At 42.7% G+C, this 72089-nt stretch overlaps 2 long non-coding RNA genes across 2 annotated transcripts; both read right to left on the bottom strand.

Moving 5' to 3' along the window:
- Window positions 1-28050: 28050 nt before the first annotated feature.
- On the bottom strand, window positions 28051-33669 carry LOC142831144 (uncharacterized). The gene is made up of 3 exons (XR_012906802.2): window positions 33003-33669; window positions 28799-29012; window positions 28051-28601 (listed from the first exon to the last, which is right to left on the bottom strand). It is a non-coding gene; the product is annotated as an uncharacterized LOC142831144 (long non-coding RNA).
- Window positions 33670-33776: 107 nt separating this feature from the next.
- Window positions 33777-55966, bottom strand: LOC142831145 (uncharacterized). Its single transcript, XR_016350551.1, has 3 exons — window positions 55908-55966; window positions 34643-34740; window positions 33777-34259 (listed from the first exon to the last, which is right to left on the bottom strand). It is a non-coding gene; the product is annotated as an uncharacterized LOC142831145 (long non-coding RNA).
- Window positions 55967-72089: the final 16123 nt, after the last annotated feature.

Raw genomic sequence — 72089 nt, 5'->3', positions numbered from 1 at the left:
CGACGCTGGTAAGCCTCATTTTATGAGGCATAACGCCTTCTGTCGACAGAGTTCTGTCGACAGAATGTGTTATTGCATGTAGGGTTGTGTCTAGAGTACAGGGTTTTGTCGACAAAGCTTTGTCGACAGAACTGAATGTAGTCTAGATGCTCTTTGTCAACAGAAGCTTTGTTGACAGTATCTGTCAACAAAACTTCTGTCGACAAAACCCTGTAGTCTAGACGTACCCTAATACAGAAGCAAAGGAAAATGGTAGATGAGTAACTTTGTGGTACATATCATCCACAAGATGGCAATAGTGGGATAATTTTGAAAAAGTAAAAACGGTTATGAAACTTTCTTCTTGGTTTGGTAGGGTTATTTGGTAATGAAACTTGGGTGTGAGAGAAGAGGAAGAGATTACAAGCAAAAGAAAGAAGCAAGAACATTGTTTTATCATTTTTCCATAAGAGGAAGGAAGTACTAACTTCCCACACATGACTAATGGGTGTTTTCAAACTTTCGTAATTTAATTCTTTAACATTCACTAATGTGGCAGAATGCATAGGATTTCAGTTATATTTTATAAATAAATAACATATATTTTATTTCCTTTTGTAGTGCTTCCATGGCTGTTTCTTTCTGCTATTCACTTTTTTTTTTTAATGGAAACAGCTAAGCTGCAAAAAGTTCTGAACACTTGACCTGTCAATGGGTCATGGCCACATTTCCAAATTGGTTTGCTTAAAGTTAAGAACCTGGCAGTGGCCTAATTTTCAAAGCTGCTAAGCAGTTCCCACTGACGTGAATGGAAGTAGGGGACAGTAGGAGTTTTTACTGATGAAGACTGGGGGCTGATTTTCAAAGATATATAAATGTCTAAAGATGTTAATTACTGAATACTCAGTATCCACTCAACTCCTCAGAGAATGAGGTGAAAAAAAGACTGGGAATAAACAATTTCCATTTGATTTGAGAATAGCCCAAACAAAGATGCGCTCTACACTACAGACCCATGTCAATATCACTATGTTGTTCAGAGGTGTGAAAAATCCACAACCCTGCGTTATATATTGACCTTAAACTCTTGGGTAGACAGTGAGTGCAACAAAACTACCTCCTCTCAGGGAGGTGAATTAACTAAGGTGATGGGAAAACTTTCTTCAGTTAGGCCACATTTTCACTTGCCGTTGTCAGCCGACGGTCAGGGCAGTGAGTCCCTTATGACCGGCTGAAGTTCTTTTAAATTGTGCTTGGTTCTGTTACAGCAACTGAAGGAGTCAGGTTAAAGCTTAAACAGTTACTATTTTATTGTTACAGGGTAAACTTAGCTGTTAAATGCTACTACTGTGTTACAGATAACAGAGACACTACAAAGCACAGGACAGAAATTACACTAATAAGTCACTTACAGGTACCATGAAACCTTTTTGGTTCTCTGAGCTCTTATTAAATGCATGCAAAATAGACACATAGCAGGTTCCAGACTTGGCGTGGCCAGCGTCTTTCTCTCAATCCCTCGGGAAGAAGTAGGGCGAGGTTGGGCGTCCCACAGACCTCGGGAGACAATCAATACCTGCCAGCAGGTATAGATGATTGGAGCTCAAGTGGAGTGGGTGGCTGAACCTCTTTTTATACCCCTTGGGTTATGTAGGCTTCTTCCTGGTTTCAAGTGGCCAATTAGGAAAAATGGCTTTGAATGCCAAGTTTCCCACGAAGGGTGCAAAGCATAATTTACACCTGGGAAAATGCAGACAATGGGCACCTCTGGTATGTGATGGGCGAAGATTCCTCTCCTGGGACAGTGCAGGCGTGTCAATTACTGGTACTAGCCATCAGGGCGACGGGAGGTCCCGGGTCATCAGCTAGCCCATTTACTGTCTGGTTTCTGTTTATGGTAGAGTCAGGGACAGCAACAAGCCTGTGTTCCCAGGGCATCAAAGGCTGACTGCCTTTCTCTTGCTCTCTGGGGGAGGGGGGGAAACAAGATGGGGTTTGTGGAAAAACAAGATGGGGTTTGTGTCTGGCTACAGCCGTGCCAGAGATCAATCTTCTAGAGTTCAGTTCAGCTAGTTGAGACCTGCTAACTTGAATGCTGAGGGCGGCTCGGGTTGGTGCCAGCACTCATTGCAGTTGTAAGGAGTAAGGGAAGGCCACTGGAGTATTTGCACCTATCGGCCTTCCTCTATGAAGATAACACTAAGTTCAGTTTAAGGTAAGCCGGCTCCAGCTATGTACTTTATATAGTCTAGTGTAGACATGTCCTTAGAGCATCTTCATTTAAGGAATAATGTGGCACAGCTGTACTTGTGCATCTGCACCAAAGCAGCATTTTAATCTAGGCCTTCTCTAGGTTTAATGCTTGGTTCTGACTCCATAATCAGTCTCTTTCTCTATAATAAGTGTAAACAGGTAGTGTTCCCAAGAGAAGAGTCCCTCTTCCCTCCATAGGTTTGTAGATCCTGCAGATTAGAAGTCTAGATTTGAATGCCTTCACACTGAGAAAATTTGAATCTCAGTATGTAAACTTTCTAGCCTCTTTCTAGAAGAGACATATACATTTATTTTTAAACGGTCAGGAAAAAAAGGTCTCTCTGGAATGATATTGGCCTACCGCCTTTGAACCATATTCATGATCTATCAGGAGATTCTTGGGAAACTTTCCATAAGCTGTATGGCTCAATATGTCTCAGTAACTGGTTCGTTGTAGATTAGGACATACAGTAGCCCTAAAACAGACGCTAGCTTGCGATGGGCAGTTCATACAATTTGATGAGCAAGAATTCACAGTGAAATGAAGATTTTTCTCTTCCATTTCAGGGGCTTGTGTAAAGATTGTAAAGTGACTATTTCTATGACTGCTATTCTCTTTGGTAACTAAAACTGTCCTGTCATTTATAGGATATATGCAACATGATATCTTATTCCAATCAACACCTCATTATTAACCAACACTTAGCCTCTCTTGATGTATGCACAGCTGTCATTAACTCTAAATGTTCGTTCTCAGTACAAACATCAAGGGCAAAATATATCCTTTTTATTCAGTGCACAACACTTCCTGAATTTATCCTTGATTGAAGTCAGTACTGAATAGTGTTTATGCCCAGGATTAAACACATCTTTTTATTCACATAAATATATCTTACGTGTATACATCCTTTTGAGGAAGCAGTCATATGTTGAGGACAAACAGATATACTGGCATCAGCAGACTGAAAAAAGTAATTGCTTTGCTCTTTCTCATTCCAATGCTATTTGACATTGCTCTTTGAATGATGCCCAAAATGATGACATATCAAGTCATTTTTCATGAGTGAACACAAAGTCATCCATCCGTCCACAAAACCTTGAGTGAGGAAATTTATTGATCTAGGATGTTGTTTTGGACAAAATACTCTTTGCATGATGTGACAATTTGGAGACTTTATCTACAATTTAAGCATTTTGTTCAAGATTGTGAATTCTCTGTAGGCATATTTCCTTGTGATTATCTGGTTAATGTTCTGCCCGGTACTAAAGAGAAAGGGTTTGGCACCTGTGTGTCTGTCTATGAATATAGGTTGGTAAAGACCATCAGCACCTGAACAGATCTGTGCAGCACCATTTTCTAGTTAAAAACAGTTTGTTCCAACTTCTCTTTGGCTTGGGAGTTGCACTGCAGTTTGAAGAAATGGAATTTTGCCAGAAATAGGACGCCAGACCTGGGTGTAAGTGTTAGGATTTCAACCAACCCCCGTCCTCCAATCCCAAAAACAAATATTCCCTTTACACAGAGATGAAGGAAGCTTGGGTAGATGAAAGGAACAAAGGGACAATCTTTTGTAATAGAAGGGGTCTTTTTTAGACTGGACAGCTAGGCAGAGAAGAAGGCAGCGGTGCTGGAGGAAAAGATATGTGAAATAGGAAATCCTTAAACAGCTGAAAGGACACTGACCCAAACAACAAAGAACACTCAAGCAGTGAGGAAACTGAGGAAAGGAATGATGTATTATTCTTTACCTATGTCTGTATATCACTTGGGCTGTCGAAAGTAAAGCATCATTGTATTCGAAACCTTTGCCATTCATATGTATATTGGCTTAAATGATCACATGTTCCCAAAGAGGTAAATTATAAATTTGGGTGGGCCCAAGGTTGGAATAAGTGAGTTGAAGCAGCTGCAGAGTCTGGGGGAGCTCTGAAGAGCTCTACTCCCAGGACCCAGGTAATTAGACTGTGAGATTTCAGCACTCAGGTGTGGGTCCTAGAAAGGGAATCTGTACACTCTAGGGCTACATCTACACTGCAGGCGTTTTGTGCAAGAATGGCCATTATTGCACAAAAATTTGCGGAGCGTCTACACTGCACACGTGTTCTTGTGCAAGGAAATTTACAGTAAAGCATCAGAAAAGAGGGCTTCTTGCACAAGAGTTATTTCTCTCCCCACAAGGAATAAGCCCTCTTGCACAAGAAGGCAGTGCGGATGGGCAACAAGGGTTTCTTGTGCAAGAAACCCCTAAGGCTAAAATGGCCATCAGAGCTTTCTTGCGCAAGAGAGCATCCACACTGCCACAGACGCTCTTGTGCAAAAGCACATCTCTTGCGCAAAAGCACATGGCAGTTTGGACATGCTCTTACGCAAGACCTTTTGCACAAGAATTCTTGTGCAAAACAGTTCTTGGGCAAGAAGCCTGCAGTGTAGACATAGCCCAGGAGTGTGTTTAGAAGTCCAGGGCCAAGGACAGTGCCTGGCCTGTGCTCAAACTGAGGGAGCTAAAAGCACACAAGTCCAGTTTGTTGAGATGAAGCAGAGAAGCCTGATGAGTGTCTGGAAGGGGGAGTTTAAGTAGGGCTCTGACACACACCAGTTGGTATCTCCAGTATTAGTAAGAATTTGCTCAATAACAAGAAAGAGCTAGAAATATGTATGAGACCGGCACAGCCTTGCATCAGATGCAGCAGTGGCTTATTTAAAACCCTTCAAAGGGGCAAAATAGCAAGACATGACAGATCATAGCTCAAGATTTAGATATTTTTTTAAATGTCCATGAAATTATGCCTACATATTATGTATTAATCATTTTTACTTGTGTGAGGGAGCACTTCTCCACTGTGGCTGAGATACCAAAGAGGAGTGCTATTAATGGGTTAATCCAGAAAGTTATCCTACTTCTATTAAAGCCCTTCACTGAAACCTTCCCTGAAGCCTCTGAGGGATAGAACATGAGAAACCAACTGCAGGGTGAACAACACGATGCTGATTTCTTCATTTTTTTTCTCCGCTTGTACAACAAAAGAGACTAGCTATAATCTTTAAGGAGCATTTTTATCATTCTGGATCCAGAACAAGACAGGAGTAGTTGTTGCTGAATATCATCTACAATCATATGCACGGAATAGGTAGGACTGCTGAATTATTTTCTTAGACCTGCACGGTGGGAGCGATAAAATACGGCATCTTCTCGCTGAAATTAATGATAATATTGTAAACTATTAGGCCAGATCAACACTAAAAGGGAAGAATGAATCAAGATATGTAGCTCCAGTTATGTTAATTATGTAGCTGGAGTCAACATACCTTGTTTCGAGTTTCCTTGCCCTTCTCCCATAGTGGGAGGCTAACAGAAGCAAATGCTCCCATCGGCTTTCCGTATTCGACTAAACCAGACCCACTAAATCAAACTTTGGAATATCTATCACAGCAACATCAATCTTCTGTTTAGTAAAGATCTGGCCTTAGTTGAGTTTAGGGCTGTCAAGCAATCAAAAAATGTAATCTCAATTAATTGTGCAATTAATCACGTGTGCTGCCCCTTTGAAATGCTGCAATGGCTTTTCAAAGGGCAGCTCTGCAGGAGCCCGGGATCAGCTGGAGTCCTCAGCTGACACCAGGCTCAGTACAGCTGCCCCTTTGAAATGCTGCCACAGGGGCAGCACTGCAGGAGCCCAGGATCAGCTGGAGTTCCCAGCTGATCCTGGGCTCTGCTCATGCTGCCCCGTTGAAACACAGTGGAGTCATTTCAAAGGGACAGCACCACAGGATCCCAGAATCATATGAAGTCCCCAGCTAACCCCAGCTCTGTGCAGTTCTGCCCCTTGGAAAAGCTACCCCAGCAATTCAAAGGGGCAGAGCCATGGGAGCCTGGGATCAGCTGGATCCCAGGCTGCTAGTTGGTGCTTCAAAGGGGCAGCACTGCAGAGCTGACCCCAGGTTCTGTGCCTTTGAAATGCAGTGGCAGTGTTTCAAAGGGATAGTGCTGCCCGGTGCAGGGGTCAGCTGAGGATTCCAGCTGACCTCAGGCTCCTACTGCGCTGCCCCTTTGAAATGCCCTGGCGGCATTTCAAAGGGGCAGTGCGGCAAAAATGCCTGTGATTAACACATTACAAAAATTAACACTTTAATTGTGCTCTTTGTTAATTACAGGTGTTAATGCGTATTAATTGATAGTCCTAGTTAAGATAGTTTTGTTCTCTTAGGGTATGTCTACACTAGCTCATTAGTTCGAGCTAGGTAGGCAAATGAGGGCAACCGGAGGTATAATACACAAAGATTTGCTACCTCCATTGTATGATGGGAACCTAAAAAGTTACACATGATTACAATGCACTGAACTGTGATATTTTTTAATTACTATCTTGGTTTGGAGTGTAGAAACAATGGATTCCCAAGTGCATAAAGACAATTACCTATTAATCAAATCTCAAGTAACTTCTAATTTGATACTAATTATGTTGCTATGATTGATTAATATAAATATGTAATTTGGCCTTGTGGAGAAATTTCTTGTTTGTTCTTTTACAGATCTGCTGTACATTCTTTTTTTTTTTTCCACGTGGTATATAGAAAATCTAAAAACAATTCAGCAACATGATTAGAATCTTGGGAACATCAGCTAATGGAAGATGATTTCTATAGCAAAATAATAGTGTACACAAGAGCATTTAAAAGACTAAAAAGGAGAGGCAAATAACAAATTACTTGCCATTCCACTGGGCTTTCACTCTCTGCATTGATGTCAAACAATAACAAAATATTAAATTAATTAACTAATTATAAATTTCACTTCCTAACAAGGGAGAGAAAGCAGCCATGCTGTGATCTCAAATTACTTTACAACCTTTACTTACTCATGGGCTAGTCTCACAACATCCATATGAAGCTGGTAAGTATTCTAATTCTTCTTTAGGTAAATAGAGGCATGTCATGATTAAAGGCAAATTTTAATAGTGGTCTCTTGTTTTGGGTGCCTAACGTTAACCTTTAGTCTTTTTAAGTCTCATTTGTAAAGGTTCTAAGCACCCACAATTCCAACTGGCTTCACCTGGATTTTCAACACTTTGACAAAATGTGCTATTAACTTTTCAATCTGGGCACCCAAAATCTGACCAGCAGCTGACTTGGGGAAGCCAGGGGCAGAGCAGCTGGAGTGCTGCTGGGTTTGTCCCGCAGCACTGCTCAGGTGAGGGTCGGCGCTGCAGGACAAACTCGGCAGCACCCCAGCTGCTCTGCCTCCAGCTTCCCCAAGTTAGCCACTGCTGAAACTGACCAGTGGATGACTTGGGGAAACCAGGGGCAGAGCAGCACCAATGGCCGGAGCACTTCCGGGTTCCAATTGGTGCCAGACTATCAGGAGTGCTGGACCACTGGATGCCAGACAATTGGAGTTTACTGTACATAGAACAACTGGGAAAATAATTCAAGTTTCCTCACTCTAGCCCAGTGCATGAAAGCAAAAGACCAGCTTTCATTGTAAATGGCTAGAGTTGCATTATATTTCAGGATTTTTTCTTAGGAATTACCTTCAATGTTTTATGCAACTGTGTTATATGCAGAAGGGTATTTGAGTGCATTAAATTATGGAGTTTATTCCATGGGGGAATTTGGTCACCCTGATCTGACAGTCAATGGGTAAAGATTGGATAATCCATTCCCATTTGAGCAGGGAGAAATTGAGGATTCTACCTAGTGCCATCACTGTGAGAGACCAGAGGTTCTGGGTCAGTAGGACAGGGTAGTGGGGCTCCCCAGAGGGAAAATAGGCAGGCTCAGTGGTATTTTCAGTATATCAAATGACAATCTGAAGGAAACCTGTGACCAAACCTGTCACAGTTTAAAAATAACAACAATAATAATAATCATTATATTAAAAAGTGATTTACATGTTCAGAACTACTCAAAGACTGAAATGAAATCCACTGTGCTGCCTAACCAGGTGTAAATTAATGACCAGGTTGCACATTCTGAACATGAGAGAAGATATTAAAATAGCCAGTTCAACAGCTGCGCCATTTGCTCATCTGATCACTGCGAGTATTGAAAGGAACATGGACAATGTTGACAGTTAAAAATGTTAACCTCTGTTAAATTCTCTATGAATAAACTTAATACGAGCCCTCAAAAAATAAACACATTAGACACAAAAAGATTAAACTCTCAATCTGAGTGAAACACAATGCATGAAATTAAGATTAAATAAAACTGGAATCCAATTCAGTCAAAAAACTTTCCCTCCCTCATCCCAAAAAGAGATTGAAGTGTTCATGGCATATCTGCTACTTTCTAGTCCACACAGTTGACACCAGCACTCTCTTGAGCTGGACCTTTCTCCCATGGATTCTTGATTATAAACTTTGCATCACACTCGGAAAGTATTTCAAAATTAGTAAATTTGACTTAACTCTCAATTTAACAAATTTGAACTGGCGTGTGCACACTACAGGGAAGCCCCAAAATTAGTATGTGAGAGGTTCCATTAATGTGGATGTGCTACCTTGAACTTAGAGTCCCAGCAAGCACTGGGTAGTAATTAGTTCGAGGTGCTCTGGTCAGTAATTATTTTGAAATAGCTCCATTGGAACCTCCACACTACCATTATTCTGATGTAACTACTTTGGAATTAGCATTACGTCTGATGAAAAGCAGTATAGATTTTGAATTTAGTGGCCTGTTATTTCAAAATATCAGGATTGTTAGTGTGGACACTTTGCTTATACATTTGACGTGGGGGGTTATTTCAAAATAAAGTCCTAGTATAGACCAGGGCAGAGCCACAAGAAACCAGATCAGCAGAACCATTAGTATTTTCTTTACCTGCCCCTGAAAATATAAATCTGTTGACATTCCCTTAAAGCATGTACTATTTGTAGCTATGTCCTTGAGAACTGATATATTATGAATGTTTGAAAACGATGTAGAAGATTCCCAGTATTTTAGGGAATACATTATTTCTTGATCACTTAACCATACATTGATATCTGGTTTGGGCCTCTAGTTTATGGTCCTCTCTGGTAATATACCAGATCAAGGCATTGTTTTTTGGATAATACCTATCAATGTGTACATATGGGAAAGACAGATTGCTGCATCACTCTTAAGTGACCTATTACCTACCAAATACAAAGATAAATCACTGAATATGAAATCAAATTCCCCTGTTGATGCCCAGATGGTAAACAGACTCAAATGCCAATGTTGAATATAAGAACACTTCTTCCTTTCTTAACCTCTGAAATTACACAGAACTCACCTGGAGAAATATATTTTTGCCTCATCATAGACTTTCCTCTAAATATTATTACTTCATTATTTGATTCTCAGATAGACATGCCAAATAATAAACTGACCTTTACAGAAAACTCATTGGGTCAGATTAGCGTGGAAGCATACAGGTCTGTGAAAGCCAGATGACAAAAAAAAGCACAGATTGAGTTAGTGAGGTAGAACAGTTATCAGAGACACTATGGAGAGGCAGGGATTGCCAGTTATTTTGATAAAGCTCAGGCCTTATTCCTAGGCATAAAAAAACAACTTTAAAGTAAAGGAATATAACAGCAGGAATGGATAGTGAATCCAACCCTGTTTGTATAAAATATTCTTCCAAGTTCAGATTTGCACTTGTTCTCTCCATCAAAGTCAAGAGCAAGTTGATAGGGTTTTGGTTAATGAGCCAATTATATTCAGACAAGATAACAGTCAGGCAGTGTTGTGGTTAGCTCAATTGCTATGTTAATAGCTAGTAGTTTTTTATGCTGCGTGTATTGCTGACACAATACAGTGAAGAATCTGCATCACCTGTCAACTTCAATTTGTGAACTTTTTTGTCTTCAACTCTCACAAATGTTTTTCACCTGTAATGAAAAAAATACCAGTGCTAAAGGCAGCTATTTTTTCTGCTTCTGATTTTGGGTTAATTCAGTTAGTGAGAATATAGCAGAGATCAAATGGGGCTTTGAAGCTTGAAAAGCAACTACATGTTGAACCTTTTTAGCCTGCACTTTCTGGTCTGGCAACATCCATGGCCTGGCATGATATTAGTTAGCTGAATGTCCATTTATCTTGTGTGGCAAGTTTCCTGTGGTCCCAAAAAGCTTGTTTAAATCCACCAGTGCTAGCTCTCAGAGTCATGTGTTAGTTAGCTCTAATTTACCCCTAAATGTCTCCTAAAAGCCCAGTAAGTAGTGGAAGTGTTAGTAATGCTGCTAGACAATATTGACCTCCCATGGTCCAGCAAATTCTCTGGTTCAGCACCTGTCAAGTCCCAAAGGTGCTGAACTAGAGAGGTTCAACCTGTAGTTACTCTGAGAGTTCAATCCTTTCAGTGATCATAAAATCATAGTATTGGAAGAGACCTCAGGAGGACAAGTCCAACACTGCAGCCAGGCAGCCCACCCCTTTCTCAAACAATCTTGCTTGCCCTCTGAGACATCTGTCTGTATACAGAGCAGAGAAGGAACAATAAGAAGATCAGCATAGTCATTAAGCTTTGATCTGCTTTGACCAGGATATGCAAGCTTCTGACTCTGAGTAACGATTAAGGAAATAAGCTAAGCTCGAGGCTGCAAGAAGTGTCGGCTGGCACCTATGTTGATTCGAACACACAGTCCCAGGAAGAGGAATTTCCCACTGAGAAAACAATGTCCAGTACTTCAAAATTTAATCATCTCAATTCTCTCTTACAAGTGTAAATTAAGTTCACAACTTCCTTGTAAGAACTGGTCTCACAGCAGACAGACCAGCATCAATTGGCATTACAGATAAGAAAGAGAAATACGTGACCTCATGATTATATAAGTTGGGCCCAGCACACACTCACTTTGAGTGTCAAACTACCATTTACCTGCTGGTCGGGTTAGGTGTTTGACCTCCCGAGGTCCACGGGGACGCCCACCTCGTATTTTCGTCTTTCCGAGGAATTGAGGGACCGATCCTGGCCTGACACGCTGGGACCGAGTGACGCAGAAAGGGGTAAAAATTGTACCTGTATGTGTCCTTTTGTTTTAGTGCATGCATAGAATAGAGCTCTTTAAAGATTAAGCTGTCATTTGGTACCATTATTTTCTATTTCCTATCTTTATTTTCCTTGTAACCATTTTTTTAAAGATCTATCTATCTATCTATCTATCTATCTATCTATCTATCTATCTATCTATCTATCTATCTATCTATCTATCTATCTATCTATCTATCTATCTATCTATTTGCCAGCAGTTAAGAAATAGAACAATAGCCATTGCAACCACATGATTTATAAGCTTCCTCAAATAAACCTGTAACTGTTTAAGCTTTAACCTGACTCCTTCAGTTGCTGTAATAGAACCAAGCACAATTTAAAAGAACTTCAGCCGGTCATAAAGGGACAGATATAGGGAGAGCTTGGGCGTTTGGATTTGTGTCACACCCAGGTGGCAAAATTCAGTTGGGGCGCTTCTCAGTCTCCCCGAGGCTGCCCGCTGCGAAGGAATTATGAAATTCTAGCAGCTGAAATCTGAAGCGTAATAAGCTCTCCCTGTACACTTATTGGGGCACTCGTCAACCTCCTCCAGGTTGCCCACTGCAAGGGACCCCGGTCTCAGCAGTTAAAGTCTCGAGTGTATAGTATACACACGCACACCACTCACTGCCCTGACCATTGGTTGGCAGAACTGGGGCACTCGTCAACCTCCTCCAGGTTGCCCACTGCAAGGGACCCCGGTCTCAGCAGTTAAAGTCTCGAGTGTATAGTATACACACACACACACCACTAACTGCCCTGACCGTCGGCTGACAAACACCCTGCTAAAAGCAGGACCACTCCTAACTAAATCAATGAAATTGGGGAACACTGGGTTATTAAAAATCAGTATCAGTCAAACCAAAATGCTGCATCTTGATCTCATGGGATTGGTATGTTTACTAAATCCACTCATATGGGAGACTGTGTGAGGGAGAACATAGTCCTAGGCTCTCCTACACTGTAAGTAGCCCAGCAGAAAACATCATATTTGAGTCCAGGCTGTTCCACTGTCTGTCTCACCCATCTTATGTGAGGAGTTATGGGGAAAACTTTTGAGGGCAGCATACATAGTCTTGTTTTCTGCATAGAGAACAAAGGAGCTTCCAATTCTCTCTCCTCTCCATTTTGGTTCTCTGTGAGTTATGTGCCTTTTTAATAGCTCTGCATAGGCTGAGGACTGAAATGGTTACAAAGTGTAAAGGCCCATGTTGGCCTTTCCAGAGGTACTGGGCTGATCTTTATGGGGTTACATTGGTCAGTACAGTGCAGTTCAGGAAGGCAAGTTCTTCTGTAGCAAACTTATTGCTTGGTCACTCCATTTCAAGTGTGGGGAGGACCATTTAGTCACTGTTGCCCATTCAGTTGAGCATGTCTTTGTTGGCAGAGAGAATACTGTTTCAGCTTTATTAGTGGAGTCTCTCATACTCTTACCTTCATCATGCTCTCAGCCCATTCTCATCCCAGAGGACAATAACTATTATTTTTTCCCCTTTAGAAGTACACATCTGCAGCTTACTGCAATGGAACAACATTATTAGTACATTCTTAATCACACTAAGAATAATTTGCAGTATCTACTCATTTTATGAGACACAGATTTGCTGAATGGAAGATACTTTTGTAAAAATATTTTATGATACAAAACAAAGTCAGGGTTATAAGAAAGGGCAACATACAACCATGCTATCAAGTCTCTTACGTTTTCTAGCAGGAAAAGCACTCCTAACAAACAAGAACTGACAGAAAGAAAATTGACAACAAAATGGAAAAGATACGTTAGTGGAAAATATGATAAATAGATGGTATTGTTTCATCGGCTGTTTGTGAGTTATATTGTGATTATACGAGGGCTGGTAAAATCAATCAAAATAATACAAGGTATAGAACCGGGAAAATGCTATTCTTTCATCATTAGATATTTTCATGTCCTTTAACTCTTAGTATGTTGTAGTTTATCTTTTGAACATGTTATTTGTGTTCTAATCCTTCTGGTAAATTTGTATAGCCAGTTACAGTTTTCTTTAACTAGGGAGTTTTTAAAAGCTTGCAGAATAAAGCTTTTCCTTTCACTTTCCTTTTGATGGCCCTATATTGTGAAGTCATAGAATCATAGGGTTGGAAGAAACCTCAGGAGGTGATCAAGAGCAACCCCCTGCCCAAAGCAAGACCAATGTCAACTAAATCATCCCAGGCAGGGCTTTAAGCCAGGACTTAGAAACCTAGACCTCCCTCACTGCAACTTGAGACCATTATTCCTCATTCTGTCATCTGTCACTACTAAGAAGAGCCTCTCTCAATCCTCTTTGGAACCCCTCCTCCCCCTTCAGGTAGTTAAAGGCTGCTATAAAATCCCACCTTACTCTTCTCTTCTCTTCTGTAGACAAAATAAGCCTAAATCCCTCAAACTCTCCTTATAAGACATGAGCTCCAGCCCCCTAATCATTTTTATTGTCCTCTACTGGACTTTTTCCAATCCATCCACATCCTTTCAGTAAGGAGGTGGGGGAGGGGCAGAATTGGATGCAATACTCCAGGGCTACGTCTAGACTGGCCCCTATTCTGAAATAGCCATGCTAATTTCCAACTTTGGAATAGGGAAATCCACGGGGGATTTAAATATCCCCCGTGGGATTTAAATAAACATGTCCGCCGCTTTTTTTCTGGCTTGGGGAAAAATCGGAAAAAAGCGTCTAGACTGGCGTGATCCTCCGGAATAAAGCCCTTTTCCGGAGGATCTCTTATTCCTACCTGAAAGTAGGAATAAGAGATCCTCCGGAAAAGGGCTTTATTCCGGAGGATCGCGCTAGTCTAGACGCTTTTTTCCGGCTTTTCCCAAGCCGGAAAAAAGCGGCGGACATGTTTATTTAAATCCTGCGGGGGATATTTAAATCCCCCGTGGATTTCCCTATTCCAAAGTTGGAAATTAGCATGGCTATTTCGGAATAGGGGCCAGTCTAGACGTAGCCCAGATGTGGCCTCACAGGGCCAAATACAACAGAATAATCACTTCTCTAGATCTGCTGGAAATGCTTCTCCTAATGCACACCAATATGCCATAAGCCTTCTAGGCACACTGTTGACTTATATCCAGTTTCTCATCCACTGTAATCCCCACATCTTTTTCTGACAAACTGCTGCTTAGCCTATAACTGTACTTGGGATTCTTCCATCCCAAGTGCAGGACTCTGCATTTGTCCTTATTGAATCTCATCAGATTTATTTTGGCCCAAACCTCCAATTTGTCTAGGTCACTCTGGACTTATCCCTACCCTTGAACATAGCTACATCTTCCCCTCACTTAGTGTCATCTGTGATTGTCACTCGCAGTCCATCCCTTCATCCAAGTCAATCGAGTTGTTGAACAAAACCTGTCCTACAACTGACCCTTCGGGCAATCTGCTTGATACTGACCATCAGCCAAACATCAAGCCATTGATCACTATCCACTGTCTTGACAATCTAGCCAGTTTTCTATCTACCTTACAGTCCATTTATACAACCCATACTTCATATAGCATCAACGAAAATGCAGCAGTGTTCCAAAATAAATCAGGCTAAACTTGTAAACTCAAAGTTCACCAGGAAATATATTTGGACTCAATAGAGGCTGATCCAGCAAGGTGTTAAGCAGTATAAACCATTGAAGTCACAGGGACAGAATATCAGATGATGGAATGACTTGAATGGAAGAACACTGGTTTACACTACCCTAAGATGTGATCTAGTGAGAAACATCCTCACAACTTTACAGATAGTCTCATAGGAAGATACACGCAAAGTGGGAGTAAAGGTAAGTAAATCTTTTGTAAAGTAGCCGAAGATGTAAGCAGAGGGAAGAGCTCACTCCTAGCAAACTGGTTTGCAACTATCTGATATTTGGAAAACTGTGGTGTGTTATTTGAAAGGCACAGCAACAACAGAATGCTCATTAGAAAATATTCATACTTCAGGTTTGCCTTTTCCCCTCTTGCGTCCCCCAAATCCAGTTTTCTTTCCACACAAAAAAGGGGAAAAAAAGCACCAAACAAACTCTTCTCCTCTTCCTACCTCCAGTTCATATTGACATAAATTTAATTTTGAACTCCACTATTCTCTTCTCTGAATTCTCAATCCCAAAAAATTCACTTACTTGGCCTGGGAAAGGTTCAGACATTTGGCAGCCTTCCAGTTCTCCCTGAGGCTCTGTATTGCCCCATTAGTCAATGCCTTTATGTTTCTGTATGGCACAGGGACTTTTGGCAGGTAGCCAGCCAGAAATAGACATTGGCATCATTGGGCTGGCTAGAGCTACTGCATTATGTAGGAATAGTCTCTGGGAGATGCAGTGTAGCAGCACTTTGTCAGTCACAGTCTGAAAACTAGACCAGAAAATGTGGCTTGTTTTCCTGCCCAGAGCTGAAATACAGATTGAAACTCCCTGGTCTGCCACTGTTGGGACCTGAGTAGTCCTGGACCAGGGAATTTGCCGGATCAGGGGAGAGCAATGCACCTGGGTCTTCACATTTCCTCCTGGTCACCCACTGCCTCCTGGGGCTTCGATCTTCACCTCTCCCCACTCTTCTATGGTTCTGCTGTCACCCAGGACTCTGCTTTTTCTCCATGTCTCTGCTGCCACCTAGGAGGGCTCCGCACTCTGCCTAAGGGCCCTGCTACTACCAGGGCTCTCCCCAGCAGCTTCACACCTGGATCTCTGCGCTCCATCCAGCAGCCCCACTATAGCCCAGGACTTCTGTGCTCCATCTGCCCTTGTCTGGCAATGCTTCTGGTCCCACGGGATCACCACAACAATGCCAGATCAGGGGAGTTGCTGGACTAGGGAAATTCAGATTAGTGCATATCAACCTGTAGTATGATTCAGAAAAGGTCCATCTGGTACTTCATTAGAGTTGTTTTTATGCATCATGCTCCCATTTTCCTCCTCAGGCTGGGATACCTATTTGGGTTATGCCTCCCATCATGCAATATGGTCAGGATGAGAAGAATAGAATTTTTCCATTTTTTGGTTAATATTTTCCAGTTTTCTATCATAAAATAAAAACTCTTGGGGATCAAAAGGTACAGATTTTAAACAAAATTAAAAAATAGAAAGCAAACATTTTTTTTGTGAAAATATCATTTAGTGGAAAAAAACCCAGTTGTGCACTGAAATAGTGTCTAGAGGCCCTTGGAACTGGGAGTGCATCAGTCTTCTAGTCAGCACATGGAATTGATGGATTTGGCCTAATGAACAAATGGCCAATGTCCTGACTAGGCATAGAATCATAGAACTGGAAGGGACCTCGTGACATCATCAAGTCCTGCCCCCTGCCCTCATGGCAGGATCAAACACTACATTAGGGCTTCATGAGGCCCATGGCCTGTTTGTTTGCAGCCTGCAGTGCAGTTTGAGTTTATACAGGGTTCAACACGCAGCCTGCAGGTGAGAGCCAAAACAAAAAAGTCATCACTATAATGGTCTTCTGTTGATATGCATTTTAGTAGTTAAATTCCTGGACTGTCATTGCTCATTAAAAGTGCTCTCATATGGGTGGAAATTGGGTAAATATTGCATTTTTTAATATCAATAGAACTGACTTAAATGGAGCCTATGTGTTGTGTAGTCTTGCTTTAATCTTTGTATTCATGTCCGTCAGTGTGAAAGAAGCTATTTGATTATATTTGCATGTGAGTTATGGACCTCAGCATGTGCTGTGAGTATCATTGTAGCCCGTGGGGCTTCTAAAATTGAGTAGCTATCCATGACAGGTGTTTTTTGTAGTAAAAAACAAAATCTTTGAGTAAAATCTAGACTATCCATGACAGGTGTTTTTTGTTTGTCTAACCTACTCTTAAATATCTCCAGTGATGGAGATTCCAACATCCCCCTAGGTAATTTATTCCAGCGTTGAAGCACACGCAATTAGGAAGATTTTCCTAATGCTCCAATTAAAACTCCCTACTTGTAATTTAAGCCCATTGCTCCTTGTACTATGCTCAGAGGCCAAGGATAACATTTTTTTCTCCCTCCTCCTTGTAAAACTCTTTTAGATAATTGAAAACCACTATCATGTCCCCTCTCAGTCTTCTCTTTTCTGAACTAAACAAGCCCAGTTCTTTCAGTCTTCCCTCATAGGTCATGTTCTCTAGACCTTTAATCATTTGTGTTGCTCTTCTCTGGACCTTTTCCAATTTCTCCACATCTTTCTTTAAATGTGATGCCCAGAATTGGACACAATACTCCAGCTGAGGCCTAATCAGCACAGAGTTTGCTTTTTTTTTTTCTTTTTTTTTGCAACAGTGTCACACCATTGACTCTTGTTTAACTTGTCATCCACTATGTCCCCTAAATCCCTTTCATCGGTACTCCTTCCTAAACCAACACTTCCCATTCTGCATGTGTGAAACTGATTTATCCTTCCTAAGCAGAATACTGTTAAAATGCATTTAATTAAGTAACTGTGTAATTGCTGAACATTTCAGTGGTTGCATGGTTACATGCAGGGTGGCAGATGGCTCCCCAGGAGTTTGTGTGTGAGGGGATTGGGTTTTTAAGTAGGCTCCCCATGGGTACCAGCTCCTGCCTGCTCCCCTTCCTCCCCACGCTGCTATCTGTGATACAGCAGTAGCTGCATGGGGGAGAGTAGGAGGCAGGCAGCTCTCTGGGAGCCAATGTGCAAGGGCTGCAAGTGTCCCATGCATATCCCAAGACTGCATGTAACTGTGAAGGTTAACCAAGGCTCATTGGTTAACCATGTACACAGTTATATTTTCATATTCCTAGTCCTGACTTGGGATAGAAGAAATTACAATTTTACCTAGTATTTGGAACTACTTAGTATAAAAAGTGCATGTGTGTACTCATACACATTTGTGAAAGGAGAAGACTTTAAACGTGACTGGGTAATTTTCTCTTACTAAAACATTGATTCAGATTAAATACTACAGATATTCCCATCTCTCTGGCACCAAAAAGGCCCTCCTCTATTTTAGACATCCACAGGAGTCGAGTCAACCGTAGTCAGTTGAGAAACATTGTTCTGACAGCTTCAGGAATAAAGCCGAGACTTGATTTTCCTGCTGTGGCATAACAAATGCCTGTGGACATGTAAATATAGAGATGCTTAATTATTTACAGTTCAAGTTAATTTTCAAACCAAACCTCATTAATTTTTGTAAAGCAGGAACTCAACGTGTCACTGCAGTAAAGATATTAAATTAAAATATCAGATTTGGGTAATTATATGTGATTCTCAGGAGGCAGCTGAAGTGTAACTAAATATTGTTATTTACTTTGGAAAATCATAATTGTACCTATTTATGATACTGAGACATGATTGGAGAAAAATCTTTAACCACCAGAGTTCTACCAATAGGGCACTTTTCTGGAGCAAGGAGTAAATTAAATACAGGAAAAAAGAAATTAACTGCAAACCACTCTGTTTAAGAAACATTAAGGTTATTACTGAACTGACAGAAGTAAGGCATATCAAAGGGAAGATCTGAAAATGTTTTAAATTCATTATCATGAAATCTTTTTTATTCCTTTAAAACGATGTGTGTGTAAGAGAGATCACAAAAGGCAGCTGATTGGTAGAACTGAAGACTAAAACTTCTCTATCCATAGAACAAGTACAGCACATATAGCAGAAGTATTAAATTCCCTGCACTGCTATCTGTTATCGCCTGATGTGCAGTGGCCATTTATAGGGTGGAGAGCATAATTAAAACTTTGTATCCACTCTGTCCTTTGCCTTTGTCAAACAGGTTGCAGTCTTGAGAGTCTAATTGACTTTTGCCTCCATGCAAAGGTCAAATTCTGAGATTTTCAGCAGAAATAGCTAAGTGTGTGTGTGTGTGTGTGTGTTTTCATGAGTGCATCATAAAGCAGTTATGACCTTTTCTCGAGAATGTATACTTCAACCTATTTATCCATGGTAGTGTCACTTTTAGGTCTGTGAATCTCTTATGTTCTCTTTAGGCCTAGCCCTGAAGACCACCTGGCAATTTCAGCTACTTCACAATGTATCATCCCACATATTCTATGTTGGCTTCCAGGTTGGTTTTAAGTGATATTTAAGTTATTGGTTTTAAATTAATAGCAACAGTTAATCATTTATACCTTGCCCTCATATAATACCTTCCATACAAGGATATTTAAGCCCTTTGCACTTGAGCCTCAAAACATTCCATATAAGGAAGGTATTAGTTTGCATCATTTACAGATGAAGAAACTTAAGCATAGACTCTAAGGTTTTGGTTTTCTAATTTGCACAAATGAAAACATACGTATTCAAAATATGTGCATAGAATACTGTGTCTTACTTGTGGGTTCTAATAACTAATATGGGGTATAGCTCCAACCAAGGCAGCTCTACTTGGAGGATCACTCAGATCCACTACTTAAGCCTGAAGGAGGCAGAGGAAATTTGTCTATGATTTCTGGTTGTGGCTGTGCTGTATCTTCACCCAGACCTTTTTCTTAATCCTGGCTCCCTCCCCAACCCTGTCTGAATTGGTGTTCCAACTGTACTCCTGTTCTGTGCTTGATCCTTACCTCTCCTACAGCTCCTGAACTTATGCCTTATTTCCAAATATCAATTACCAGGTGTGGATGCAATCCCTCACTCTTGCTTGACCCTTGGCTCTGGTATTTGGTATATAACCTTGACTCTTGACCCCCAGCTTTCATTCCTGGTTTTTACTCTGGCTTGATCCTTGACTCTGGTGCTGATCCTTGGCTTCATTGCCCAGACTGGATATCTGCTTTGCCCACTAGGCCTGACTCCTTCCCTGATTCCAAGTCAAGCTGCTTACGTTCTGGTCCATAGCACGAAGTTAGTCTTAGCGATGCCAAGCTCATGCTTGGCATAGCTGCGGGCTTGATTCAAGGTGATTGGAATCTATCTTTATTCTTTTCTTGATCCTGCACACATCCTGGATAGAAGAAAGTAGAGCTGCTAGTCTGATACCACTGTACTATTCATCAAATTAAGGTGTCTGGCATGTGCCAGACCCTTTCCATTCCCTGTCCCAGAATGCTCTCTACACCAATAGGAATAAATAGGCATGTAAATCAACTTCTGAATTAAGGGTACTTTAAATTCTCTTTGAGTTATTTGAGTAAGAAAGAGGGGGCAAACCTAGGATCCAGGAACTGGCTCAAAAGAATTATATTGTTGTAAGATCAGAAAAGGTATGTCTACACTACCACCCTAGTTCGAACTAGGGTGGTAATGTAGGCAACCGGAGTTGCAAATGAAACCTGGGATTTGAATTTCCCAGGCTTCATTTGCATACAGCCGGGCGCCGCCATTTTTAAATGTCCGCTAGTGCGGACTCCGTGCCGCGCGGCTACACGCGGCACGGACTAGGTAGTTCGGACTAGGCTTCCTAATCCGAACTACCGTTACTCCTTATTTCACGAGGAGTAACGGTAGTTCGGACTAGGAAGCCTATTCCAAACTACCTAGTCCGTGCCACGTGTAGCCACGCGGCACGGAATCCGCACTAGCGGACATTTAAAAATGGCGGCGCCCGGCTGTATGCAAATGAAGCCTGGGAAATTCAAATCCCAGGTTTCATTTGCAACTCCGGTTGCCTACATTACCACCCTAGTTCGAACTAGGGTGGTAGTGTAGACATACCCAGACAGACTTGCAGTGTTTCTGTAAGAGGACATATGTTTGCTGGGCTGAAATATCCATAAGAAAATCTTTCACTGCTATGATCAGTCTGTGACAAATATGACTGCATGTATGTGTCTAACATGATTTTTATTTTAAAGATGGTAGAAACAAATGCTGGCTCTTAAAGTGAAATGTTGTAAAATGTCCTTAAGATAAAATTTTGAACTTAATGTATCAGCAGGAAATAATTTTCTCACTGTTATCAAACCAAGACCTTACTCATCCATGCTGCAATCTTCTCAGGGATGATAAAAGCTAATTGAAGAAGCAACCTATTTCTTGGGAAGGTTTTGCTATTGTTATTACTTGAAGCTCTCTAAATGCATCAAAATCTCTTGTTGTGTTCTGACATTCCGGTCTAGCTTTTTGCTAGATTGGTTTCTGCATAGCAGATTTTTTTCCCTTCCCTTTGTCCCTGGCATTGCCACATCACAATCTGCTGGAAATAGATTTTATTATATGTTACAGATGATCACTTGCTTCCTAAATCCCAGGAAAACTACCTTCTTAGATATAGCATAAGAGGTCAGCTATTCCAAATCATACTAGTGTACCTGCAAAGGGACAGCTGCACTGAAACTCAAAAGATAGTGCTAGCCTTGTTCCATATGAGAGCAGGATCCTCCAATTAATTTCATTGCTGGTACCTGTATGTACTTGCCAACATAATCTCATACTGCTGCTACAAGGTGGGACTAGCAGCCAAAGCAGAATCTGGTAACTTGGCAAGTATGAAAATATGAGCACTGAATAGAAGTATGTGGGTGATAGATACACTGATATGATGCACTGAATCACAAGAAAACACATATGTAGAAAGCTGAAATATCTCAGAAGTTAACTTTCTACTAGAGCTGGAAGAAAAATGGAGTGGGGAAAAAGATTCACAAAAATAAATCAGTGGGGTGGGGAATTGGTCAAATTGGAAAACAAAATTTAAAATGTCCAGCTGAACTTTCTATCTATAGTAATATTAACATTCATTGTAATGATAGTGAAAGTAAAACTCAGAAGTGTGTGTTTGCCAGTTGTGGTTACATGTACATGATAATGTCTGGCAACTCTTATAACCCTGATTGACACTAGGGAGTTATTTTGAAATGACTCCCCTTATTTTGAAATAACAAGCAGAGTGTCCACACTATCACACCTGTTATTTTGAAATATTCCTATATTTTGAAATATATTACTATATACTTGAAAATGTTCTCTCTGTTATGGAAGGCTACAAAAAAAAAACTAAAAATAATCCTGTCATATTCTAGGGTTTGTTTTTTTCAAAGGGCAATTGCTATAGAAAATGATTATATTTCTACACATTTATCCAAAAAGTATAGAGGATGTTTCCTTAAAGGCTGTATGCCCACCCAGGATACAATTTGTTATCCACATACACTGGTGTAAATCAGGACCTATAATCAAATGACTTATACCTGTATAAAGCTGCTGTGTATGAGGTCAGAACCAGGGATGCTGTGTATACGAGACATGAGTGAAGATGATACATCCCATTCTTTGAAGGTAATTGTGCATCTAATCTAACCACTGTAATGGGGAATTTCGGTGTCACCTCCTGTTGGTGGTCTATTATTACATTATCAGTTACTGTCTCTATCCTATTAGCGTGTGAGTGGCACTTGTGGTTGTAATTACTTGTCGTTTCAAGGGCAATGTCACATGTGGTTAGTGTCTTTATCTTTGGTGGCATTTTCATCCGGCAAAGTTAAATGGTTTCTTACTCCCGAGGATAACAAACTGAAATCTCAATCTCTCTTGCTGACTGACTTCTCCCACATTCTTAAATTAGAACAATGACAAGTAGCTGAAAAACAATCTTTGGTGTGATAAGAGAAGAGACATAAAAATTAAAGCACAACAGCAAGTGAAAAAAACTGTGCCACTGAAAAACTTACATGGAATCTATATTAAAGACACCCAATCACAACAATAATCTAAAAGTATTGTTTATTTAGTTGGTTTCCAAAGCATTTTAGGGTAAGGTGTGTATGCATGACATTTTCGGTCAGAATTTCCAAGATATTTGAAGCGTTGATACATCTAACATGTGTCTTACAATATTGAGAGGTGAAGTAGGCTATCTTTCTATCTCCAAACGGAGGTAGGTATGTGTGCGTGTTTGTGTGTGTGTGTGTGTGTGTGTGTTTTAATACTCCAAAACTTTACTTCTACTTTACAATTGTACATGTTGAGGGCTTATTGTAAAAGACTCCTTTTGAAGCTAAATAAATGTTTAAAAATTAAGTATCTTGTAAATATATTTGCAATTGGTTATAGCTTAATATAGTCTTTAAGGTGAACCCTCATTGAATGCCTGATCCAAAGCTCATTGAAAGCAATGGGAACTTTTCTACTGATGCAAGGACCTTTGCATCTGGCCCTACATAAGGTATGTAAGCTCGTTACCTCACTTTGGGTGTGTCTAGACAACAGGGTTTTTTCAAAAAAAGTAACCTTTTTTTAAAAAAAAAAACTTCCCCTGCATCTAGACTGCTGCTGTGCTCTTTCAAAAGTAAATCGAAAGAACACAGCAGTTTTTTTGACTGCGGAAAACCTCGTTTTATGAGTAATAACGCCTTTTTTCAAAAGCGCTTTTTCGAAAAAAGGCGCTAGAAATGCAAACTGTGTTTTTTCGAAAGAGAGCATCCAGACTGTCTGGGTGCTCTTTTGAAAAAGCAGCTCACTTTTTCGAAACTGATTCTAGTCTAGATGCTCTTTTTTTGAAAGAAAGAGGCTTGCAGTCTAGATGTAGCCTTTAAGCCTGTGGTGTGAGTAGTGTTATTGGTTCACTGAGCTTGTCTCATCTACTGTGCTACATGAGGCTGCTGCATCGATTCAGAAGCTCCAATGTCTTCACCATATGCTATCCTGTCAACAGGGATCACCCTCCCATTAATGTAATTATTCTATTTCAATGAGTGGCAGAAGCTAAGTTAGTGAGAGAATACCCCTGGCTAGCATAGTGTAGGGTAGACATGCTTTGTGTCAATGGTACTTATGTTGCTCAGGCGGAAAGAGGAGGGATGTTTTTCACATCCCAGAACAGTGTAAGTTACATCACCTTAAACCAGTGAGGGGCAACCTAGGCTAGTGCGTGGGCTACATGAATGGCCCTCCTTCATTTCAGTAGGCTGTAAGACTGTCATAACTAAGCTGATCTCTCTGGATAGGATAGTTTTCTAACCGCACTTGAGTACCTAGAATTTGTGGGGCTGTGCTGATTCAACCATAGCAGCTCTTTCATTGGATGCAGGTGAAGTGCCTGACTCTTACAGGCACTGTTGTGTGCAATCAGCATGCATCTCACTTCACATGCCCTTGCTTTAAGAGCATGTCTCTTCTGTAATAACAGAAGGAAAATAACTACACAGATAGAAACTAGTAGAATTTGTCATCCCTGTCCATTGGCAACAGTAAACAAAATGTCTCATGGGCTACATGTAAAACACCAATGAGCCAATTGCAGTCCTCGGCCCGCAGATTGCCTACCACTGCCTTAAACAGTTCACACAAGGCCTTATTCTATAGTTCCCTCAAAGGAACTATGTACCAGCTTAGTTAGGCATGTGTTCTAAGTCTCTTGCTAAACTGGGTCCTTTATAAAATCGTGGTGCGGGAGGTTACAAAGTCTTTGAAATTTCATATATATCTTTCATCAAAAGGTAATTCTGCTTAAAAACTGAAGGCACACTATGACCCTATACATGGTTAATCATTTGAATATCAAAAGAATAGTGATCACAATGAAATCTGTACTGTGTTGTCTGAGTGAAGCTTTGCTTCCATTAGGCAGATGATGAAGTTATTACATAAACTGATGGAATGTTTTTACAGGCAGACCCCGACTTATGCGGATCCGACTTATGTCGGATCCGCACTTACAAACGGGGCTTTTCTCGCCCCGGAGCTCACGGGCGGCGGGTCGCCACCCGTGTCCTCCGGGGTGAGAAAAGCTTCTCCCAGTCTCCCTGGTCTGCTGGGGGGGGGGGTTCCAGAAAAGCTGCTGGACACCCCAAGCAGACCAGGGACACCCGAGCAAAGCCGCTGCCTGGGCGGCTTCGCTCATTTGCCCGGGAGCAAAGCCGCCCAGGCAGTGGGACCCCCGCCGCCTGGGTGGCTTTGCTCCTGTCCCCCTGGTCTGCTGGAGGGGTCCAGAAAAGCCGCTGGACCCCCCCAGCAGACCAGGGGGACAGGAGCAAAGCCACCCAGACAGTGGGGGTCCCGCCACCTGGGCGGCTTTGCTCGGGTCTCCCTGGTCTGCTGGGGGGAGGGGGTGCAGATAGTCCCCCCCCCCCCAGCAGAGCAGGGTTTTGTTGCGGGACACCTCGGGTAGAGCAGCTGAGGTGCTGCCGGGTAGGTCCTGTGGGAACCTACCGGGCAGCGCCCCAGCTGTTCTGTCCCAGGCTCCAGATTCAGCAGCTGTTGAAACTGATCAGGCTGATTCCAGGAAGCTGGGGGCAGAGCAATTCTGCTTCTGGCTTCCTGTAGTCAGCCCCTGGTCAGTTTCAGTGGCAGCAGCTGAATCTGGAGCCAGTTCCGACTTACATACAAATTCAACTTTAGAACAAACCTATAGTCCCTATCTTATACATAACCCAGGGACTGCCTGTATTTTAAATGTACAACAGGACTCCTTGTTGTTTTTAATGTATACGAAGAGACTTCAATATGAAAACATTCAATCATGCACCACACCCATACAGTATAGAAAACTCAGAATGTAAAGTTGAAATTACATTTTTGAAATTCAGTTGTTAGAATCCTGCAAAATCAGTGCCTAATAAATCTTATGCAAGAGATTGGAGATCATTTTTTCTGCAACACTTGACCCTATAGAGGCCTCAGCTGAAGTAGCATGCTCAGTTTGGGACACCATGATTTAACAAAGAGGTAGACTAGAAATCATTGGCATAGTTTTGCAACAAGAATGATTGAGGTTGGATAGTAGCAAAAATTTTCTAAGGATGTGTAAATGATGGAAGAGTTTACCTAGGGAGATTGTAGAATGGATGTCTTTAAGAACAGGTTGGACCATCATCTAATAGGGTTGGTATAGTTTTGCTTAATCTTGCCTAAGTGGAGCACTAGGAATGATCACTTAAGGTCCCTTTCATCCCTATGGGTATGTCTACACTACAGCACTAATTCGAACTTATTTAGTTCGAATTAGTTAATTCGAACTAAGCTAATTCGAACTAGCGCATCTAGACTTAAAAACTAGTTCGAATTAGTGTTTTGCTAATTCGAACTAGTGTGTCCACACTGATTGGACGCAGGGGCGCATTTAAGGGCAGCTGAAACTGGTTCTTGCAGGGCATCAGGTCAGTAGTTGCTTTGTGTGGCTGCTGTCTGAAGCTATCTGAGGCTCTTGCTTAAAGGGATCCCCCTAGACAGCCAGTTCTCAGCTTTTCCGCTTGCTTGCCTACCTTGCCGAGGGACAGCAAAGCATTTTTCTCTGTGCCTGTCTGTGTCGGTGCTTCCCTTCGGGGACGCCACTGCAGGTGGCAACATGGAGCCAGAGCTCGCCCTGCACTTTCTGGTGAATTTTATGGACTTGCTGCTACAAGCCTGCCAGCAATGGCTGGAGGCTGCCCGGTTCCACCTGGTGCACGTTAGCCCCCTGCCTCTCTGCCTGGCCACCCTGGGGGCCATGGCGCAGCTGCGGCGGTACCCGGGAGCCGGCGGGCCCCGCCACATCTGGCGTCTGGACACCAGCAGTGACTGGTGGGACCGCATCGTCCTGGAGCACTGGGGAGACCAACAGTGGACCCAGAACTTCAGGATGGAGAGGGACACCTTCCTGGAGCTCTGCGAGTGGCTCGCCCCTGCTCTGCGCAGAAGGGACACTCGCATGAGGCCCGCCATCCCCCTCCAGAAGTGTTTAGCCATCGCCCTCTGGAAGCTCGCCACGCCGGACAGCTACCGATCCATCGGGAACCAGTTCGGCATGGGGAGATCCACCGTCGGAGCGGTGCTCATGCAGGTACGGCACTCGCTGGCCACTGGGCCAGGGGCGAGGGGGGCTGCAAGGAGGGGATGGGCCGCCCCAGGGAAAACATAGTGACGGGAGGGAGGAGGCAAAAGTGCCCCACAACGGAGGAGCCGGTCTCTCCCGGCCGTACTACACGCCACCCAGGGGGGTTGCTCCCGGGAGTGGGGCACAGGGCACTGCCAGGGCATGAGCACTCCCAGCCACCCGGGCATCCCACTGATTTGCGCTTTGCTGTGTCTCTCCACAGGTGGTCAAGGCCATCAATCAGGTGCTGCTCTGCAGGGTGGTCCACCTCGCCGACCCGGACGCCGTCATCCGGGGGTTTGGCGCCTTCGGCTTCCCCAACTGCGGGGGGGGGGGGGCATCGATGGGACGCACATCCCCATCCATGCCCCGGAACACCAGGCCTCCCAGTACGTGAACCGCAGGGGGTACTTCTCCGTCCTCCTGAAGGCTGTGTGTGACCACCGGGGCCAGTTCACGGACATTAATGTGGGCTGGTCCGGCAAGGCACACAAAGCCAGGGTGTACCGGAACTCCTCCCTGTGCCAGAGGCTGCACGCCAGGACCTTCTTCCCCGACCGCCACATCAGGGTCAGGGATGTGGACATGCCCGTGTGCCTGGTGGGGGATGTGGCCTATCCCCTACAGCCCTGGCTCATGAAGCCCTACACTGGGCACCTCAACCCCTCCCGCCAGGCCTTCAATGCGAGGCTGACCAGGGCCCACATCGTGATTGAGGGGGACTTCGGGCGACTGAAAGCCCGATTTAGGTGCCACCTCACCCGCCTCGACTTCGCTGAGCACAACATCCCTCCCATGGTGGCAGCATGTTGTGTGCTGCACAATTTGTGCAAGAGGAGGGGGGAGGCTTTCCTGCAAGCCTGGATGGCTGAGGCTGACCGCATGGCTGGCCAGTATGCTCAGCCCTGCACCGCCGCCGTCCGGGAAGCCCAGCAGGGGGCCATCCGGATCCGGGAAGCCCTGCAGGAGAGCTTCCATGTGGAGGAGAAGGACTGAACTCTTCCTGCATGCCCCACTGGGGCCTTCTTCCACCCTCCCCCCCTTCTCCTTTCCCCCTCCCTAACCTGCCTTCCTAATGTCAAATAAAGACACCTGTTTTGGCAAAAAAACCTCTCTTTATTTTACATAACTGGGGTGGGGGAGGGAGGAGTGAGGGTGGAAGAGGGAGGGGGAAACCTGGTAGGAGGGAGCTGGAAGGGGGTGGAAGGGGAGGAAGGGAAGGGAACGCTCAGGCTTGGGGGTCCAGCTGGCTCTCCCGTCTCGCAACACTGCGGGTGCGGGGGCCTCGGGGGAGAATGAGTGTGGAGGGTGGGACAGGAGGGACGGTGGGTGCGGAGGAAGCGGGAGAGGGAGCAGGGGCAGCAGGGGTGGGAGGAGGAGCGAGAGCTGCAGCAGCCGCAGGAGCCAGAGCCGGAGGAGGCAGGAACCAGTCCACCAGGGTCTGGAGGTGGCCTCTGAGGGCACGGCCCTGCTCCTCCAGCGCATCCACACTCCGCTGGTGCAGCCGAAGGTCCTCCCGGACCCAGTGCTCCTGGTTGTGGAGCAGCTGCTCCATGAACCGGAGGTGCTGCTGCTGGTAGTCCTCCTGGTTCCTGGCACGCCTGCTGGCCTGGGCGCGGGTGGCTGTTGCAGGCGGGGTGGTGTGCCCTGCAGTCCTAGGTGCTACGGCTGTGGTGAAACAAGAGCAGCAGTCAGTTCTCCCTGGGGACAAGGTGGGTGAAACCCAGCCCCCCCTCTGCAAGGCCACGGCCCCTGCATGACACCCAGCTGCTGCTCCATGGTGGGCAAAGCCCAGGCGCACGGTTCCTGGGCTCCCTCTCCTCCCCACCCCCCTGTACACATAAGGGGAGCATGATGGTACTCACAGGTGGAGGCCTCCCCGGCCTCGGACGACAAAGGAGATGTGGTCTGTGGGGTTCCTCAGGGGTCCTGGGTCCTGGGCAGGCTCCTGGCAGGCTCCTGGCTCTCGGCGTCCTCCAGCTCCTCCTCCTCGGTGTCCAGGACGGGTCCCTCTGCCCCAGGGTCAATGACCACCTGGGGGGCAGGGATGGCGTGAGCCCCCAGGATGCGGTCCAGGGCCTGAAAGTGGGGGCAGGCCTCCGGGTCAGCTCCTGGCAGGCAGGCCCGGGAGTAGGACTGCCGCAGGTCCTTTATTTTACAGCAGACCTGCTCCCGGATTCGCTGGTAGCCTCTGGCGGCCAGGCTGTCAGCCATGCGGCTGTAGACAGCTGCATTTCTGTGGCTAGTGTGGAGATCGTGGACATTGGAGGCTTCCCCCCAAACCTCAATGAGGTCCACAATCTCCGCACTTGACCAAGCAGGCTGGTCCCGGGAAGAGGCGGAGGGCTGGGTGGCATCGGGTGGCTGGCTCATCTTGTGCCAGGTGCAGGGTCTGCTGGCTAGGTGCTGGCAGGCTTGCAACTGGCACAAACTGTGTAGCCAGCCCGTGGCCCTTTAAGGGCTCCGGGGCCAGGAGGGGGGCAAAAGAGTGGCCACCAGGGCAAGCTAGGAAGGGTTAGCCTCCCACTAGTTCGAATTAAGTGGCTACACAGCCCTTAATTCGAACTAGCTAATTCGAACTAGGCGTTAGTCCTCGTAGAATGACGTTTACCTAGTTCGAATTAAGCGCTCCGCTAGTTCGAATTAAGTTCGAACTAGCGGAGCGCTAGTGTAGCGCCTATCAAAGTTAATTCGAACTAACGTCTGTTAGTTCGAATTAACTTTGTAATGTAGACATAGCCTAAATTTCTATGATAACTTATATTCCAATTTGCAAAAAAGAAAAAAGTCCCCACTGTAATAATAGCTCATGTTAGAAAGGCACCAAAAAGAAAATGAAAGCAGACATCTTTGTAACAGCAGAAACTTGATTTGTGCTTTACAACAGCAGCACAAGTAATCATGTCATTCATAATACTTCAATAAATATGTCTTGAGCACAAGTTAGGTACCCAAAATCCATCCAAAGCTTTACAGTACTTCTCCAGGCTGGAGACTGACACTAAATACAGAACATTTTGTTCAGAAGGAAATCTTAGCTCTGTAGTAGCCAGACACATTACTCCAAACCAGCACTTTAGAATCCAAGAGTCCTTTGTTTTATAAGAGCAAAATATTATTTTTATTTGTTTAGATCAAGACGACAGGTTTTCTCCACTCACTGCTTCCATTGTTTATTTTCATGATTGTCAACTATAAAGTTTGTAAAGTTTTACTCTGCTTGGGTATGTCTACACTACCCCGATAGTTCGAACTAGCGGGGTAATGTAGGCATATCGCAATTGCAAATGAAGCCCGGGATTTGAATTTCCCGGGCTTCATTTGCATAAGCCGGGTGCCGCCATTTTTAAATCCCGGCTGGTTCGAACCCCGTGCCGCGTGTCTACACGCGGCATGAACTAGGTAGTTCGAACTAGGCTTCCTAGTTCCTAGGCTTCCTAGTTCGAACTACCTAGTTCGTGCCGCATGTAGCCATGCGGCACGGGGTTCGAACCAGCCGGGATTTAAAAATGGCGGCACCCGGCTTATGCAAATGAAGCCCGGGAAATTCAAATCCCGGGCTTCATTTGCAATTGCGGTATGCCTACATTACCCTCCTATTTTGAAATAGGAGGGTAGTGTAGACATACCCCTTGAGATTAATTGATTGCATGGGGCATAGAGGTGAATAAATGCAGATATTATCTCTCACCCATCTCATAGAAATAGTCTTCGCATGTGTAGAAACAAACTATTGTATTCCTGCTGGGTGCAGCTAACACAATCTAATACTTTTTAGGCGAATGAAGGCAAGTGAGAGACAGATCCATGTGTATGTTTCTTCAAGGTTGAAATATTGTAGTGTTCTTGTCACTGTCAGTTTGCCTCTGTGAACAAACACTCCCTCAGGTGATGACACTGGTGTTATCTCAAACAGAATTCACTTCAGTAAATGTTGTCAGCGTGGGCTTCTTTTCATAAAGGATAAGGGGGGATGACAAACATTGTTTGTTCTAAGTGTGTGCCCATCTTGTGGGATCATTGAGGACACAGTTTCATTAGCTGACTCATATTTAGTCTGTATCTTGTCTTCAACAGAACCGTAGACTCTCCAGACAAGGGACTATATTTTTATGTGCATTTTTCTACTTCACCTAGCACAAAGGGGCTCTGATCAGATTTCATGGTTGTAATCGACCAGTTTTTCTATGAATAATAAAGGGTACTAGTGTAATAATGAGGACAGTCCTTTTTCCCTCCTGCAAATTTCTGGCCACTGAGGACATCAATTCTCAGAATAATTTTGTAGTACATTATAATTAATTGGAATTTACAAGGGTACTCAGTCTGTACCAAAATCTGTTGACCTAAAGAATAATCTCCTGGGTGTAAACTGTACTGCACCTGGGGTATACAGGTGAGATGTTCTGATTCCATCGATTACAGGATAGCAGGATTTTCTTTGGAGGAAATACTACCCACTTCATTATGATATGTTCTCCCACTGCATTAACAAATCCAGAAAGTTTTGAATTTGACACTTGCATTTACCGATGCTGGTGTATTTTATTGGACCATTCCTCTCACTGACAAGTATGCAAAACTCTCACTGACAATGTGCCAGAATGCTAGGAATCAACAGCTGAGCCAGCATTCAGGTCACTTTGGGTACATCTACACAGCAGAATTATTTCAGAATAACTAACTTTATTTTGAAATAACAAAACACACCTCTACGCAGCAAACCATTATTTCAAAATAATGACGAGATTGAGGACTTCTTACTCCAGCTCCTGTAACCCTCATTTCATGAAGAATAAGGGAAGTCAAAGGAAGAGTGCTCTTCTTTCAACTTTCTGCTGTGTAGACAGCACCAAAAGCTGAATTAATCTATTTTGACTTCAGCTACACAATTGACATAGCTGAAGTTGCATATCTTAATTCGATATTTGCTGTACTGTGTAGATGTTCTCTTAAACACCAATTAATTCCCTCAGGGTGAACTTAACAGGGCCTAATTAGTAGATTAGAAGGGGCTAGGCAATGAATGAGCAAGTTGACCTTTTAACACAAAGGGTATGTTTAGACTGCATCCCTGTGTCGGCAGAGGGATGCAAATTAGGCATGTGGACATTGCAAATGAGGCAGGGATTTAAATATCCTGTGCCTAATTTGCATAAAAATGGCTGCTGCGTTTTGCTGACTCAGCACTTTGTCAACAAAAAGTGTCAGTCTAGAGGGGGATCTGTCGAGAAAGAAAGCCTTTTTCGACAGATCCTGTAAACCTCCTTGCAGGAGGCATAAGGGAAAGTAGATTCACTGATTTGTGGCGCCCTGATAATAAGTGATACAATTTTACTCATATTATTCACTTTATGATAGTTTATCAGGTTATGACCACTTGAGAAAACTGGGAAGAATTCTTTTGTTTTAAGTTCACATTTCCCAAAATAATGAGTATTACTATAGACTTTTCTTTCTAGCTATGTCTATACTACGAGTTTTTTCAGCAGAAAATATGGTAATGAGGGACTCATTAGCAGAGTCGTGACTTCATTAGCATGTTTTCTCCTGTTTCTTTTTCCGCACAGGGTTTTTGTGCAAAAAGAAGCAGTGTGGACTTCTGTGGGCTTTTTGCGCAAAACACGTGTTTTGTGCAAGATCCTTATGCCGTATGCTTAGACTGAGCATAATTGACCACTGGAACAATTTACCAAGGTTTCTTGAGGAGTCTTTCCATCACTGACAACATTAAAAACAACATGGCTTTTTTTTTTCTAAAAAAAATACGATCTAGGAATTACATTGGGGAAATTCTGTGATCAGGGATTTGGGATTATGTTAGGAAAGGTCAGACTAGATCATCACAATGATCCCTTCCGTCCTAGAAATCTGTGAATCATTAAGTTCAAACTTGGGTCCCTAAATCTGTTTCCTTAAGCACAGCAATCCATTCATGATTGCTTTTCCATGACTGTCAAATACATTTACAGCAATTTAATTGAATAAAATGAATAATCAGCATTTCCAAAACCATTTCCCCTCCCCCCCCTGTTAAAATGAGTTTATTCCTAGTTTATTTTTCACTACCTATCAAACAGATGTTCGTCTCTCTCTAAGGAATTTTCTGCTTTTCCCAGTCACTTTGGCTTGGTGAGTTGCCAGATGTTCAGTTTCTCTGCAGTGTTTCACACAAGTGCCAGAGACATGAGAGATCCTGTCTAAGGAAAAGGATCAGCAGCATAAACAAAGTTTTTTTGCTGAGCACAGGAATGACTGTTGCTTCAAAGGAAAACATGAAAAGACATATGGGACAAGAGTGACACAAACCTCTTCCTCTTTCAAAAGGCAAAAATTGCAGAGTACCAATGTCTCATAGGTTTTTAGACCTCAAATGTATTCTGTCAAGAGTTTAGGAACTCGGATCAGCTGTTTGAAAACAGAAATAACTCAAAAATGAACTGGCTGAAGTTTGATTAATGACAGACCTATTACAGATTGGATCTCCCTGGTCCCGCACCCTCAGCACCTGACTGGTCCTAGATGAGGGATTTTGCAGTACTAGGGGAGGTCATTTCTGCCCCCCTCTCCTATGCTGCCAGCCGAATCCTCTACCCTGTTGTCCCACTGACCTTCCCAGATCCTGGTCCAATGACAGTCCACCTAATCTACACTTTGGTCTTCCTGAATCTCGTCCCCCTCTCTCTGTCAACATGGCAGCTTCCTGGCTCCTGCACCCCAATGAAGTCCATCTGGGCCTGGTGTCATGCTCCCACCCACCCCCTCCTGCATTGCTCAGGTTCCCATATCCCCCAACACATCAGGTCTCTCTGATCCTGGAACATCTGTAGTCCTGCCAGAACATGGATGTTGCTGGACTAGAGAACCCTGGTTTATAGAGGTTCAACTGTAGTATTGAGCATTCAATGTCACTCATAGGAAAAAAGGAGAAGAAACAGAAGAGAAAAGATATATATGGATGATAATTTTAAAAGTATCATTATCTCAATGTTAATCGGTTCTCCAAAACTCCTAGTTTGCCATGAGGTACTAATTAATGTTTCACTAAAGAATGTTATGGGCCATGGCTATAATATAAAAACAAAGTATGCTTATTAAGTGCGAAGAAACCTCTCAAGTAAAACAAGACTTTAATCATTAAGGCTATGTTATGCAAATATATTTAGTCAGTTGTCTCACTTATGTGGTCATAATCCTTCATGTTGTCTTGAAATTCAGGAAAAAAAATAGAAACAGAAGTACTGTACTTACAGAAATGATGATGGAACAATGCTACCCTAAAAGTAATAATATGGTTCATACAGCTGTGTTCAGCATCCATCATTACTGTCAAAAGAAAAATAAGATCTTATTTTGTCTTTTAATTTAAAGCTGTCAATTTTAGATTTAACAAGAGATTTGGCAGAATTATTGAACATATGAATGGCATGCTTTAACCCAAGGAAAAGTCCTCCTGAAATTGATTGACTTTATGAACAATTAAATTGCTGCTAATTTCCTTTCTTTAAAAGTTTTTTTTATTCTTAAATAAATTAGACTGTAAAGTGCTTTGAGATCTGTCTTCTAAAGCAAGTCCTCTTTCTTCAACTTAGTCATGGTAAGAGAACTCATGAGAGACAGAGTACTACAAGGGCTCTCTAGAAGTATATATTACTGACAGTAAAAATCAGGAAGAGATGGTTGACAATAGAATGCAATGATGTTCAAACCTTGGACTCCTCAATGACTTGTTTCATCCTGACAGGCATCACCCTCATATCAAGAGACTGACATAGCTCAATTTGCATAGCTTATTTTGAGTTAAGCCCTGTAAAGTAGACACACAATTATAAAATGATGTTCCATTAAATTGGATCTAATCACTTAACACAACTATAAGTAAATTAAGACTTTAATCAGCTACAATGGTATGTTTAGATCTTCTTTTGCAGATCTTATATGACAAATGAGAAATATTGATTATTCAGGACATGCTTGGAAGACATGTAGTAGATAATGCAACTGGTCAAAATATGGTGTCATTAAAATAAACTCAGGAGGGAAACATTAAACTTTTTTTAGTTATTGTGAACTCTCTAATATATAATGATAATTCTTTGCACTGCCATACAGTTTTCATTCAAAGTACTTATAGCTATATTTTGAAAAAAATATGTATTACATTACAGCCTTTATGGTTAGGGTTACTTAAGACCTAGGGAGTTAAATCCATTCTTGTGTGGATTGCTAAGGCCAACAAAAAAATACCTCCAATAATACAAATATTTTGCCCCAAATGCCTTATATTTGGGATACAGGTGTAATCTCAAGCTCTGGAGCCAGTTTTGAAAAGAGACTTTTTTTTGTCCCCAGCTCCTACACACAAATCCCAGTATTACTCTGTCAGTTTGTAGGTGAAGTGGCTTTCACCCAGAAAGATTTGCAGATTTACCTACGGTATTTTAGGATGTAAAATGGATGAAAGAATAACTGGAGTCCTAATTCAAAATATTCAGCTCTGATCACTTGAACGGACTACTTTGGTATTATAATAACTCATTCCTTTTAGTGATCATTGTATGGTAAATTGCGGTTTGAATGAATGCAAGTCCTGGCAGCAGCTGAGAAACAAAGCCAATACAATTGGGAAGTTCTCTAACGGTAGCGATGCTTTCTCCTTAATTTCACCATCTGGTGAGGACCTTCAAATATAGTTTAACTGACCCAGCAAAATTTACATAACTGTTTTACAGGTCTTTGAAAAATTTGAAATATTTAGCAGTACTAGACTATTAGATATTCATCACATTTTGGTACGGAAGCAAAACTGCATATATATATATATGAAAAATTGCCAAAAATTATGATAAGAAAAAATCCATTAAAAATGACTTATTTTAATATAGTTTGTAAAAAAACATGGCACGTGCTTCTAAATATAAATTTTAAATGTCCTTAAATCCTGTTCTGTGCTTATAAAGCATAATGATGAGACAATTTTCCCCTTTGCCATTGTTATTTCCTGAATTCATTCCATACTTTTCTCTCCACAACATATTGATCAACATCTTTTGGTAAAATATTGTTTATAAATATATTATAAAGTCACATGCTTATAGTAAATGTACAGGCAGTCCCCGACGTACGTGGATCCGACTTACGTTGGATCCCAAGATACGAACGGGGCTTTTCTCACCGCGGAGACTCGGGCAGCGGACCGCCCAGAAGCGCTGTGGTCCCGCCGCCCACGTCCTCCACAGCGAGGAAAGCCTGTCCCAGGTGTCCAGACTCAGCCGCTGTTGAAACTGATCAGCGGCTGATTCCAGGAAGCCTGGGGTAGAGCAGCTCTGCCCCGGGCTTCCTGGAATCAGCCACTGATCAGTTTCAGCAGCAGCTGATTTGGGGACACCTGGGGTAGAGCAGCTGGGGTGCTGCCGGGTTGGTCCCCGCAGCGCCGAGGTGCGGCGCTGTGGGGACCTACCCGGCAGCGCCCCAGCTGCTCTGTCCCAGGCGTCCAAATTCAGCCGCTGTTGAAACTGATCAGCGGCTGATTCCAGGAAGCCCGGGGCAGACCAGCTTTGCCTCGAGCTTCCTGTAGTCAGCCGCTGGTCAGTTTCAACAGCGGCTGAATCTGGACACCAGTTCCGACTTACATACAAATTCAACTTAAGAACAAACCTACAGTCCCTATCTTGTACATATCCCGGGGACTGCCTGTACTCAGAACTATACTCGCAAGCAATAGGGGTTTTTCATGGAACATTTATATGCCTGTCCAATTCTTTACCTAAATTGACTGAGCTCCAAGAAGATGAAGTTGCTTGCCCCAAATCATCTAGAAACAATTCCACAAATACCAGAGCTAGCAGTATTTTAAATCTATTTCTGTTCAAAACAACAAAAATATGTATTGATATTTACTGAATTTAAACAGACCAAATACTGCGAATTCAATGAGAGTGTGTGTATTTAACTGATGCCACATTTGGCCTAGTGTTCATCACTGGGGGAAAATGGGTAATTTTTTTCAGGATTTCATTATTCCTTGTATTAATACATATTTCTTCCTAGCTAAGCCAGCTGACTTTTACAAGGCTAAGACAAATAATAAAACCTGACTTATGCCATAGAGAATGAAATCCCCTACTTGCAAATGTAAATGTTGCCAGGTGCACAGATCCCTTGTCCTAATAAATAATTAGAAAACATGATTAATAAGAGGCCTGGATGTCTAGTGATTCAAGAGTGGTTTTAGAAGGAAGAATGTATGTTAACATTCTGCTCTCAGTGTTAAGTTTGCATTGTTGATGCTGGCTTTTCAAGGGGTCTAAGACAAAAAAGATATTTACTCCCTGGGAAATTCATCATTTAGGCATATAGAAATGACATGTTTGGGAGGGAAAAAAACCAAAGTATTTCCATTTATGCTAATTTTATGCACAGAAGCTGATCATAACTTATATGGGAATAAGAAGGTTTGTGGGCTGCCCTTCTTGCATATATATCCTAAGAGCCAGTCCTAAGACACATTTGGAGATGTCAATTAGTCGTTACCCAGAGAGGGATTCTTTATGACTACTTAACAATGACTTGTATGTAACACAATTCACATGCAGACCTCACTATTAGCCTGTAATAAAATGAAAAGTTCTTAAACATAGCCCATTATATATACATCTGTTAATTCTGAGTCATTTTCACCATAACTTTCAAAACTATATAAAACGCTGGGCATCCCAATGCTTTAATTTTATACCCATATTCATTCAGAGTCAATCATTTTTGTAAGAAAAGTTTAAGTGATTTTTTTTATTCTACAGGCAACGTTAGTGAAAGAAGTAAAAAATCTTTTATTAAGTGATTTTTTTTGTATTAAGAAAAAGTTAATGTCAATTGTTATAAATACTGCTACAAAGAATACATGGTGGCTGACTTCCATTTTATTGGGCCACTTTAAAAATTACAAAAAATATACCACACAAAGAAATAATATTATCTATAGAAAGGAATGAAGGTGGTTATTTGCAGATGATTGTTAGTATACATAGTGTCACTCAGCAGGAATGTGTTAAAAGGTGAGCAATGAATTCCCACATAGAATATCAAATGGTAAACGGAAAATTCCTGAAACTCAGAACCTCTGTCATGATTCTCATTTTAGGTATTCTGTTCATTACAAACCTAAAAGCTCTCATTAATGACGTGAAACAACCTACATCCACAAAAAAGGCAGACTATATAAATAACTCAAAAAATGGAGAAGCCAAAGGTTCTGTTAAAATATGCAATAATTTACATGCTATGGCTAATGTCATATTACAGAAAAATTCTTAAAAGTTGAAATATGTTGTGTATTTATTTTCTGAGGCTATAGACTTTATTTACTTAATTCTGTATACAGGAGGCCCCGATTTGCAACGCAATTGGTTCCGGGGGAAACATCGCAAGTTGGGGGCATCTTAATTCGAGCCCTCATCTATAATAGGTGCTGTGTGCTGTTATATATGCGGGCAGAGGATGTAAGTTGGGAGTTTCCGGCCCCTTCCGCACATACAAAAATGACTGTAAGTGCTGGGAATTAGAACTCGGGCAGTTGCAAGTTGGGGGCCTCCTGTAGTTCTGGTTTAGAACTATACAACACTTTTTCACTACATTTTGTCAATATTTTATGAAAGTTTGGGAAAAAATAAATGTTTTGAGGAGAAAAGCAAACAAAGAAAACAGATTGAGAATGTGCTACACTCATTCTGATTTCCATTTTCTCTACATTCATTCTCCCAGGTGTCATACTAAATAGTTAATTTTTCCTTTCGGTTCATATCCTTCATATGTTTGTAGACTGTAATGTCTTCTCTTTTAATTGTCCCTTGGACAACTGGAATAAGGTGAGTTGTCCCTTTTGAGGGCAAGCCTAGGTCAAGCCCATTTCTCATCAAATTCTGTTCCTTTAAAGAACAGGCATTATATCTTACAACAAGGCCTGCTGGGGAAAAGGGCCAGACTGCAAAAGCACTGGTTGATGGTCCAGAGAGAAGTACCTATAGGGAGTGTCATCTTTATGGTGATGCAGAAAGAAGCCTGGAAAGAGGCTCTGGCCAGAAGCTGAAAATAGGGCTGGGAAAGTCTTGGAATGAAAAAAAGGGCTAGGAAAGTCCTGGAATGAAAAAAAGGTTGGGGAAAAGGTCTCGGTAGAAAATTGGTCTTAGAAAAATGTAACAGTGGTAAGAATGGAGAGCCGCTGCATGGTTAGGATGTCTTTGTTGAAGCCTGGTATAGAGAGTGAGGACCTAGGTTCCCCTATAGTATAATTTTGTAACCAAGGGACAGGAATTGCTTAGCTCAGGGAGAGCAGAAGGAGCTGTTCATTTGAATAGGACAGTTTGTTGGGGGTTTACTTTGAGCATGGCTTAAGGCAGGTGGTGGTGCCTACATGTACCTTGGAAGAGAAAGTCACTTACTGAATATATACCTATCTCATAGAGCTGGAAGGAACCTTGAGGGGTCATTGAGTCCTGTCCCTTGCCCTCACTTCAGGACTGAGTACCATTCCTGACAGATTTGCCTCAGATCCATAAGTGGCCCCCTCAGGGAGTGAGCTCACAACTCTGGGTTTAGCAAGCCAATGCTCAAATCACTGAGCTATCCCTCCTCCAAACTGAGCTATCCCAACCGGTTTGTCTGGAGGGCTAAACCCAAATCACTAGTGTCCCAAATTAACTACAAGAGAACAATGGTAATCTGAGGGACCATATGGAACTATGGTACAACTTCGACCTGGGACTGGGATGAAGAGGGCAAAGTGAAAGCTGTTATTAGTCTGTTTTGTGTATACAATAATTCATTGTGGTCCATCCCAAGGAAAGCTAAATGTTTCTTCAGACTTTGAGGAAAGAGAAATACAAGGAGAGGATTCTCTGCCTGAACCCAATTTGGGTTCTTAGGAAAATCCATGGACCAAGGTGAAAGGGAAGGAATGATTCCCATTTCATAAAATGCTTTTGTTATCACTTGGAATGTAGTTCAAAGCATTAGAAAGATCTAAAGAGCACAGAGAGGCAAAACACATAGAATGTGTGTGACAGGCTATGTCTAGACTATGCTGAAGTTTCGAAAGAGGAAGTTTTGCTCTTCCTCAAAAAATGAGGTTTTTGAAAAAGGGGGGGAGGGAGTTGCCAAAAAAAACCACGTCCCGACTACTTCCGCTTTCAAAAGTGAGATGGGAAGTGAGATCCGAAGTGAGATCCGTGGGAATTTGCATATCCTCTTTCGAAATTTCAGCGTAGTCTAGACAAGCCCTTACTGTACAAGTAATCAATACTGACAACATAGTCTGATCAGTATAACTCATTTAACTTTTAAAAAGGATTTACAGTTTCTTATCACCCAGATTTAAAGAATTCAGCCATTACATTATGTAGTTTAAAAAGCAAGTTGCTAGCCAGCTGCCTAGATTTTTGTATCAGGGAGAGAACAGATGGCGATGACAGTGAAAAAGTGCCATTTGAGGTTAGGCTTAGTAATGCTGAATTGTGGCACTCAAAGTCTATGGAAACAAGGTAAGTAAATTAGCAGAAGGAAAAACTACAGATATCTTAGGGTATGTGTACACTAGTCCCCTAGATCGAGCTAGAGGGCTAATGAGGGCAACCAAAATTGCAAATGAAGTACGGGATTTAAATATCTTGTGCTTGATTTGCATGTTCCCGGCCGGTCGCCATTTTAGAAATTGACTAGCCCGAAGTAACTGCCCGCGTCTACACGCGGCAGTGAAACGGGATTCGAAAATAAAGCCCTTACTTGAATTAGCTGGTATTCCTCCTGCAATGAGGTTTACCAGCTAATTCGAGTTAGGGCTTTATTTCAGAATTTATTTAAATACCACACTTCATTTGCAATTTCGGTTGCCCTCATTAGCCTCCCTAGTTCGATCTAGGGGGCTAGTGTAGACATACCCTTAGAGAATAGTTTATGAACTCTAAAACTCCCTGGTAAATAAGGCCTTGATACAGAAAGACAGTTAAACACATCTTGTATCTTGAATTACGTGTTTAGTCCTAGTGACTTCAGTTGTTTGATCTAGGTCATGATTTGTTGTTGATTGCACAAACATGATATACCCGAAATTGCAATATATTCCTTAGATGATCAAACAGAATGTCAGGACACAAGATGTCATAAGCAGCTGATGAATCAAGTGGGATTAAAACTGAACTTAAACCATCATTAATTCTTTCTCTACAGCCATACAAGTATTACTTACAAGTAAGGTTTCAGTGTTCTAAGGCATCTTGATGGTAAAATCATTTTCTTTGTTATGCATGGCAAGTTTCAACTGCCTAAATGTATTTATTTAACTTGCATCATTCCCATCAATATCAATGGTAGTAGTGCATGGAATGACTACACAATATGGAAGATACATACGCAAGTATGGATCAGAGGAAAGAATTTATATACACAAGGAAACAATTGGATTCTGTATCTCAGTCTTCCCTCATGGTCCAACATTGCTTAAGACATGAACAAGGCTCTGCCATCCCTGTCTATCATGAGCTACTCCTTGAATGTCCTATGTTGTATATCCCATAAAGTTTCTTTCTTTGAGTAGTGTTTGATGAAGGGATATTTTCATTCAGCCACTTATGCATTTTTCTTCAGCTGACCAATATCATGGTACCAGGACAGATTCTTCGCATGAATTTGACTAACAGCTTAAAAATAGAGTAGCTAGCCTGCTATTAATCTCTCAGGGTATGGCTACACTACAGCGCTAATTCGAACTAACTTAGTTCGAATTAGTTAATTCGAACTAAGCTAATGTGAATTAGCGCATGTAGACCTAAAAACTAGTTCGAATTAGCGTTTGCTAATTCGAACTAGTATGTCCACATTGAGTGGACCCTGAACAGAGGTTAAGGATGGCCGGAAGAAGTGCCGGCAGGGCATCAGAGTAGGACTCAGAGCGTGGAGCTGCTGTCTCAGGCTAGCCGAAGGCTGTCCTTAAAGGGACCCGACCCCCACCCCGGACAGACAGTTTTCAGGGGTGCCCCGCTTGCAAAGCAGTCCTGTCTTGGAGTGCCCTGAGTGCCCACACTCAGAACATCACAGCACTTGGCCATCAGCCCGTCTGCACTTGCTGCAGGCTGCCATCCGGAGGGAGGGAACAATCCGGGGGCTGCAGGAGAACTTCCACCCCGAGCAGCCCACAGAGCCAGCCCAGTCCTCCCCATCGGGGGCTCGTACCCCATTCCTCCCTCACCTCCTTCCACTTACCCCTCCCTAGCCCCCCTTCCTGATGTACAAAATAAAGGACACGTGTGTTCAAAAATAGAATCTCTCTTGATTGAACAAAACTGGGGGAGACTGGGAAAAGGAGGTGGGTGTCCCTGCCCAGAGTTTGTGGAAGGCTGGAGATGGATGGCACAAGACAAATGGCTTGGTCACTGTCTTTGGTCCATCCCCTCCAGGGTACCTAGGGTTGGCTGCTATCGGCAGACAGGCTACTGGACTAGATGGACCTTTGGTCTGACCCAGTACGACCATTCTAAGCTCAGGGCTCAGGGTTGGGGGTCTCAGTGGACCACCTTGATTTTCATGCAAACCTGCTCCTGGGTGGCCAGGCTGGCAGCTCTTCTGCCCTAGACGGCCACTTTCCTGTGCCTAGTGCGGAGGTCGTGGACAAGGTCCACGATGTCCGCACTAGCCCAGGTGGGTGCCTGCCTCTTTCGGTACTGGGCAAGCTCCCGAGAGCCACCAGCCTGGTCCCGGAAAGAGGCGGAGGGCTGGGGGGCATCGGGTGGCTGGCTCGAGCCGTGCCAGGTGCAGGGTCTGCTGGCTGGGTGCTGGCAGGCTTGCACCTGGCACAGGCACCGTAGCCAGCCTGTGCCCCTTTAAGGGCACCGGGGCCGGGAGGGGGGCATATGAATATCCCTGGTGGTGCCCAGAGTGGCCACCAGGGAAAGCTGCGGAGGGCTAGCCTCCCACTAGTTCGAATTAAGGGGCTACACAGCCCTTAATTCGAACTAGTAAATTCGAACTAGGCTTAGTCCTCGTGGAATGAGGTTTACCTAGTTCGAACTAAGCGCTCTGCTAGTTCGAATTAAGTTCGAACGAGCGGTTTGCATTTGTAGCGCCTATCAAAGTTAATTCGAACTAACGTCCATTAGTTTGAATTAACTTTGTAGTGTAGACATACCCTCAGGGACACTAGATCTCAAAGAGAAATTTAGGGTCAGATCTTCAAGGATAGATAACATGCAATTTCCATATATTTATAGTCCAGAGATAGCCTAATGTCTGTTATCTGTTTAACTTCTATTGTTCTACAGGTGTAAGGATTATTCATTTTACTTTTTCAGACATTTAAAAAAATACTCACACACCACCATTCCCCCAAGGTCTCTAAAGTAAAGATAATAGAACAAATCTTAACTACCTAAGAGAACGTAAACCATTGAATTTATTCTAATGTGGAAATCTGTGGCAGATTCAGGAGTGGGGGGGGGGGGTGAGGGAAACAAAGCAGGCCTGTTCCATAATCCATTGACATCCATGGAAATACTACTATTGACTTTAGAATTTGGATCATGACTGCTGACAACAGGTGTCTTTTCCAGCCTTCTCTAAAATTTTGTTTGGAATGTTGTTTGTTCCCATAAAACCAAGACTGTGGTCTCTTCTGACATGAATACTCGTCTACACCGGGGCATTTAGCAGTGACATTTTCCAAAACCTAATAATGGCAACAGGAGGAAACTATTTGTGAGTGAAGTTATCATAAGGTATCCATCTCAGTTTGTTTTACCTTGTATGGAAATAATGTACCCCCAATACAAAGACTACATAGGAAGAAAGGTTCCTAAAACATTTCCATAACAGAAAGCATGCCTGTTGGGACTGGCTATTAGCCTGACTTACCATAACATTAGCACAGGGGTGAGCAAATACCAGCCTGAAGGCCAAGTCTAGTCTGCCAGGGTTAGCCCTTGGTGGGCCGCCCCCACTATATTTTATCTGCACCCATGCAGGTATGGGGCACTTGCAGTTCCCATGGGCAATGAATCATCATACCCAGACAATGGGAGCTGCAGGAAATGGTGTCCCAATCCAAGCCACTTCCCGCAGACCCCATTGGTTGGGAGTGGGAATTGGTAGCCAATGGGCACTGCAATCACTGGTACCTGCAGAGGTGCAGTTACATATAATGTTGGAGGCCTACCATGGGGTAACTCTGATGAAACACGGCCATTTTATTGTCCACCTTTGCACTAGCAGGTACTAGTGATTTGCCTGATTTAGATGGCTATACCAGCTGTTCTATTCTCACCAATATCACTAAAGAATATAACACTAGGCAAGACCAAAGCTATACATGATACTAGAAAATTAGTAGATTCAGAAGTGGAGGTACATTTCAAGCTACAACTTAGCAATCAATGTGAAGAGTTAGACACTGAGGAACAATGGCTGTTTTACAAGTGTGGAGACAACTGGAATTATGGTGGGCTGAGAAGATCAAAGATTGGCTCTAATTCTCAGAGGCTTCTTGACAAGAGAAGAGAATTAAAGACAGGAGTTCATGAAGGACAAAATACCAACTATTTTGCAAGAAGAGTATGCACTGGCACACACTGAAAGATGTGGAGCAATCTCTTCATTTCTTTATCACTGGAAGGAATTGCCATTGAGAAAGGAACTGAGGCAATAAACCAAATGATGAGTGTTAAAACATCAGGCTGTGAGAAGTTGGATGCTGACATTTTAAAAACAGGAGAGAAAGGGAAGTGATGCTGAATTGCATATACAAGTCCTACCGAAAGATCTGGCAAAGGAGACCTAGACACTGCAGAAGTTGTGTTATCTTTAAAATTCCTAAAATGGGGCACCAGTTTATTTGTGATAACTGGAGAAGGGTGACACTTCATTTGAATCCAGAAAGGTGATTTGTATTATTTTAAATAGGGTGACAACCACTGTTGATAAAGAACTCCGGGAAGTAACAGGTTGGATTTTAATCTGGAAGATGTTTTCAGAACAGATTTTCACCTTGAGAAAATGTATTGACAAGGGCTTAGAATATCAGCCAAAGACAGATTACATCTCCTTGAATTTATGAAAGTGTTTGATAAAGTCCGCCAAGAAATCTTCTGGTAAATCCTGAGACATTGGGAAATTCAAGCAAAAAATTAGTTTCATAAAAATGTTGTATAAGTCTGACATAGGAAGGAAACATGGAATGATTATCCACACATCCCTTGAACATTGTCATGAGAACTAGAGGAACAATGACTGTTGCCAAGGATGCCAGGAGAGTCAAAGTAAGACATAAGTTGCGACACACAGATTTTTCAGATGATAGTCATAATGAATATCAGCTTGGGGGGAATGAAACAACACTTTATGAGATGATAGCAGAAGACCAAGACTATGGAGAGAATGCTTTCAGCATTGATGGATTTGTGAATGATGGAAAGGTATATGAAATAGCTGATGATGACTTCATCTACCTTAGAAATACAATACTTGTTAATGGCCAGGGAAGATAAGAATTGGTAAAGCTAGTCAATTATTTTCTCATTTGTCAAACATATGGAGCAGTAAGAAGATACAGCTACAGACTAAAATGTGTCCCCCCTCTCCCACCAAATTCCTATTATATGCCTCAGAAACCAGGTGATTAGTAGAAGTACACAACTGGAAGCTAAATGCCTTTCCCCCCAAAATATCTCAGGAATTGATTGGAGAAATAGAGTGGCCAGTGTGGAAGTGTTGTGCCATGTAGAGCAGTAGACTGTGGGAGCAATAATTAGACAGAGATGGCTATGGTGATCAAACAGTCATCAGGCTACCCATGGTAGAAGCATAAGATATATCTTAGGTTGTATTTGACCTGGAGGAAAGAGATGGCATGGAAAATAAAAAATGATCTATTGCAAGATGCTCAAAGAAAACACTACCAGTGTGGAAAAGGAAAGTAGTGGGAAGAATTGGTTGCCCTGAGGGTAACAGAGCACAGGAGATACAAAGTCAATAAGTAAAATTATGTTTATGCAAAGACTAGAGCTAATAATCACCCCTGTCTGGGTCTGGTTTTATTTACATTGGGATGGATTCTGCTACCATACTTGTAGATAGTACCATACTCCATATTTCTATTGGGTTTAGTGGGGTTACTGAGAGTGTGAGAAAATTGTCAGAATATGGCCTGAAGGAATTAAAGTTCAGCTGAAGCCATCAGACAAGATTTGGCTGCCCTAAGGATTCCTATCAGAACTTTAGTTCAAACACTTCTTCCCTCCAGCTATATATCCGCCCATCCTCCCTGACTTTTTCTAAGGAGTTTCTCTCACCTACCTTATATCTGGGTGGCATAAAGAGACACCTGTCTTAGTGAGTCAGCAAAAGCTACTTAATATTCTCCAGCAAAAGCTATGGAATTAATAGAATGGCATGCTTCAGGCAAACACTGGCAGCCAGTTACACATACCTCAGACGAGAAAAATTAATGCCTTTTAGTTGAAAGCAAAATGAACAAACTTGAGGAGATTTTTTCTGATTCTTCTGTAGAATTCAGTATAAGATTTTCTGTAAGCATGATTCAGAATATATTTCTAAATGTGTTTTTAAATCAGAGTTTGACTTCTAAATATCAGTTTCATAACTAAAGTTTTTAACTTTCTTAATTCTGGGTAAATGATAGAGGCATATCGTTCATCTTAACTGTCCTATTGTGAGAGCCAAATCATTAAAGATCTGTGATGTCTCACATGACAAACAGATAACTTATTAAAATGAAGTTATCAAGTGAATGAAAAAGCATCAGGACTGGCAATAGCTTGTACATGTCTTGTATAACTGCCTGTCACAAGTTAAGCAAACTTGTGATGGTAGCTGGGAGGTGGAATATAAAAGCAAAATTGTCAAAGAGAATGACAGCCTAGAGGCCATATTCTGACATTTACTCCTCCCACTGCATAGAGACTTATTCCATGAGTAGCTCCATTAAATTAGTAGTTATCTAAGGGTGCGTCTCTACAGCAGGGCTTAACTCGAAATAAGCTACCCAAATTGAGCTACGTCAATTGCGTAGCTTATTTCAAAATAGCTTATTTCTAAATTGGGAGCATCTACACAGCACTTACTTTGAAATAGAGCATCCTTCCTCGGATTTCTCCTACTTCTCATACACTGAGGATTACAGGAGTTGAAGTAAGAAGTCCTCCAGCTGACAGTATTTGCCGGCTGTGTAGATGCTGACTAAATTATTTCAAAATAATGTTGCTGTGTAGACATACCCTTAGGAAATAAGGTACAACTCAATGTGATTAAGGGGTTGTAATGGGGAAAGTACACCTAGATGCCTCGGATGCAGGATGTTGAGCCCGTCAAGCTCCCCAGTACATACTCCATCCCAATGAATATTATAGCCCCAAGTATCCCCAGGCCTCTCACTACCCTCTTTTCCCCATACAAGAGTCCAGTTTAGTGGTAAAAGTCAGTTGCCACCCCTTGTATGTGGGGCAATAGGACCCAGTGGCTTGAGTCAATAGCAACCCCTGTCCATGAGGTCAATAAGGCCCAGGGGCCTGAGTAAATAGCAATCCCTGTCTGCAGGGCAATAGGACCTGGTGGCCAAAGTCAGTAGCAACCACAGAAGTGGCCTCTTGGGATTTAATGGGGATGTGGGTAAGGGGCCCAAGCACTCTCTCTTGACTGGGTCCCAGTCCAGGGCCCTGTCAGTGGTGGGTGTGGAATCTGCAGGTTGAGCTCTTGGGGCTACGTCCTACACGCCTCATGGCATCCAGAATCTTCCTCACTTTCTTCCTCCATACTGGGAGTTTCCCCAACTGGTCTCTTGTGGCTGGCTTCTGCTGCAATGTCTCTGCTTCTTCTCCTCCCGAGCTCTGGTCACAGTTCCTTCCTCTGCAGTGGTCAGCCCTGACTGAGTTGCTCCACTGGTCTTTATACTGGTCCTTCAGTTGGAGCATGCCCAGCTGAGCTGTGGGGGTGGGGTTCTCTCAGGCATGTAAATTATACATTAATAAATTTATGGAGATTGTCTATCTCCTAGAACTGGAAAGGACCTTGAAAGGTCATCGAGTCCAATCTCCTGCCTTCACAGCAGGACCAAGTACCATCCCTGACAAACGGTAGGCCTGGCTAACCCTTGTCGTCCCACTGCAGGATTGGTACACCCCGTCATTCACCCTCCTCTTAAGAGGGGGTCCTGGGGAGATTCCTCATCTTGGTTGTTTGCACTAACTCAGAAAAAAAAATTGGCATTAGTGTGGACTTTCCTTAGTCGGTGCACCACCTGAAAAGTGTAGAGCTGGAGGCATAAAATACCAGCGTATGATTCACGCATTTGTGTCTTTCATACAGTTAAGCCATGGTCTGTAATCAGCATAAAGGGTCCACCGAGAGATAGTACTGGAAAGCATCGATGGCCCACTTCACTGCGAGTGCCTCCCACTCTACAGTGGAATAATGAGTCTCATGGGGGAACAGCTCATGGCTTAAATATAAAATGGAGTGTTCTACCCTTCCTACCTCATAGAATAATACCGACCCTAATCCCACATCTGAGGCATCTATTTGGAGGATGAAGGGCTTCACAAAGGTGGTCTGGGGAAGTACTGGCTCTTGTGTCAGTTGGTCCCACAGAGTTTGGAAGGTGGTACAGACTAACTCCGGGTTCAAAGAGAGGCAGACAGGCCAGTCCAATGAACCAGAGCTGCTGCATAGCTGGGACCCACATACACACTACCTACAGAGAATCTCCATTACAGCTGCAGTTCTTCAAGTGCACCCACACAAGCAAGAGTCCGGGACTCTGAGTCCAGGGGTGTGCCCACTCGGGGATGGGATAAATATTGGCAGTGTAAATGATAGCTAGATAAGTTCCTTTTACTTCCATGTACTTTGTTAATTAATGTTATTCACTGTTAATTTGTTAAATCCTGGGTTTTTTTAAGTTAAGTAAAGGTTGTCCATTCTAATGCAATCTATTAGATGTATATTATTTATAATTTGTAATTGTTGTTCTGGAGTTAGCAAGGCAGACCGCTGTGTACAGGGTCTGCCAGATGGAGGCACCACCAATGTACATTCTTTATGAGCAAGGGACTGCAGCAAGGGGGTGGATAGGTTTTCCCCCAACCAAACAACATCACCACTGGGGTACTCAGGATTTCCTTTTATGTCAAGACCATCAGGCACCCAGACACACTTGTGAGTGTGACCTGCTCCCGAGTAACTTGGGGAGGAAAAAGGGGGTTACACCAGTGTTCGGTCCAGCTTGCACTATAGATGATGATGTTATCAATGTAAGCAACTGCATACTCATTGTGTGGACTCAGCACCTGGTTCATGAGCTGCTGAAAGGTGGCTGCGGCCCCATGTAAATGGAATGGCATCATTGTAAACTGATAAAGTCCAAAGGGTGTAGAGAACATCATTTTCTCCTTTGCCAATGGGGTTAGCGGGATTTGCCAATACCCCTTTGTGAGGTCTAGCGTGGAGATGAATTCCGTGTGTCCCAACTGTTCTAGCAACTCATCTCCTTGGAGCATTGGGTATGCACCAAACCTTGAGATAGTATTCACCTTATAAAAGTCCACACAAAATTTGACCATTCCATCTGGTTTGGGGAATAACTTAATTGGGCTCCTTCACTTGCTCTGTATCTCCTACCCCATCCATCCCATCTAAAAGATATTGCTAAAAAATAACACCCTTCCCCAGGGTTGATGGTTTTTTTCCCAGTCTCTTGGCAACTCAATTCCTTCCCTCCACACTTTCTCTTATATCAGGGGAGAGATCACACTAAATGCCCACATTCTCCATCATGGGGGAGTATGCCCAGTTGTCATGGGGGAGTATGCCCAGCCACCTCAGAGTTGTCAGTCCTGTCAGGCCCCTCAGCACATGCTCTGCCCCATGAATGTTACAGACCCCAAGTACTCCCAGGCCTCTCATTACCCCTTTTTCCCTAAACAAGATTCTGACCTAGTGGCAAAAACCAGTAGCCTCTCTCCATCTGTGGGAGAGTAAGGCCCAGCAGCCCAAATCAATAGTAACCCCTGCCTATGAGGAAAGAGAGTTCAGTGGCCCAAGTCAATAACAAATCCATGTCCACAGAGCAATAGGGCCTAGTGGCCAAAGTCAGTAACAACAATGGTAGTGCCCTCTTGGTGTTTAATGGAGGTGGGGGTAGGGGATACCCAGGCTCTCCTTCTCCACTGGGTCCCAACCCCGGGCCCTATCAGTGGTAGGTGTGTCTCACAAATAGCTCAGTGGGGAATCCATCCACAATATGCTGAGCTCTTGGGGCTCCAATTCCCCACCCTGGGCTACTTTCTACTTGCCTTATGGCAGTCAGTGTCTTCGCCACTTACCTTCTCCAGACTGGGAGTTTCCCCAGATGGTCTCTGCTGGCTGGCTGGCTAGCTGGCCTCCGCTGCTACAACAACCGTCCATCCATCCATCCATCTATCCATCCATACATCCATCCGTCAGTGAGTCAGTCAGTCTGCTGCTCCTCCTGCCGAGCTCTGGCAGCATTTCCTTCTTCTGTGGTGGTCAGCCCTGACTGAACTGCTCCACTGGCCTTTATACTGTTACTCAAGTTGGAACATGACCAGCAGGGCTGTGGGGTTGGAGTAGGAATTTTATTTAAAAGGCATGCAAAGCAGGTAAGTCAGAATAGGGAAATCCGCGGGGGATATTTAAATATCCCCCGCGGATTTAAATAAACATGTCCACCTGAAGGTAGGAATAAGAGATCCTCCGGAAAAGGGCTTTATTCTGGAGGATCGCGCCAGTCTAGACGCTTTTTTCCGGGCTTTTCCCCAAGCTGGAAAAAAAGCAGCGGACATGTTTATTTAAATCCGCGGGGGATATTTAAATCCCCCGCGGATTTCCCTATTCTGACTTACCTGCTTTGCATGCCTTTTCCGGAATTTGGGGCCAATGTAGATGTAGCCCATAGGATGTTGTGTGTGTGTGTGTGTGTGTGTGTGTGTGAGAGAGAGAGAGAGAGAGAGAGAGAGAGATAGTGCTCTTTTGTCAAATGATCTGTAGGAGCCTGGACTACTAAAGCTACCTGAGTTACATTTGCTTACTTTTATCTTTTATCTGCTTGTCTCATGATGAACCACCACATTCCTCTAGCCCCACAGTTGAATTCTCTGGCCCTGACATTCCCTGATCCATTGAGTCACAGCAGAAAATCCTGAGCTGAATGCCTATAATATAATGGGATAGCTTTTGTGATTAGCAGCAGAGCTGACAGCCTCTGCAGACCTCCGGGCAAAGTCAAGGGAGCTGGATCCACCCTCTCAGAAGGGACAGGGCTGAGGGTAGAAGGGGTAGGGCCAAGGGCAGCTGGGCATCAGCTCTGCCTCAAAGCTGCTTCAGCACCACCCCCCAGCCCTTAGTGCTGCCCAGAGCACCCAGCGTGGCAGTCCAGCAGTAATTTAAAGGACATGAGACTGTGGCTGCCGCTGCTGTTACTTGAACAGCAATGGCAGCTGGAGCCCTGAGGCACTTTGAATCACCAGGCCTCGGGTCAACTGCCCTCTTTGCTCCCTCCCCCTATCAGTGGACCTGGTGTTTAGTACTTTTGTACCTATGTAAGCTACTGAAATGTAGATTGCAGAGCTCAGGAAAAAAATAAGAGCAGAGTTATAAAAGAATTTTCATTCTGCCCATTTGAAAAGTTTTGGAAGTTCACTTTCCTGCTATTTTATATAAGCCTTGTATAATTTTTTGGTATCAGAAGAAGTTGTTCAGAATAGGTTATCTTTTTCTGTGCACTCATTTGTCTAGAACGTAATTAATGCAAAATACCACCCATGGCTAAAGATCCATACAATTTAAAGAGCTTGTGAGGTACCTTCACTGCTGGAATTTGATGCTCACAAGAATCATAGAAAAAAGTTAGAATATAAGTGAAGTTTGATCACTTGTTTTCTCTAATTTACTATGAGCCACATTACTGTTTTCATCCAGGACTAGCCATCCCAAGTACCAATTCACTTGGAGTGAAAAAAGAGAGGCAAGCAGTGTTCTGCTTAACTGAGCCTCCGTAAAAGCAATCAATAAACTTTCATCTCCTTCAAAAGGCCCACACATTTACATAATTGCACCTACTCGCCTCCCTGTATCTGATCCACTCTCTCTTCCTAAAGGTTAAGATACAGGGCAGATGTCTATATGTTCATTGCTGTTATTAGCGTGCTTTGGCCATCTCATCTCTCAGTGGCTTTTATTGTGCTCATCTGTTCAGGAAGACTAGGTTTTCCAAGGCTCATTTGCTGGTTAATTGCATTCTTAGATCCTCTAAGATGTCTGTAGCACCTGCTCTCCACTTCACAGACTCTTTTGATCTCTCTAGAAATATCCAACTTTGATTATGTGAAAATCTTTCCTAACTGTACTACGTGCCTAGAAAGCAAGTTAAAAATTGCCATTTGCCAGCTACTCTGACCTATGTTAGAATTCAGCATATAATTCAATAATATAGAAGAATAAAATGCAATGTGAAGCTATTTGTTACTCTGTGTACTTCTCTACTGGGTCTGATTTTGCTTATTTTACCTTTAGCACATATGGCATATACCCCTTATATACAACATAGTTATACTTGCGGGGGGCGGGGGAAATCTACCACAATGCAAAGTGTAGATGTAAAAAGTGTATAGTACAGGCAAAATCAACAGCCATTGGCACAGATTTCACATTTGCAAATGAGATCAAATGTTTTTGTGCATGTACAACTCATTTCTGTACCTATCAACAGATTTGCTTGTTCAAATTAGGTAATGTTTTTCATCTGTTTATGCAAATACCCTTAGCATGACCAGATTTCTAGGGTGTGTGTTTAAAGTAGTTTGCAGGCAAAATTAGTAAGCAATTTGACAGACACTGGCTTCAGGTCTGATTTTTAGGGACCAGAGCATGAAAAACCTGGGATTTAATCTCATCACTGCCACTCATTACCAAAATTCCAGTCTCACCCATTCCTCTGCTGCCAGCAAATATCTGTGGAATTCACTGGCAAAGTATGTCTCTCATCCCCCTCTAGCATTTGTCTCCACATATAGAATGAGAACATGCTAGTCAGGGTGGCCCACAGAATTGCCAGGCCCCTAGGCAAGGTGGGTGCAGTGACTCTGTGCTCTCAGAAGGGATGGGGCTGTGGGCAGAAGGGACAGGGCACTGCCCAGACTGTGCTGTGTCAGTCCCCACTGAGCTAGCCCCCAGAGCCACCTGGAGCAGTCCTTGTGTGGCTTTGGAAGTGATTTAAAGGGCCTAGGGCTCCAGTCACTACTGCTGCTGCAATAGCAGTGCCAGCAGCCTGGGCCTGTTGCCTTGTCAGTAGGCCTGCTAATATAACTATTATCTACCCAGTTAGCTTATAATCACCTACTGTTTTCATCACAAGACCCTTGCCACATTCATTGTATACAATGGACAATATTCTGTGTTCCTTGTAAGCTGCACATAAATGTGGCTACACTGGAGAGATTTGCATGTCATCCAGCTAATTAGCAGTGGACGCACAGCAGACAGCATGTGTTCCAGGGGCTCTTCCCCCTGCAGCTGCTCCCAGGAGGGTCCACCCAGGAAAAGATCAGCTGTTGGCAGCCAGTCTGGTATTGCATGGGCAGGCTTGTCAGCTGTTTCCAGGTATTGCAGTTTATCAGCTGTCCCCATCTGGCAAATCAGCTTTTTGGTGCAAAGCCTGGTATCAACTGTTTGGCCAGAAACTGGTTCAGCCATTTGTTTTCCCAGCATGTGACAGCTGCAATTCCCAGCCCAGCTCTCACTGTTGGCAAGTGAGCCTTTTTTCCAGGGCACAGGGAGCTGGACTGGGGCTATCAGCCAGTTTCTCTGTTGGTTGCAAAGGGCTAGAGCTGAGTCTGGGGGAGACAGCATGGGCAGGCCCTCAAGTTCTCAGCTTGTTGCAGAGGGATGGGAGTGGGAAGAGACTTCTTGGGCAGGCCAGCAGTCTGGATCCCATTTTTGGTATGAAGACTACAAAATCCCAACTTACCTCTAGCCTGTGACCCATTTGGAATCTCCCAAGCCAATGCAGTATAGGGTTACCAGGTAGTCATAAAAAAAAATACCGGACACGCTTCATGGAGGGAGGGGAGGAAGAACCAGCCAGGAGGAGAGCGGTGCTCATTGGGAGGCGGGGGGATGGGGAACAGAACTAAGGGGGGGGGGGTAACGGGGCTGGCCGCAGGAAATGGGGGGCCGACAGGAAACAGGGCTGGTGGTGGAAAGGCAGTCAGACAGAACGGGGCTGGCCACGGAATATTGGTGAGGGGAGCGGCTGGCAGGGGCTGGCTGGGGGAGCTCAGGAGGAGGAGGAGGGGTGAACTGGCTTCCAGAAGCAGGGCTGGCGGGGGAAGTTTTGGAGCAGGAACCGGCCAGCTGGAGGTAAAGCTGGAGGAGGAGGGGGACTGGCCGGGGAAGACTGGAAGGAGAAGTCAGGGAGAATCAACCAACCAGCCGGCTAGAGGGGGCATGGGAGCTAATCAGCCAGCAGGGAGCAAGACAGACCTGGGCTGCGCAGATCTCAGGGTGCTCCCATCCCATGTGAGTCAGTCAGGCTGCGGCTCCACCATGCGCTTGTCCAGCATGCAGGAGCATGGACCGGACTGCCCCTCCTCCTCCTCCTCACACGTGACCAGGGCTCCCAGCACCAATCACGCACCACCTTCCAGTCACTCCACCCACCCCCGCTCCCACGCCCTCCAGGCTTCCGTCCGGTGCCCAGCCAGAGAACCAGGAAATACCAGAGATTGCACATGTCTGGTATTTTCTGGATTTTTTAACCAGGCAGAGGGCCCAAAACTGGACACTTGTCAACCCTAAGCAGTAGCCTATGAACTCTCTCATAGTCTATCCCCACAGGCATGCTGGTTTTTAGTTTATCTCTTTGGGAGCCACATGACATTAAAGCAAGTAATACAAGTTCTTTGAAAAACATTAAATATACCCAGTGTCACACACAATGTCTGTCACTCACCCACATACCCACACACACTGCCACACATTCACTCACCCACTCTCTCACGCTCACTCCCACTTATCACACAGTATCACGCAGTGACTTTCACACACACAAACACACACACACACACAGTGTCTCTTTCACATTGTTTCACTTCCTGACACATGCTTGTGCTGTTGTTGTTGTTACTACTTGTTACTTCCTGCAATACACATATGTTCTCTGTAATTGTATTCTTTCAAAGCATGTTGTTTTTGTGTTTTGACTAGTCTATGCATTCCATAATTTTTATTTCTCTTTTACACTTAAATCTAATACTTTGAATACTTTGAGTTCTAAAATGACTAGCCTGACCTGGCTGGAGTAATTATCCATATGGTAATTTTATGAATATATTATATCTAGGTTTTTTTTTTATCTTAACTCCTACCGGTAAGTGCCCAGATTTGTTCCTGTGCCCCTGTCTTTCCCATGTGGCTTTGATCGATGCCTTTAGTCTTTGCCACAGTGTTTCTAGCAAAAGACTAATGCCAAACTTTGCACAAGTGGCCACACCTTGTTCCTCAATTTTTGGTTGCCCAACTTGAGACTCTGGAGCTTGATCTGCAGAACTGCTGAGCACTCACAGCTGCAACAGAACTCAGTGGAAACGGTGCTTGAATACACAAATATAACACTAAGTATTCTGAAAAAATCTGGTCATTTCAGATTGGGCACACAATAACAGTAGACACTTCTGATCTTAACACTAGGTACATCAGCTCCTCATCAATAAAAGTGGGATAAGCTCATCTCACAGAGTTGTGTGACTATAAATTATTTGTTGTGAAGCACTCAGATATGACAGTGATGAGCACCATGGAAAATCCCTTGAGGAAATTAATCATTTCATCTTCAGAGACACATTTGAATAGTAAGCAGTAAATAAGGTCTAGGGTCAAACAATGAACAATAAGGAGAAAACAAACCATTGAATAGCTGCTCATTGAGCATTGCCCATCTTGTGCACTGAATGAGGCAGGAACCCTGTGGGGAAAAGAGAATGTTACAATATAATTAGAGATTGTATCCTAATGCATATGCACTAGAGGGACAAATCAAAGTTGCATAGGTGTTCAATCTGGCACTTCCTAACTTTTGATAGGTTAAGATTGCAACCTTAGTAATATTATTTTAATTTAGTTTTTTGAATGCCATCTTTATGAGTTTCTCTGATATTCTAGTAGTAAATATACTGGACAATTAAATAAACAGCCTTTTTTTTACTGCTACTACACAATTCAGCAAAGCCTTTCTTTAATATGACTTAAAGTGGTGAAATTGTTAAATCAGAAAAAAAAAGCTTGCTAGGATTACAATGTGGGACTATTGTGGGACTTGTATAAAACTCTAAACGTGATCTCCTTCCTATTATGAATGAAGGTCAAACACGGGCTCTGTCACTCCTCATGAAATAGCTGCTCTGTGTGATTACTAATCTTTAGACTTGCTAAAGTGCATACTCACAGAAGATGTATTTGCAATTGTGCTGCGTTTGCTCTAGCAAAGAAAAAAATCATAGACACACATGACGCACTGCTCCAAGATTCAGATGGAAATGCTAATGATACTGTACTGCAAGACTTATAGCATGCTCCTGAAAGCACAAAGTACAAGAGATTTATAGCTAGGCTGTTGGATTCTCTTGCCTTCCAAAGATGAAAACTGATTGGGGAACCTACTGGTAATTCAAGCTCTGGTGAACAAGCCCTTCAAACTCATTTGCAGAAACCTTGCAAACTTCCTGAGGTTCATAATGTTGAACAAATTTCCAAAAGAAAATAAAAAAATCCCACCAGATGTCACTCAGACACCAAGCTGCCAAATCATTTAAACTGGTCAGACCTTGGGTATGATTAAGCCTGCTGATACCATATGGCTATGAGGCATGTCTCATTTTTCCATAAACATTTTGTTTTTTAAGAGTTATAATGATCACCCAACGCACAATTTTGCAAAATTGTCATGTTTTGGAGTTCAACTGAGGCCAGTGAGAAGTTGTCACCAGTTGTCCTATAATTCTGAGTGCTTTAAGATGCTCTGATGCTGTAGCTCCCTGTCTGGATGCTCTCAAACAAACATGCCCCGGATATATCTGAACTAAGCAGCCTTGATTCAGACACACTCCATCACTATTGATTAGTACTAGTAACGTGACCCCCAACATCCTCCCAGTTCTAGATTTTTCCCAAAATCATCTGTCCTGAAATATCTAGCCCTTTCGTAGAACATGTATTAGAAAACTAATAAGTTTTATTGTGCCTTTAAAGAGACAAAAGCATTACAGCTTATTGCTTTAGCTGGAGTTAATAGTCACTTCAAATCAAACACATTACAGAGTCAATTTGGAAATAAGGTAAAATAGGTTTTAAGTGATTTACAAATAAAAGTAAAAACATCTTTTCTGGTGTCTAATACTTGACAAACTAGTCTTGGTTCAAGATGAGATCCTTATCATAACTCCTTCTTAAGTTGCTGACACCTCCTTGGTCAGGATCACCCATAAAGTCCAAACTGCTCTGTTTCTTGGTCTCCTTGGTTGAAAGATAACGGGGATCTCGTTTTCCTCTTTTGTCCAGTGGCTCTCTGAAATGCATTCTTCTGAAAGGTATCCTTAGATAATGTTCATGCTGAATAAAGGCATCTTAAGTTCTGAAAGATAAGATTCCTTGCTGTTTCATCCTCTGCAGGTAGATGATATACAAATGGTTGGAGGTGTCATGCTTTTTTTCCTTTGGCAGGAGATAATCTATTAATCATCTTTCCCTAGATGAGTCTCTTTGTTGTAAACATATTCTAGTAACATTAGACAGAGGGATTTTACATCCCAGGTTAATACCTGCATTTTATAATTATATTAATGACCCATGGATTATTAGTTTTCATATGATACTTCACAGATCATATGTTGTACATATATTACTGCATTACTGTGCAGTACTGTGTAGGGTGTGCAGTGGTTGGCATATACTCAGCAAATGGCAGTGCTTTTCAAACCTATCTGAGGTTAAAGGCAAAGTCAAAATAGCTGACCACTATTGAAAGAAGTTTAGTATTCAAAGAAATTTGGCACTTGTTTCTTGATTTCTTTTCCCATTTATATGGGATCAGAGGTGCCCAAAATTCATTGCCATTCCATGCAGTCTATGGGACTCTAAGGGTACATCTAAACTACATGGCTCCGTCGATGGAGCCATGTAGATTTCTTGTTTTGGCAAAGGCAAATGAAGCCGCGATTTAAATGATTGCAGCTTCATTTAAATTTACATGGCTGCCGCGCTGAGCCGACAAACAGCTGATCAGCTGTTTGTCCGCTCAGCGCGCTAGTCTGGACGCTCCCCTGCCAACATCAAAGCCCTTTGTCGGCAGCCCCGATAAACCTCATCCCACAAGGAATAACGGGGCTGCCGACAAAGGGCTTTGATGTCGGCAGGGGAGCATCCAGACTAGCGCGCTGAGTGAACAAACAGCTGATCAGCTGTTTGTCAGCTCAGCGCAGCAGCCATGTAAATTTAAATGAAGCCACGATCATTTAAATCGCGGCTTCATTTGCCTTTGCCTATGTGTCTAATCTACATGCCTCTGAAGACAGAGGCATGTAGTCTAGACACAGCCTAAGAGTTCTCTCAATCTGTGGCCACTTCTGTGTCCAACAACCAGCCAGAGATCGCTGCTGTAGTGCAGTCACCCTTGTTCTTCACTGTAGGTATCTATTCCCAATTGTCAGAATCAGTTCTATTTACAGACAGATTCTGACCTACAGTCTCAGGAATAACTAGCTTCCACAGATAGCAGGAGAGCACAACATTCCATGACTTGGCCCCTCCCTTTCCTCCTCTCACACTACTTACTTCCTGCCAGCATTATGTAGCACCCTGACTACACATAGGCCAGTGTATATGCTGCTTAGTCTTGGGTTTACTCAACTTAACTTAACCTTTCCCGATGAAGCTGGCATGACAGAGAGCTGGCTCAGGCTTCCTAGCCAGCAGCCAGTCACAGGGACAGATTTGTAGGTCATGGAGTTACAGCCTTTTTTTCTTCTCAAACTTTTCTTAACCATTTTTTCATCATTTCTAGATACATATTGATTAAAAAAAACATTGAAATGACTCAAATAATGAATACTTCCATTCCACTTAACTCCTCTTTTCCCCTGTCCTTTACCACCTTCTCCTTTTTGGCTACATCTAGACTGAAAGCTTCTTTCAGAAGCAGCTTTTCCAGAAGAGACCTTCTGGAAAAACTTGTTTTGAAAGAGAGCATCCACACAGCAAAAGTACATCAAAAAAGCAATCTGCTTTTTTGAAAGATATCATCCACATTGATTGGACTCTATCTTGCATTTAAGTTGTAATTACTATGGACAGAGTGGCCACTAGGACACCTGTGCTTTTTCCTGGAGGCCTCTTCTTTTGGAAAAAAAGAAAAAAACCCTCTTCCCCGTCCACACTCACCTTTTTCTGAAAGAGCTCTTTTGGAAAAAGGCTTCTTTCTCGTAGAAAGAGGTTTACTGCTGTCAGAAAAACCCTTGCGTTCTTTCAACTTTCTGTTGAAAGAATGCAATTGCAGTGTGGACATAAGTGTAGTTTTTCCAGAAAAATGTCCGTTTTTCTGGAAAACCTCTACAGTGTAGACATATCCTACTTCTTTCCAGTTTCATTACTCTTACTCCCAGTTTTCTCTCTGTAGTATTATCTGCTGTGGTATTATCTGGTCTTGAACATTCCACAAGTTGTAAAACTGCAGGCCTGCATAATTCTTTTGGAGCTATGAGACATACAGTAGTTAGCAACATATGCAAATTACAAATATTTATCTTTTTGTAGTTTTCATTGCATGTTTCTTTAGCAGTAAAAATTCCAGGTGGATACCTATGTGGGTGCAAGATCAGGTCCTAAAAGGTTATTTAATTCAGACATGATTGTGAAGAGCATGATCAGAGATAGTGGCTTGAAATGCTATCAATGTAATCCATTATTAACCACTTTATAGGATATATCTACAACATAGAGTTTTGTCCGAAAAACAGCCATTTTTCTGACAAAACTTGAGGAACGTCCACACTGCAATTGCGTTCTTCCACAAGAAAATAAAAAAAAAGAGGGTTTTTTCCGGCATTGGTAATCCTCATTCTACAAGAAAGAAGCCTTTTTGTGAAAGAGTTCTTTCACAAAAAGGTGTGTGTAGACAAAGAAGCGGGAGTTTTATGAGAAGCAGCGGAAAGAGGAAAAAGCCCAGGTTCCCTGGTCCATAGCAATCACAGCTTACATGCAAGAGAGCATCCATTCAGTCTGGACGCTCTCTTTAGAAAAAGCAGATCACTTTTTCGATGCATTTTTGCAGTGTGGACGCTCTCTTTCAGAAGAAGTTTGCTTGGAAGCTTCTTCCGAAAGAAGCCTGTAGTCTAGACATAGCCATAGAGATACAGCTAGTCTGATGTGAAAAAAACCAGTTTAAAGATGTATTCCTGAGTTACATGCTGCTTCAAACATTGCAAATTTTTATTTACCAGGCCAGAGATCAAACTCTTTTTCATAAATAATGGATAAGATAAGTTAAACTGCATGAATTTTTCAGCCTGACACTACCTTTCTGTGTTAAGTAGTAGAGAGGGTATCATCTTTAGCACTTAAATGTCCAAAAAAGAAAATCCGTTTTAGCTTCATATTTGCTGGAAGGGCTGAACAAAGAATTAATTGCAGAAAATTTGGGATGTATTTAACTATTTCTTACCCATAAGCAGATCACGATTCACTTAAATGCAATAATTATTCTGCAATATTATGTGCAAAATTAATTAGAGCATTGATGTGATATTCAGAAGGAAGACCAGAAGCAGTGCATTACATCGTAGTGCAACAGTTCTCAAACTGTGGGTCAAGACCCCAAAGTGGGTCATGACCTTCTTTGAATGGGGATGCCTTGACTGGCTTAGACTTGCTAGGGGTCAGGGTTGAAGCCTGAGCCCCACTGCCAAGGGCTGAAGCCAGGGATCAAGAGGTTTAGCTGTGGGCAGCAGGACTTAGGTTGCAGGCTCCCGGCTTGAGGCTGAAGTCCCTGAGCATAGCAGTTGGGTTCAGGCTTTGGCTCCCACACCTGGAACAGGGGGCTTGAGTAGGCTCAGAGTTCAGTCCCTGTCCCCACCTTCTGGGGTGGTGAAGTAACTTTTGTTGTCAGAAAGGGGTCATGGTGCAATGACATTCCAGAGCCCCTGCCTTAGTGTAGAAACTGTTGAGAAGAGAGAGAGACACAAGAATAGGGAAATCCGTTAATTTTTCCTTTGTGGTGCATGGACTTTACCTGATACATAATGAGGCTACTTTGTCCAGTATGTGACAGGAGAGTTCAAATCAATCTATGTGCCCTGCCAATAGATACAAGAGGATGGGTATAGGAGAGAAACAATTCCACATACCTGAGAAATCCTCGTCACAAGTAGGGTAGGCAGATCTTTGCCTTATTTCTCAAGTTCAGTGGTGGGGAACCTGTGGCCCGTGACCCACTGAGGTTCTACCTGTGGCCCGAGCGTTATCTCCCTGCCCTCTTCCCCCACTCACCTCTCACGCACTGGAGCCCCACACTTCCTCCTCCTCCTCCTCCTCTCTTCCTGCACTTCCGTTGTGCCATGAATCCACTGATTTGTATTCTGTGCCTACTCCTCTCCCTCCCTCCCTCCCAGACCTTGAACACTGTGAATCAGCTGTTTGCAGCTGTTAAATCTCTGGGAGGGAGGGAAAGCAGCAGGGATGGATTATTGGCACTCAGCTGGGAGGGTAGGGAAGGAGTAGAAAGTGAGGGGCTCCTCTGCCCAAGAGCGCGAGAGGGTAACGGGGGTAGGGGACAGGGAGGGAGTGTACAGGCTGCAGGTGAAACCCCAGTGGGTCACGGGTTGCAAATTGCCCACCACTAGTCATGTGGTCCATTGAGCGGAGAGAGGGTCACTCATGCAGCCCACTCACTAGTTTTGTTTGCCCTTCACTGCTCTAGTTGTTTGGCTGTGTCTACACTGGGCCACTTATTCTGGAAAATCAGCCGCTTTTCCGGAATAAGCTGCGAGCTGTCTACACTGGCCCTTGAAGTTCCAGAAAAGCAACGACGCTCTACTATACAAAATCAGCCACTATTCCGGAAAAACTATTCTGCTCCCGCTCGGGCATAAGTCCTTATTCCGGAACACTGTTCCGGAAAAGGGCCAGTGTAGACAGCCCAGTAGTCTTTTCCGGAAAAGCACGTCTACATTGGCCACAGACGCTTTTCCGGAAAGAGGGCTTTTCCGGAAAAACAGCCTGCCAATGTAGACGCTCCTTTTCCGGAAAAACTGAAAACGGAATACTATTCCGTTTTAAGCAGTTCCGGAAATTCATGCCAGTGTAGACACAGCCATCCTGTTCAGGATGGGACACACATTTTTTTCAAACTTTGTCTCCCTGATGAAACAAATATTATTTCATCCCATAGAAAGTAAAGTACAGTGAGTTACATGCCCTGCTCTGTCATGTCTGTCTCCTCCACTGTCACTAACACACATAATTGTGTCTATGTGTGCTAAATAGGGGGCAACCATATTTATCTAGCTTATTTAACAGCCTCTGTACTTTGGAGAGCTTTTTGGGAACAACTATGTCCCCCTGCTGTGGTAAGTAGTTTCCCATACAGAATGTATTAGGTAGCTTTTCTGGTCAACAATGTTCAACAATGAGAAGCAGCAGAAGATGGAGACATTAGAGATCTCCCCGATGTTAACGAGGCTTGTTAGTCACCACAGGAAATGTTATTCAAAGTGCAACCACACCAGATGAAAGAAAGAAGCAGAGATAAAGGAGACAAAAATGATATTTAAGTACTATTAGAAAGAATGGGTAAAATTCTGGCCACACTGAAGTCAATGGGTGTTTTGCGTTGATTTCAGCAAGACCCGGATTTAACCCTATAGCCTACAGTAAGAATGAAAAATGTTGACTGACTCACAGAACACACAGAGGAACTGGAGTAAACTTACAGGATCTAACTGAGCAGAGATTTTATGAGTAACACCCACCCACTTATGAGTAACACCCACCTTGAGGGAGCCAGGAGCAAGAGAAACAAAGATATTAAGCAGTTGGTACAATGAAAACGTATATAAATAAAATAGTTGGTTATTGATGTCTACACTACCAGTTAGGCTGATGTATCTTATGTCGCTCATGGATGAGAAAAAAAAAACTCATGGATGAGAAAAAAACCCACTTCCCTGAGTGAAGTATATTACATTGACTTAAATGGTGTCTGCAGCTGCTGAGGGGAACAGAAGGTGTATCTATACTGCAGGGCTTACCTCGAAATAAACTATGCAAATTGAGATAAATCAATTGCGTATCTTATTTTGAAATAGCTTATTTAGAAATAGGGAGCATCTACACAGCACTTATTTCGAAATTCAGGACTCTCCTTCCCATTTCTCTTATTTCTCATACAATGAGGATTACAAGAGTCAGAGTAAGAAGTCCTCCAGCTTGACAGTATTTTGACACTATTTTGAAATAACTGCCTGCTGTGTAGGCACAGACTAAGATATTTCGGAATAGTGCTAGGTATTTCAAAATAGTATTGCAGTGTAGACGTACCCTAATGTAGCTTCCGCCATTGGTGGAGTCCTCTCCCTTCAACATAGTGCATCTTCACCAGCTGTGCAAAATTGGTGCCGCATCGATGCAGTGAGTAAAGATAAGTCCTCCGACACAGAAAGCAGTTTCCCTGAATAGAGACACCAATGTTGCCCCCACCCCCGTCCCTTACAAAATAAATGTTCAACTTTCCTATTTGGATTGCAAATCCTCCCAGTCAATAGAGACAGTCAGCATTTTTCAAATGTTGAAACTGACAAAAAATTGAAATAAAAAAAACCCCACAGCAGGGAAATCATGGCAATTCTCATAACGAGGCCTCATTTTCTCAACTAACTATAAAGATAGACAAAAGATTTCAAGTATTGATTTTTTTTCTGGGAAAGAGGAGATAATGAATTTTTCCTTTTTTCTCCAACAGTTCTTTCAGAAAGATTTTTTTTTTTTTACTGTCCAATACCTTTACAAAAACTCTGTTTGGAGTAAAAATATGATTTTGAATCTGCTTTCTGTTTAGCAAGTGTATAAATAAATACAAACTTTGTTAAATAGGTCGAATAAGTTATAAAGGGGAATGGCCAATATCACAGCACACACAATTCAGCCTCTTCTATAGAAATGCTGCTTCACATCGAGTTGCCATTAAATATTGTGTTCTTTGAAATAGAAATCATTATTTATTTGTTGGTTTGTTTGTTTATTTTATTTAAATAGTCACTAAAAACTAGATTTCCTATAGAAAATAAAAAAAATTAAAGTAGAATATCCTTAGAACTAAGGGGGAGATACTAAATTGTGCTAAGGATAACTTCAGTCAAGATTCTAACAAATGCAGGGAATCTTAAAACATTTAAAAATGGTGTTTTCCTGGTTAAGAAAAGCTGCTGAGCTTGTCATGGTTGGTGGTGGAAGGGAGGGATAAGAGGGAATATTAACATATTTGACAATGTCATAAAAGCACTGATTTGGGGAGTAGTCTGGAATCAAGACCAGACACTCTCTGTAATGTAGCAGCTGTGGCTCATACATATTAAAGGGCCAGAATAGATTTCTAATAATAACTAAAACAAACCCTTATGCTGTTGCTTCTGCTGCACTGGGATAGTTTTTCTCTGAAGTCAGGTTACTTCCCTCAGCTCTTTACTCTCCCCCTCTCCACCCGGATACATTTACATACCCCACTTACATGTCCTTGGAGGAAGCAGTTTTTTCAGATATGCAAATGTGAAAAGAATTACTTTAAAAATAAGGGAATGCAGCTAATGACAATGCTGCAATTAATAGAGCACTCTAATGCTCACAAAGGGGCCACATCTGATGCGGCATTAGCATCTGCAGCAACATGTGCAGCCCTTAGAAAAGAAAGATTCATGCTGTTGCATTACAATATAACCGAACCATACTTTGTGTTAGGAGAGCACTCCTCTGTGTCATGCTGTGCAGAGACTCTCACTCACATTTGTACTTTGATCCTTTCACAGCTAGTTAGCTATGTGAAAGGTTTGGGGTTATTCTGATGAGCTGGGTGTCTTTGGTCATGCCGATCAAGAGTATTTCTGCCACACTGAGAACAGCTGGCTGGGCTCCCTTAGTTAAGGAGGTTATGAAGGTTTCCTGCATCAAGAATAAGTTCAGGCTGAGTGAATCAGAGTTGCTACTCAGCAGGTATTTCACAGGCACGGTCAATTTCTAAACATGAATTCAAGTTGCTTGTAAAGGTAGTTTACTACTAACAGAAAGAGGAGTACTTCTACTTCATACTGTTATGCTTCTCAGTATTGGTGATTGCACATGTCACAAATCTCTTTGAGTGTGAACACACCCTACAGCTAGCACAATTGTCAGGATGAGTTAATTACAACTCCACCACCAAAACAAAGAGGGTTTGTAACCCACAAGGGCTACATCTAGACTGCATCCCTCTTTGGACAAAAAATGAGGTTTACAGGATCTGTTCAAAAAAAGGGTTTATTTTTGATAGATCTGTGACTAAACTGCCGGGTTTTTTTTAAATCAATTTTGAAAAAAAGTGGAGGCCATGTTTATGCTAATGAAGCGCAGGATATTTAAATCCCTGCTTCACTAGCAATTTTGATATGCCTAAGCTACATCTCTCTGTCAACAGAGGGGTGTAGTCTAGATACACCCAAGGAGTTTTGTCAGACCAGGTTCAAGGGTTTTGTTTGTGTTTTGGATGAGCGTATGTGGGTGGGTGGAAGGTGGGTATTAGCCAGGGGTGAGCAATAATGTTTGCAGGGGAGGGGGAGGCAATTCATGAATTTTGGTACGTTGTCATGGGCCAGCTCCAGGCCTCCTGGAAGGGAGAGCGCTTTAAGCAGAAGGTGTGGGGTTGAGGGCTACACAGAGAGAGAAAGAGTGTGTGTGTATGAAAAAGAGACACTCTGGCTACGTCTACACTGGCCCCTTTTCCGGAAGGGGCATGTAAATTTCACCTATGGTAGTAGGGAAATCCGCGGGGGATTTAAATATCCCCCGCGGCATTTAAATAAAAATGTCCGCCGTTTTTTCCCGGCTTTTAAAAAAGCCGGAAAAGAGCGTCTACACTGGCCCCGATCCTCCAGAAAAAGCGCCCTTTTCCGGAGGCTCTTATTCCTACTTCAAATAAATCCTCCGGAAAAGGGCTTATTTTCCGGAGAATCGTGTCTAGACTGGCGCTTTTTTTTTTTAGTAGCTACAGATGTGACATTTAGTTCTTTAAGAAACTCCAAAAAGAAATCCAGCTCACGCAGGCTATGTCCACATTACAGAGTTTTTGTGGAAAAATGGCCGTTTTTCTGCAAAAACTTGTGGAGCATCCACACCTCAAGAGCATTTTTGTGCAAGTAAATTGAAAGACTAGAGGAGTTTTTGCACAAATGGTAATCCTCATTCTACGATAGCTCATGCGCAAAAAGGCGTGTGTGGATGCGGAAAAGGGTTTTTTTTCACAAGAAGAGGGAAAGGAAAAAGCACAAGTGCCCTGGTGGCCATTCTGTACATAGCAATCACTGCTTACTTGTGAGAGAGTATCCAGGCATTGTGGATGCTCTCTTGCGCAAAAGCACATTGCTTTTTCGATGCGCTTTTGCAGCGTGGACGAATTATTGTACAAGAAGTTTTTGTGGAAGACCTCTTCTGAAAAAAGCTTCTTGTGCAAGAAGCCTGCAGTCTAGAAGTAGCCTCATAGTATTTCCCCAATGGCTTTGTGCTATAAGGTAGTATACAGGCTGAGTACACTGGCTTTTAGGTTGCATGTGGGAAGAGTGGGTTTAATATCTATTTGTCAGAAAGAGGAAAGCCTCCACAAATTGACAATCTACACTCAGAGGCTGTGTCTACACTGGGCCACTTATTCTGGAAAAGCAGTCGCTTTTCTGGAATAAGCTGCGAGCTGTCTACACTGGCCCCTTGAATTTCCAGGAAAGCACTGACGATCTACTGTAAGAAATCAGCTGCTTTTCCGGAAAAACTATGCTGCTCCCACTCGGGCAAAAGTCCTTTTTCTGGAAAACTGTTCCGGAAAAGGGCCAGTGTAGACAGCTCAGTAGTCTTTTCTGCAAAAAAGCTCCAATTGCGAAAATGACGATCAGGGCTTTTTTCCGGAAAAGCGCGTCTACATTGGCCACAGACACTTTTCCGGAAAAAGGGCTTTTCCGGAAAAGCATCCTGCCAATGTAGACGCACTTTTTCCGGCAATACTTATAACGGAAAACTGTTCCGTTTTAAGCATTTCCGGAAAAAGGTGCCAGTGTAGACGTAGCCAGAAAGAATAACTGCTAATGTTTATTTATGTAAGCAAAATAGAGATGCATGGACAGTGCCTACTTGCACTGTACTTGGCTCATGCCTGTGCCTTTAGTGCCTCAAATCACAAGCACTAAATCTGTAACAAATGTCTAAAGATATTTTGCTTTTGAATCACCCTAGCATTTTAGATGATTTGCATTTAAATACTAGCTGTGGTGACTGCTCAATTCGCTCATGCCGATCACTTTAAAATGTTAATTTCCAAACTAACAAAAAAAGGCAGGTACGTACTTAAGAACAGTCATACAGGTCCACCAATAGTCCTCCTAGCCCAGAATCCTGTCTTGTGGCCAATGCCAGATGTTGCAGGGGAATTAACTGAACAGGGCAGTAATCATCCAGTCCCAGCATCTGGAAAAGTCTTAGGGACATCCAGGGAATTAGGTTGTATTTTGGCTACTAGCCTTTGATGTCTCTATCCACAGTGGCAGTGAATAGCAAGGCCTCTTATTTTCACTGCCTCTTTAAAAAAATATATATCTAGCTCTTATCAGTGAATCTGAAAGCGATTTGCAAAAATGGTTTCATTACCCCCAATTTTCAGATAGTGAAACCAGGACACATTGGGGAAATTACTTGCCCTGGGCCATTAAGGAAGCCACTGGTAAAACCAGGATTAGACCAGAAGTCTCCTGAATCCCAGTTCAGAGTGTTGGACATTAGGTCATATTACCTAAATAAAGCATTTGCCTGAAGCAGTGTCCATGCTGCAGTCTGCAGCCCTTTGTGCTTAGCACTTGTTTATGTAATCTATTTAGGTGTAAATGAAGTGGCCGGTTCATGCAGTACACTGAATCAATAGTTCCCAATTTATTGACTGTTTTAAGAGGGAATTTCTATGAAGCGAATGTATCTCTTCTAAATCCCTTTTGGCCACCAGGGGACACTGTTACATTGTATTTTAATCAAATGAAGAACATTTCAAAAACCGCAAAAGAGGAGAATCTTGTCTTGTTCGTGCTTTTAAAAATTCCAAAATAAAAAAAAATTCATATATCATTTACAAATAATCTGGACAAAATTATGTTTAATACATTTAAAAAAGTTTAATGAGTGGCAAGCTTATAGCCATGAAAGCTATATTTAAGACATTATTTAGCTATCAGTTTAAGCTGGTCTATGATATTACAGTTTCTGAATAGCAATGATAATGGATTGTCTTTTTTGGCATTTCCCTCTCATTAAAAACTGTGTCAGAATGATGGATTAATTTCTGGGCATTTTCTGTCCTTCGTATAATGTTTGTCAAAGGAATGAAGCATTGGAATTATAATGCCTTTTGTTTTGTATGAATTACGAGGGCTTGCTCCAGAACTTTGACTTTTTTCTTGGTTTTCGAATTGTGATTAGATAGCTGCCTATGTAATTCTCTTTGCATGTTAGCAACACCAAGTGAAAGGATCTATGTAAGAGCAGCAGCTAAGTTTAGAATGTTAAATTAATAAAAACGACAATAACTTAATGGTGTAGTCTGGGAAAAGGGTTTGATGCACTGGCTATTAACATATTAAATCTCACAAGTGTACAATTATTTTTGTTTTCCTGTTTTTGACAGCAGAACTAAACAAACAAGTAGGCTATTCATCCATGCAAAAGGGTAGGAGCCCCTCTTGCAAACTGATGCTTGCTGGTATAAGCTGGAGGCAAATTTCTCTCTCCTAGAATGAGGAAGATGCAGAAGAGTCGCAGTTCCTCCTATGGCAGAGCACTTTCCACACCACCTTTCTCTTAGGGCTTTTGCTTAAAGGCACAGTCTCGTCGATGGTGAATAATGTAGTCAATAAAATTAGTCATTTATGTTGGTCAGTTCTTGGCAAACATTCTATAATTTTCTCAGATATATTTTAGTTGAAATTATTTGATAAGTAATATCAATGAGTGACTCTTGTTCCATAGATTGTTATGGAACATTTTAGTAGCAAATAGATATTTGAGTTCTTTAAGATGGATGTGATTTCAACAAATAAGACATGGGATATGCTTCTATTTCCTGTCTGATTCCTGAACATAATCCTTAGACTGTAAATCTATGTTCATGTTCATTTCTTCAAATACCCATCCAGTTCACTAAAACTATATTGTTTCTATGAACATTACAGCCAGGAAGGATAGCCTTATGCTTAAGACAATGGATAGAGATTTAGGGTGTGTCTAGACTACAGGGTTTTGTCGGCAAAAGTGGACTTTTGTTGACAAAACTATACCTGCGTACATAACTATACATAACGTCGACAGAACTCAGCAGTTTTGTCGACGCTGGTAAACCTCATTTTACGAGGAATAACACCTTTTGTCGACAGAGTTCTGTCTACAGAAGGCATTATTGCATTTAAACTGTCCTTTACATCTACACTGCCATGTCGACAAAGCAGCTTGCTTTGTCGACAGAACTGAATGTAGTCTAGACGCTCTTTGTCGAAAGAAGCTTTGTTGACAGTATCTGTCGACAAAAGCCTGTAGTCTAGATGTACCCTAAGATGGTATGTGCTGATTCCCTGCTGTTTCACAAGATCTCTGTCGTGCTGTATAGGTTCTATCACACTTCTGTCCTCTGATTTCAGTGGGACTACCGATGCAATAAGGTACTAATCAGTGTCAGTAAAAGAATTAGAATCTAACCCATAAATTGGAAGCTTTTGGGGCTTTGAAACTAGTTCCTACTGTAGCCCAGAGGTCTGCTATCCTTACTCATGGGGAGTAGCGTCTTATTCTGCAAAAATTCCAATGGGACTACACATGGAGAAGGTACCACTCAGCAGGAGATGTGGGTGTGTATGTCAGAATTGGTGCTTTGTTTAAACAATGTGGATTCAGATGCTGCTGTACCACCAACAAGTGAAATAAGCTTGTTCTCTAAATATTCATGGAAAAGTGAACAAAAGATGCACAAAATGAAGTGAATCTAATTCTTTGTTCACTTGAATATTCACCAGCATGTTGTAGATGTTTGCTTTTGTCTTTCTCTCTTAGGTAAGTGTTAACTCTTCTCTCACTTTTTCTGTATGACTTCATCCTTTTTTAATCCCTCTTTTTTTTACCACTTTGCTTCTTTCCCTAGTATAGATACCTTACTATTTCTACTACTTCACAGACTGCTGTCCTTACTAGATCTATCAGAATAATTACTTATATAAACAACACTTTCTCTCTTTAAGAGACACAGAGGGCATGTGATCAGAACCACAGATATACCCATCTTAAATCCTGATAATCATGACATAGTAAGCCAACACATTCGGTGTATTTAAGTTTATGTGGAGTTATAACTATGCTATGAACCTGATTAAAAGCATGCTGAAGTTAATGTGTAGGCTCCCACTTGATTAATTTGGGCCTGGACCTGATAAAAGGTGAAATTTCAGAAGGGTAGTGGGGACACTAGCCATGCACACGAGGACATGGCTTGTTTTCATCCTGTTCCCCAAATTATCAGGGCATGAGGAGAAAGTACTTGCATACTGTGAATGCCTCTCACTCCTGGCTGGTGTGCTCCCTTCACCAGCCAGGTGTGAGATCCATGGATAGAATACAAGCACTTTTGCCTCACTTCCTGATAGTCCAGGAAGAAATTTGGGATGAAAACCAAGGCGTGTCCCAGAGCACATGGCTGCCTCCTCCCCTACTTCCCCAAAAGTCCGCCCTTAGACCAGATCCTATAAAGCCTGACACCAAATGTTGTACACCACTCACAATGCAGACTTATTCTTCTGCCTTTCCGCACTGTTTATCTTTTTTTAGTCTTTTGGAAATTGCAGTCATTTATCCTAATATGCCTCCATCTGACTTTTCTTTGGAAGGTGTCAATGTTCAAACAGTTAATTTACCTCTTCCCATAACTTCAGGTGCCTGTTTTGTTTTGTTAAATTTTCCAGTTACATTAAACCACAAAGAGAAATGTACAAAACTGTCACAAACATTTTTTTTTCTCGGTGTTGCTTTGCTTGATCAAATTAAACTAAGGTTCTCTAATAGTTGCCACGAACTACTTCTGTAACCACAAACACAAGTTCTGAAGGTAAAGTTGGTAGTGGTAAAAGGGCTTTGTGCACACAATTGTTGTAGATTACCCTATTTCCAACAAAATCACTTAAAATTCTAATGGTATTTCCAACAAAATCACTTAAAATTCTAATGGTTTAAAGGAGATCCTTCCCTTTCCATTCAGACCTTCAGAACATTCAGTCTATATGAGTATGTTTACACTACCACCCTAGTTCGAACCAGGGTGGTAATGTAGGCAACCAGAGTTGCAAATGAAGCCCGGGATTTGAATTTCCCGGGCTTCATTTGCATGTTGCCGGGCGCCGCCATTTTTAAATGTCCGCTAGTTCGGACTCCGTGCCCCGCGGCTACATGCGGCACGAAACTAGGTAGTTCGGACCAGGCTTCCTATTCCGAACTACCATTACTCCTCCTGGAGTACGTTCCACGAGGAGTAACGGTAGTTCGGAATAGGAAGCCTAATCCGAACTACTTAGTCCGTGCCGCGTGTAGCCGCGGGGCACGGAGTCTGCACTAGCGGACATTTAAAAATGGCGGCACCGGCAATATGCAAATGAAGCCTGGAAATTCAAATCCCGGGCTTCATTTGCAACTCCGGTTGCCTACATTACCACCCTAGTTCGAACTAGGGTGGTAGTGTAAACATACTCATATAGACTGAATGTTCTGAAGGTCTGAATGGAAAGGGAAGGA

Source organism: Pelodiscus sinensis, chromosome 12 (assembly GCF_052426305.1).
Source record: "Pelodiscus sinensis isolate ZL-2025 chromosome 12, ASM5242630v1, whole genome shotgun sequence".
NCBI lineage: Eukaryota > Metazoa > Chordata > Testudines > Trionychidae > Pelodiscus > Pelodiscus sinensis.
The sequence above is the reverse complement of the archived record's forward strand: the minus strand, read 5'-3'. Positions and strand labels throughout refer to the sequence as shown.